Here is a 72,089-nt window from a genome sequence, read left to right on the forward strand (position 1 = left end):
CATTTTGGACAATTCCATGCTCCCAACCTTGTGGGAACAGTTTGGAGCGGGCCCCTTCCTCTTCCAACATGACTGTGCACCAGTGCACAAAGCAAGGTCCATAAAGACATGGATGACAGAGTCTGGTGTGGATGAACTTGACTGGCCTGCACAGAGTCCTGACCTGAACCCGATAGAACACCTTTGGGATGAATTAGAGCGGAGACTGAGAGCCAGGCCTTCTCGACCAACATCAGTGTGTGACCTCACCAATGCGCTTTTGGAAGAATGGTCAAAAATTCCTATAAACACTCTCCTCAACCTTGTGGACAGTCTTCCCAGAAGAGTTGAAGCTGTAATAGCTGCAAAAGGTGGACCGACATCATATTGAACTCTATGGGTTAGGAATGGGATGGCACTTCAGTTCATAGTATGAGTAAAGGCAGGTGAGCGAATACTTTTGGTAATATAGTGTATATATATACACACACACACACACACACACACACATATATATATATATATATATATATATAAAGCACCCAACATTCTTTTCATAAATTAATTTCTTAAGATTACTCAAGAAAAAAAAGTTGGTTAAAGACTACTTCCAAGATATACAAATCTGCTCCATCACATTCTAATTTACCACAGCATGGCAGTGCCAAGACATTATCTTGGCAAAGAGCACAATCTCCCCTGTAGCATTCATCATGGCAATGGAGGTAATCAACAGAGCATCAAAGAGGTAGAGCGGGGCAGGGGTGGGGAACCTCCTGCCTCCAGGCCATATGCGGCCCGTGAGACTGTTTGATGTGGCTTGCACGGCAATTTATACAAAATAATACAATACAAAATAAAGCATACAAAATCATTTCTAAAAACTCAAAAAGCAACAGAGCTCTCTGGCACCTCTGATGGTGTGCACGTGCACATCTCTGGCAGGTCAGCAAGAGGCGATTTGCTGCATCTCCAAAGTATGAAATAGCACCGGCATTTTGACAACAACATTCAAATGTGGTGCTACAGACGGCGGCAGAAGTGAGCAAGAGAGTTGGGGCTCTAGTTTCACAGACCTGGCGAGGCGGGGGCGCAGCGCACCTGCGCTTTGCCCCCGCTGGGTGTGGCCAGGTGGATTTTGCAAGTTTGGCACGCTGTGCGCGCTGGCACAAGTACTCCACCGTCCCTCCTACAGGCGGAAGGGAGGAGAGAAGGCGTGGAGTGGGTTTGACACAGCCGATTCACATTTAACCAATCAAATGAGCCCCTGTCCTCGCCTTTAAAATGCGCTGCACGAAGGCGTGATGAACGTTTACACAGCTGACATGGAGGAAGAGAGCAGCAGCAACACACACTAAGGACAATGAGGCCAGTCTTGGATGCTGGAATGTTGCTGGAGCTACCTGCCATCCATCTATCCACCCATCCATCCATCCATCCATGCATCTATCCTTACATTCGTCTTCCTCATTCCCGTCTTTCTATTACCTACCTGTCTCACATCTCTTTTTTTCCAGCTCTGTCACCGCCTGTTAAAGTTATTGATTTTTACGAGCAAATATAAATTTAACTGTGAAGCCCCCATTTTAATGAATGTTTTTACCTCAAAGGATAATCCTCGCCATATTCATATAAATACATGTTTGTTTTGCAACTTTCGACTCCATCACTTACTGATGCAATAACACACTAGAGATTAAAACAAAACCCGGTTCATGAAAGCTTTTACATTCGCTGTTCTAAACGCCCAGTGTCTGGCAAGGAACCGATGCATTTTACATTTTCGATTTGTATGGAATATTTATATATATGGAAGAAGAACTGTGTAGTTAACACGAGCAGCACCAGACAACATGACTGGAAAAAAAACATCACCGTACTAGACACATTGTTTGACTGACAGGTGATCAGGTTGGGTTTCCATTACGCTGCCAAACGGTGCCAATCTCCTTTGATCTGACATCAGATGTGACGGGACAGTCGATATGGAGATACATTTATGTGCTGACTGAGATAGTAGCATTGAATAGTGGTTTCTGTGGGTATTTATTGCATTGTTAATGTGCCTGACATTCTGGAAACCTGCCTGTGAGGTTTTGGTGACGTGTGCGCACTCTGCGCCGGTCAGCCAAACTTCCACTACACTGGCTGCTGCGCTCAGCCTGTGCCGAAAGTAGACGTGGTTTCAGATGGCGAGCTTTGGGCACACCTCGGCGAAGCCTTTTGGCACGAAACTGTCACTGCACCAAGCTGAATCTGTTGACACCTCCCCCTGCTGCGCCAACACTCCCATCTCGGCGAACCTCGGTCTGCCAAACTACCAAACTGAGGGCGCCTCAGGTTGCGCTGCTCGAAACCAGCTCTGTGGGGGGTTCACCTCACTGCACCACCCTGCACTGCGCCGGGAAACTAGAGCCCTTGGAGTTCAGGGATGACGTATGTAGTGTGTCCCAGTAGTATGCATACACGTGCATTCACGTTGTACGCTTATACCCGCTGACGCCGCCCAGGTCACACTGTGATGCTGTAAATATGTTGTTCATGTTGTAAATATTCCTCATTCCATGTTCTAGTCTATGTTTTTAAATTTTTTATCCCCTTGTAAGTTTACCTTGTCGTCCTGCCTGTTAACCTGCTTGGCCTGTTCTTTCACATTGCTCATTGTGTACCTGTCTTCCCGCATGGTTGTGTCCAAATGCCCCCCTGCATTTTTTATTGTATGGTTGTGGTTGTGTCCTTCACTGTAGTGTGTAGATGTATAGCCTGGTTACGGTTGTCACCGTATTCCAAGTTGGTGTTTTGTACCTTGTTGGTGTTTCCCCTGCATCTTACTTGTATTGTTTAACCCTGCCTGTCTTTGTATTCTCTGTGTTTGTCTATATTGTTGTACTTATTCCGCTGGTTTCTGTGCCCCGCTGCATGTTTTGCCTGGTTGTCGCTTTTTTTTTTTTTTTGTTTTTTTTTTTTGTTTTTTTTTTTTTTGTTTTTTGTCTTACCGTATGTCTGTACAGCCGTCATCTTTACCGTGCATGCACCCTGTCTTACCGTTGTTGTTTGCTGTATGTCCGCATTGTCGTGTAATGTCTTGCTGTATGCTGTTTTGCCGTACTTTATTCTCCTGTTTCCACTAACCAAACCTCTTTCCTTTACAGCCCCCCTACCCCCACCCTCCCCCAAGAGGTTTATGCCTCTTGACAGGCCATCATTGTAAATAAGAACTTGTTCTTAATGATTTGCCTGGTTAAATAAAGGTTAAATAAATAAATAAATAAAAATGCTGCATACTACACTGCATACTTTGTAAGGGCAGCTGCAGTACATACTAAAAGTTAAAAGTAGAAGTTTGCAATTTGGAACGCAGCCTACAGCTAAACTGCAGCGGCCTGGGTTCAAATCCAGCCCAGACCCTGTGCTGCATGTCATCCCCTCTCTCTGTCATGCCCCCTGTCCCTCTCCACTGTGACTGCCTAATAAAGCAGAAATGGCCCAAAAATGATCTTAAAGAAAAACACTATCAGAAATAACTTTTTGTCTAAGAAAAAACAAAATACCTTAAAATCGTAAACAGACTAACACATCCTTCCAATTGTAAGCCTGTTGGTGTCAAGGTCAGGGGAATGGATGTGGTATGTTCCAAGAGAAATGCACAAGCCATTATTTTTTTGTTGAGGCAAAAGGCAAGCCAGTGTACCTTGTTTGTGGGAATGCACTCACATTGCCAGGCCAATCTCAAGCACTATTACAGCTGGAAACATGCTAAACTGGATGAGTTCCAAGGACAAATGTGTTTTGGTGAGGTGGTGAGTGAACTAATAGCTAAGAAGCTGGAACCTTATTCAGAAGGAGAATTTGTGAAGGAGTGCATGAGGAATGCTCTAAAAACTGAAATGGCTCTTGATAGGAAAAACGTTCCCTGCCCCTGAGATAGAGAAAGACAGCAGGGAAATGTTGCTTTCTGTCCATCATTCATTGATGAAGACAATTCCAACAATATTCAAGACACCTGTCAAATGTTTAGGTGAGTGGTATAATGCATACCTTCCTGACAAATAGCAGATTCAGGGAAAAAGACAGGATGTGGAAAAAGGTTTCGAGACCACACACAGCTTAATGCTACCAGGAAAGCTCCGTTTGTGGTATTTAAAATTCAGGGTGATGCTGATGTGTCTGTTAATGTTGTGCAACGAAGGTACAGTGATTACAAAGAGATTATCTCATTCATTTGGAAACATCTCAGCGTTCCTTTTAGCAGCATCATCTTTGGCTTACCTTTGTATAGCTAAAGAGTCAAAAGAAGCAACAGTAACAAGTGTAGTGCCTGCTCGAGAATAATGGATATAAATGGACCCTTAAAGAAGCATTCAACTAGCACAATTGTCGTTCTTGAACCAAGTTCACCTGCCTGAAACAAAGAAATACCATTAGAAAAGAGGAAGCTGGTAGTGAACGTACATTGCCGGGAGGAAGCAACAGCATGTATGAAAGGCGTTTTTTTTTTTTTTTTTTTTTTTTTTTAAAGCAGAGCAGGGACAATGGATGGACTAGTGATGTTTAGAGCAGGAGTTTGAAAAAAAAAAAAAAACTGGATATAGAGGCAGTTAGTATAAGATTCATTATGGGGGCAACCTAAGATATGCGGTCATCACCCCAAACCTTTAAGGAATACTTAACCCCAAATCTAACTATTATATATGATTTACTCATGTTGAGTTGATTTGAATGTCAGGTGAAAAAAGTTTGAATCCCATGCACCATGGAGAATGAAGGTTCCAGAAACTGCAAGCATGTCTATTGGTCTAGAGTTGATCTGTGACTTTGATAAAGGATATGAAAATGCCTGTCTCAAATTCTCAAATGCCAGATTACACAAGTGTCCACTCTCCATTCAAATGTTCATCTCAAGGGGCTATCCTAATAAAAGAATTTAACTATAAACTACATCCCAAACTCAATATCAATCCAGCGTTTTAACATTAACTACAAAGCTAACATTAGCTTGTTAGATAATGTTTCCGAACAGTAACCCTAACCTTTTGCTAATTTTAACCATAACCTTTTCCTAACCTTAACTGAGTGTTTGTGGTGGCTAATGTTGGCCAATGAAGAGTTTGGTGTATGCATTGCTCACATTTTGAAATTGTAGTTGTGTTATTTGTACACAGATTGATGAGACTACGTTGCCAAACCAATGTCACTAAAATATTGCCAGATAAATCACTTTGAGAAAATGCCTGATGCTCAGTCACCTGTGTCCACTGGTCGGCACATTTACTTAATTGAAGAACTACCTCCACCTTGTTCACTGGACAGGAGTCCTCTCTCATAGGTTACACTGATGCTTCAGTGTTAAGTGTAGTGACTGAAGAATGAAACATTTTCAGATCCTTTTTTGGTCACCAATCCACTCCACCATAACTGAAGCAGCTACAGTGCTTAAGTAACTCTCATTTTCTGTGAGCCAATTAGAAACTTTTTTTGTCTGACATTAAAGTCAACTCCGGGTGAGTAAATGAGACAGAATACGTTGTTTTTGGGTGACATCTTCCTTAAAGCACAGGCTAGTTAAAGCATCGCAGCTTCTGCATTCAGGTACAGCAACACGTTAATTTGGTCTGTGACACTGCCAAGTTTAAGCGAATTCATGTTTCTTGCAGTCTGCAGTCTACACAGCATCAGCGGCAATATCTAGAGGAACTGCAGGAAGTGAACAGTATTTTTTTAACATGGCGACAGCTCAAACTCTGTTCTCTCAAACCACTTTGACTGCAAGAACCACGAACTAACCAACATCTGTCATCTCGCCATGCCATAAACACCACGAATTGGCCTTTAGGCAGGGAAAGAAAGAGATTTGAAAATGCAAGTAGACAATGGCCAGTAAATTCCCATCAGAGATCGCCAGCATCAGCGTAAGACCTGACATCGTGCTGTGCTCATTCTGCCATGATGGGAAAATGCAGACACTTCATGAATTTGAGAGGAAGACTCTTAGATCTGCTGAGCCAGAATGATGCTGAAGAGTGAGGCCGGACAGCCAGGATGAACCCTGTGAAAGTTGGGGTGTTGTAGCCAGATTCACAACTAGTTTACTCTGGGAGTTAGGGATTTGTTGTCAGGCGTTATGGCAGTAATCCACAAAGACAGCTTCTGAAGCAGCCAAGGTCCAAAATAAGGAGGTGTCAGGGGCCTAATTCAATGAAACATCTGTGATGGGAGATGTCCATGTGATAAAACCAATGACATAGATGCACTCAACCTTTTCCTCCAACCTCCAAGCAAGGTTTCTGCATACCTAATTTCCCCACAGGGATCAATAAAGTTTCATCCTACCTTATCTTAGGAGCTCTACCGGAATAGCATAAGGGAGAGTTACTTCATATCCTGGATGTTATTAAATGTCTTTGCCCTTTTGTTTAAAGTGTTCAACATAAAGTATTTTAAGACATCCTAAGAGCATTACAGGCAGATTATCATTATCTACAATCATAATCACCATGATCTAATAATCTACAGTATAATGTGCACACTATTTGAAAATTTTAGGCAATAAATACCTTCTGGAGGTAGGTAGCATATCCACAACACATAATAATGTATTAGGTGATTACATATTACATTGCTTGCAGCTTTCAAATGAAATACCAATGAAGCCCAACAATGCATTTAATGTAAAGTGCTACGCTCCTTTATCAAACCCAAGGACTGTGGGACACAGCGAAATATCAAGAGAACCATAAAAAAGAAAAAGCTATTCTTTTGTCAAGCACCGTCTACTTGTAATGATGCAGATGTCCTGCTAATTATGTGATCTAATTAGATTTGTGTACTTTAGTCGCCATGCATAATGGCTCTTAAATGGCTGTTAAATGACTTATAATTCAAAAGAAAATACTCAAAGTAAAAGTAGACAGATTATAGATCTATGTATACACACCTACATACATCAGATCCATATAACACACATTGTAACCATAAATGTATATGCTAGAATGAATATCATTGGCAGTTATGTCTAACAGGCATATTTTCCTTTAATATACTAAACACAAGCAGGTTCAGACAGGATGTAAATAATACATCAATAAAACCCATGAAACAATATGAGATAAACATAGCTAATATGTAAGTGATGCTCCTGTCGGTTTGGATTTGTCAGTGAGCTGCAGGAGGCCTTGCATCCTTCCTATACTTTATAAATATTCTATACAAAGAATTGCTTTCATTATCAAGGTAGCATTTTAAATCATGAATTAAATATTTCGTCCTTCATATGCTTCACAGCCTCACATAAAGAAAATATTTGTAACATATAGGAGACATGTTGAAATATCCATCATCAGTATCACGCTCATGTTTCAGGCTTCTTTATCCCCGGAGTGATACAGAACACAGTTAAATACGCAACATATATATATATTCCATCTGCTTGAGTTTGTATCCCTTACCAATTAATTTTGTGGTGTCCGTTTTTATCTTCCTCCTCAACTAGTATTAGGCTGCTTTTGCCAGCTTTGAGCCCTTAATCAGTCCCATTCAGATCCTGACAGCATTAAAAAAAAAAAAAGACATTATATAGTCTCAAATTTGACTTCCAGAAAACTGCATATGCCCCGGTTGCTGCAGAGCTCCTGCATCTTCTATCATTTGTCAGCACAAGTTTGGCGTCTGCTTCTATTGAATAAATATCTGGGGGCAAATGGGAGCAGGGACAGATGACTGATGAGATATTATTCTTTGGTCAATGTGATAAATTATCACATAGTTCACCAAACTATCAACTTAGAGAGACCAGTACTTTTTGTGTGCTTTGATCCTGTAGCTTCTAGGTCCATTTTGCGGTAAGTTTTTCTCTCCAAGGTTTTGACAGTGCTGGAGGTTGGTGGTATGGGATTTTGGTGTAAGCGTCAGATTAGTGTTCAGAAACAGATCCAACCAAACTAACACGCTGACTGACATGACGCTGATCCAGCAGAGTGGGGAAATACACACTGGGAGTGCAGCAGCTAGTGGGAATTTTCCAGCATGAAAAACATGGTGTGGCTTCAAGTATTCCCTTTATTCATTTGCTGGTACTCTCTCTCTCTCACACACACACTCTTGCTCTCTCTATTTATCTTATCATCACTCACTCTTTCTCCCTTTCTTCATAGGTCCTTCCTATTACCTTTTTTCTCTCTTTGCAGGCTGTCTTTCCTTTTCTGTCTTTCCATGTCTCTCTCCCCCCTCTACAACTTCTTTGTATCAGTCCACTCTCTCTCTCTCTCTCTCTCTCTCTCTCTCTCTCTCTCTCTCTCTCTCTCTGTCTCTCTCTCTCTCTCTCCATGGATAATTCATCAGTGTTTCTCAGAGCTGCTGTCTGCCTGCCTGCCTACTGTGATTTCCACCGGGACTCTTTCAGCGACCATTCCCACCTCAGCTGGGAATTAGAGCCACGGCTACAGAGGGAAATTAATCACAGCCACCTTATACTACCCCGCATGCAAACACACACACACACACACACACACACACACACACACACACACACACACTTTTTCCCGTTCTTCTTAATTTTGCTCTCCTCTTTTGCACATACAGGCCCACACATTCTCCCTCTCACTTTTTCACTCAATTTAACCTTTTTTCTCTCATACACACACACACACACACACACACGTAAACACATACACCCTATCCCATACACTTTTGGTTATTTTCTTTTTCATGGACGTAAACACACTGATTTTCTACTTTACTCACTACCTCTTGATCTTTCTCCCCCCACAAATGCATGTGTGCATGTGTGCTGGTGCGTGTGCACACACACACACACACACACACACACCAGCAAGCTCCGTTTGATCAGTTGCGTCCCCTGTGGCTGGGCAATGTACCTGGACTATAGCAGCGATCACGATAGCTGTTTTGTAGTGCTCATATTTACAGCAAGTGCTGCAATCCGCAGATTCCTTGAGATACAAATACATTAGAGCTGAATGCACACACACACACACACACACACACACACACAAAATAACACACACAGAACATATAATCCATCATATATACACCAGGTTTTATGTCTCTCATTACAGAGCTATCAGATATTCCATATCAGAGTATTTAATAACTTTTATCAGAGGAGGAGAAGCTTGTGGGACAGCCCATATGCCTGTTATGATCAACATGATGAAAAGAGAGAAAAAGAAGAAAGACAATTAAAGAGGAAGCAGAGAGGGTAGAGTTTCCAAACGGGGAGAGAGAAGGAACAAGGGAAGAGGAAAGAGATGAGAAAGACAAGAGGGGGCAGGGAGGATCTCCTGCTCCACAGTACAAGCAGTTGTAGATACAGCAGAGTTGTGTGTATGTGTGTGTGTGTGTGTGCGCATGTTAGCCATAGGGAGCAAGGAGTGTATTGATCTGGGATTGAGTGGCCCCCTGCATGAGCGCCAGAGGAGGGATTGGGAGCCCAGAGAATGTCACCACCACTTGGAGTTTGTATGTGTGTGTATGTGTGTGTGTGTGTGTGTGTGTGTGTGTGTGTGTGTGTGTGTGTGTGTGTGTGTGTAATAGAGAGAGATAACTGCTCCTATAGCTCAGACTACCAGTCATCTCTACCACCGCACCGAGCTATAGGAGAAGGTCTGAGGAGGCTTGGCCACATTAGAAATTTATCAGATAGCCTCTTTTCTGCGATCATGTACGCATACATTAACAGAAATACAGCAAAAGGCACTTATAATGTAATGTAATAACCTATAATCTAATAAACAGAGTGTAAAAAGTTAATTCTGTGAGAATCGTCCTAATACTCATTTACATTTATATAATAATCCAATTTTCGTGTGTGTGTGTGTATCTAAGTGTGTGTGTGTGTGTGTGAGAGAGAGAGAGAGAGAGAGAGAGAGAGAGAGAGTGTTTGGTTGTACCAGTAACAAATGACATGCCTTTTGCCTTGTCAGTGCCATAAATCTGACAATCACTGCAGTAGGCTTCATTTTTTAGCTGGATCATCTCCTATAGCCACTCGGGACCCTGACTTCCACTTTAAACTGAAATGCCTCTTCTTGTTCTTGTTCTTGTTCTTTTTCTTGTTCTTCTTCTTCTCGTCTCCTCTTGGACTTCATTTGTCTTAGTCTTAATCTTTTTTCAGTCTTACTTTATTTTTCTCAACTGTTTGGCTGTGCACTGGATGCTCTGCTCTCCTAAATGCAGCGAATTTTAAATACTTACTTCATTTCTCACCACTGATCTATAATATTTTATTATGGATTTATGTTTTTATTATTATTATTATTATAGATCAGTATTTCTAACAGCCATTTGAGATGCCTTTGAATCCTGTAAAGTCAATGAAAAGCCGAGCCAGAAACACCTACCAGTTGTGAGGCATCAGGCTATTTAAGCTGTTTTAACCCCCACTCACTCACAGATCATGTCAGCCACCAACATTTTTTACAGTGTTTTTCTCTGTGGATCACCAGGGGGCTCTCCCCCGTTCTGCCTGAAGGAGAAAAGCTGCCTCCTCTGGCCGCTGCTGAGTCGGTGTAGCCGCTGTGAGGAGACCATTTTCCTGTCATGTCCTGCTCACTGCTGGGACAGCAGTTGGAGCACTGCTGTATTTGAGACAGCTTTGGAGTTGATTTTGAGTACATTTTGAGTCTTTATGCTAAGCTAGCACAAAATGCTACCCATAGGTACCGAACCTCTGGAGGCTATTTTGCCCAAAACATCAGAGTATTCCGTTAAGCATGCAGATCAGCCTTGTATGTAAATCTGATGATGTCAACTAGTGACTACTTGCAACTTTTGGATCAGCCAATAGTGACTTTCCTCACACAGGGGTTGGCAACAGTGGCACCAGCGACCAAAGATGATGGATAAAAATATGGTGTACTTCTTCCACACGCCACCACATCAGAGCAATTGTCAGGCAGAAATCCTGCACAGCAAACAAAGCAGACAAGTATGACAGGACAGAGGGTTTTGTTGTGTGTGCTTATTGGTGTCAACAGAACAATATGAGAAACTTGCCATACTAGTGGAGCTCATCCACATCCATCAGCAACATCTCAGGACAATACAAATGAGATTTTCTGAAGGCTCAAAGTGTCTGTATACTGGATAAAAGTGTTGTGATGAACAGCCCTTGAGGAAAACAATGTTATTTCTAAGATGACTGGTGTTTGTGAAGCTCATTTGAAATTGGTTGCATTGTCAAAATGATAAATTGATTAGATGTTTTTGTTTGTTTGTTTGTTTGTTTGTTTTAACACAGGTTCTCAAGTCCCACCAAAGATATTCTAGCCTGGCACAGCTATATTACAATTTTATTTCTGTTGTTCACCTCACAAAAACTTATAATGGAGTCTGGGCTGTTTGGGAAAGAGCAGCAACTTGCATTTTTGTTTTATTTGTATTTTCATTTAACTTTTACTTAACTTGGAAGTCCCTTGAAATTGAAATCTCCTCTCCAGGGGAGACCTGGTCAGCAGTAACAGTTTAAATAGAATAAAACATGACAGACAGGGAATATAAAAACACACAAGGAGGACACAAGATCCAGCACAAATGAGGCAGTTGCATTCTGAAATACACAGACTTTAAACACTGCAAAAATATGTAGCAGATGATAGGATCAACCATCTGTCAGTCATTCAGTAGCTAACTTGTCCAATCAGACAAACAAACCATACCGTACTATGACAGCACCAGAAATAAACAGCAGCAACTGTGATCATGAAAATGGACTTATTGATCAGCATATTTCTAACTTGTTGGCATGTTGGTACACCATTCTTGCTCTTTTTTTTTTGTTTTTGTAAGGAAAATCTGTATTGCTATACAGTTGTTTCTGTTTTCCATTTCAGAGCTTTGTAGCTTCTTGCATCATCTTCACTTGAGCCATACCTGCAGTCAAAGGCCGCTGATTTATCCACCCACATTGCACCACCCACCAAAAGTCAAACTTCACCAGAAGAAAATATGAGGCTAAAGAGCTGGACACACTGTTTGACTGACAGGTGACCTCTGTGACGAGCAGGGCAGAAACATCACAGCGATGAAGGGAGAAAATGAAACAAAAACAAAGACTTTGACATCTACCACATTAAAAATGTGATTTATAATCTGCAACGGTGTCACTTTTAACTGTGAACACATGATACATAAGTAGTGGACCCTCCTTTTACCTTCAAATTTAATAACATTTCTTGTTGGTTGGGCTCAGTTGGACCCCAGTAATTCCAACCTCGAAAAAATGGTTATAAAAATTCTTACCAAAGTTTATGTGTCAGGTACTTCATGTGTCTTGTTGACTACATAAATAGCCCTTTAAATAAAACATAACTCCCCCACTCAACGCCCTTCCTACATCAAAGTTCTAGTGGGTATCTGTTTTTTCCCTCCCAGATGTCATATGAACTATCAGTGGTTCTCACACTACTACAGTTATGGTTATGTGAGGTGAGGGCTCTAAAGCAGAGGGAAGCTTTTGGAAGATTATAAACTACATATGATAGTTCTTCAGTGTCATCCAAAACAACTGAAACAAATATGTGTAAATTGTTGATATTCCTTATGTTTTATACAGCTGAAACAGGCTGGGGTCAATCTGACCCCAGAGAAACACATGTTTGCAAAATGTGTACAGGACATTGAAAATATATCACGTTCATTTTATGTTTATTTACTTGTCCCCATTAAATTAGGAAGAGCCATCAAATATAAAGAGAAAAAACTCAATTATAACATTATAACATTATAACAGTAAGACATTAAATACTGAATGGGGTCAAATGTACCCCAAAGATAAAAGGAGGGTTACTACCATCCATGCCTTGAGAGTCAAATGATTTTTGTCCACAATAAGCAGATACTACCAACTTCCTCACAAAACTCCCACTACCATGTTAGTTAGCTGACTGTTCTCACAATGTAACAGTATTTTCTTTGGGATTTTTTTTTCTTTGGGAGAAGCGGCTTTCAATTCTGTTCTGTACTTTTATCTCCCCAAAGTTAAACTGGCTTCACGGGCAGGTCTACAGTTGAAACAAAACACACACACATACACACACACACACACACACACACACAGCACACAGTACACAGCACATTAAATCAGAACACTTGCAGACAGTCAGCAGATGTAAGATTATAGAAACTTTTCTTTCTGTTTGAGCCCCCTCTACGCCAAGAACAAACAGGTAAGAATGAGGAGGATGGGGCTGATTATGTAAGAATGCTAAAATTAAGTAGAATAGTATTGAAAAGAATAGAATAGATTATGACTGACAGTTTGGTGTACTTTGAAATTATCTTTTCAATAATTGTTGTTGAAGGACATGGGCAAGGGCAAAATTTGGGGAAAAATATACAACGGGTAGGCACTGAAACAGCTTATCATTAGCAACAAAGTGGAAAGAAATAACCTCATATTTGCACTGCAATTAGTGGCATTCCCTTTTGAAGAGCGAGAGACTGTTTCACCCAGGGGGATACAAGGGAGGTTAGAATATAGAGGGGAAAAATAAATAGGAATGAAATTGGAAAATACCGGCAAAACAAACTACAATTTAATACACAATTCCCATTTTGTGCAGACTTGGGGAGCAACATTTGGGAAACAACACTCAGTATGTTGAGTCGATTGAAATGAAGGAGTGCTGACTCTGTTATAAGGGGAAATGAGGGAATTTGGTCCACAAGAAAATATGCAATCACTGAGGCTGCTTCTCTTTGGTCATTTGAATGGTGGATTTAGAAAGGATCCTGCTTTTAAAAGAAAATATAACAGGCTTGAACGGAGCAGGCAGTAGGTGAAGTGAAGTATCGCCTCCCCTTAGAGAGCAGACACAGAGGACTGATAGAGAGGATGGAGCTCGATTGATTAGAGTCAATTAGAGAAAAGGTCAGGCCACCTCTGGGGCGATAAGGCTACTGTCACTGGGATTATTGCAGATTTAACACTGAAGTCATACACACACACATATGCACGCACACACACACACACACACACACACGCACATCCTGCTGTTTATCTGATTGCTGTTTGGGATGCTCGGGCGGTCCTCCTCATGTGTGACGAGACTTGCAGACAAGTTGCACTACCCTGTCAGATCATCTGAATCGACACTGGATTTCTGTGTGTGTGTGTGTGTGTGTGTGTGTGTGTGTGTGTGAGTGGCTTGCATTGACATGGATCTACCCAGCTAATTTGGTCGCTCAAGGTCAGTTTGTGCACACACAGACACACAAAGAAAATGGACCCTCCTTTCTTATATCAGACCATCTTTCTTCAAACTTCCCTGGACGCCCACACATTCTCCCGCAAACCTTCCTCTCCCCTCCTCGTCTTTATTTTCTCCACTCTCCTCTCCTCCTCCTTGTAACCTTCACTCTCTTTCAGTTCTTGCTTTCTTTCCCATGTTCACTCACTCCTCATATATCTCTTCATAATCTGTCCTTCAGGTCCTCATATCCACCTTACTGTATCTTTCTACTTGCCCCCCCTGCTCCCTCTCTCCTCCACCGCTCAAACCTTTCCTCCTCCACTCTTTCATCTTCTAGACGACCGTGTTGTTTTAAAAGCAAACAAACTCGAGAGGAAGAGGGGAGCTACTCTCGTCTGTGTACATGTAGTAGATTCTGATTATCTGTACTCCACTGTGTGCGGTTACTCCTTGGGGGATAATAAAGGCTTACTCTCTTCTAGCCTTTCTGACTGTTTCTATTCCTGCTAATGTGGAAGTTGCCGTGGCTTAGACAACTAAATAAATCAGACTGGCAATACATGTGGCTGATATTGGCCTTTTATCAGAAAGCTGATATCAGCCAGTCAGTGTTGTCCATTTCTCATGTTTATTTACTTACACATTTATTGCAAAGTTGATCAATATTACATATTTATATTGGATTCCACACAAGAATGCATGAATATGTCATCATTATAAGATGCAGTCTTATAGGCTCCCTAAAAGCTCTGCTTCAGCCTTACCCTTTTGGTCGAATCCTTACTACATTTTTGTTTATTTTTTGTTTGTTTGAAGTAATTGTAGTGATAAGAAATGAGTCTGTGTTATAATGTTTGGATTGACCAAATAAACTGTTCATTCATTCATTCATTCATTCATTCATTCATGCAGTAATAGTAACAGTAGTAGTTGTAGTATCCTGGGTTTCAATGGACAGTTTTACCATGACATGGTCTAAATGCTGTTTCAGATGATTTTGCCATGCTAACAAGAAAACCTATTACCTTCTCTCTTTTTTTTTTTTTTGCTTGAAAATGAACAAATTTAAATGTGAATTTTCACAAGACATCAGCATCAGAAGATAAAGCTGGTAGCACTGTCTGACTGTTGACAATTTCCATGTTTTTTGTTTTTTTGTCCAAAGTTTTTTTTTTTGAATTAGTGGTATACAATGCAAGAAATTCAGTTTTGGCTGTTAATATCTTGAAGCTGAATGACACCTGTGAATGACGCTGTGCACGGTTTGGTTTGGTTTCATATGGCAATAAATAAATAAATAAATAAATAAATGAATAAATAAATAAATGAATAAATAAATGAATAAATGGCAAACCAAACAAAACACATTTGACCAATGTAGAATCTGACATGAGTATGGAGCATCACCACCAGCTGTGGCATTTTTTCATTCTTGCAATGATTGTAGGTTCATTTACCATGAAGGCGATGCATTCCCTTGCTGCTCCATGTCAACCCTTCATATTTTGTTCAGTGTGTTGCTAACTACTACTGATAACTAACTGCTACCACTGCTAATGCTATCAAGTTGATTGTTCCTGCCAGTTCTTTACTCAGCTCTGGGTTGATTGCGTCACGTTCACACCGCAAACATACTGCTCTGGAGTTTAGTTGTAACTACCTCCTAACATGGGTCTTGGACAGCTTGTTTTTGTGCTATCGCTGCTGAAACTACTTCATTAAGGGAGTGACTGCACCAGGGTTTGTTTCAACTAATCAATCAATCTATCAATCAAACTTTATTTATATTGTGCCTTTCATACAGGCCAGTGCAGTTCAAAGTGCTTCACACATGACTGACAAGCCGAGAGTAGGACAGAACAAGTGAAGAGTAAAAACAACTCACACACAATGCATGACCAACGCATGCAAGAAAATAAAAATGATGAAAATGCAATACAGCAGATTTAATAGCTATAATAGCAGAAATAATAGTAAAATGAAGTGAAAACACAAGTAAGTAACTAGATAAAATAGATTAAAAAGACAAACCAAAAATAAAAATGATGACACAATAAAATGAAAATGAAAAGAAATTAAGTGAATGAAATACAATAAAATAATAAATAGTAAATAAGCTATAATGATATTGATAAAACCGAGTTAAATAAAAGCTATACTAAAAAACTATAATAGAAATATACTATACTAGAAAAAATTTAACCCTAAACTAAACTAAACAAAGATATAAAAAAAAAAAAGTTAAGAAAAAAAATTGCAACATAAATGATAATACAATAAGTGGATAAAATAAAGTAAATAATGTCTATAAACCATTCTTAAGCAAAAGTCAGCCAAAAGAGATAGGATTTAAGTTTATGTTTCAAGATTTCAACACTTTCAGCTGCTCTCAGGGCCTCAGGCAGACTGTTCCAGAGGCTCGGAACATTAAAACTAAAAGATGCCAAAGGTTCTAGTCCTGCACTTTGGAACAACTAACAAACTCATGCCAGAGGACTTGACGAGCCGTACTGATTCATACACCATAAGTATGTGAGACATATATGCTGCTGCAAGACCACGAAGTGCTTTAAAAACACCGGTGGTCTCCACAGCATCTGTTTTCGGGAGGACCTGCCTGCCTGGGGAAAACAACAGGTAGTGTGTGGCATTCAGGGGAAAACCAACACATCCACGTACTCAAACTCCAGGCGATGATGCTGGTTTTCCAACACTACCAAGGTTGCCTACATCAGGGCAGAGTCCGGTCCACATCCCTGTTGAAAATGATGCAGCACATGTGGCTGTGGACCTCACAACACCTCCTGTTTCCACATATTGGGGTTGGAGAACAGGGGCTTCCACTTCATGTTAAGGGATGGCCTGCTGTCAAAGGAGTGGAGGCTTCACCCCGATGTGGTGCTACCAATTTGGACACTGCAAGACAATCCACCTCAGGGGCGTTTGCGAGATTGAGACAAGAGAGGCTAACGTGGTACACAGAGATGATACAGATGTTACAGATGTTAACAATCCCCCAAAACTGGGGGATTGTATATATATATATATATATATATATATATATATGTGTGTGTGTGTGTGTGTGTGTGTGTGTGTCTGTGTGTGTGTATGTATGTGTGTGTGTATGTATATAATTTTTCTGATAAAATCTCATTATGCACATGTAACTGAGTTCTGTGCCTTCTATGCTCTGCGATCCAACAATCCCTCTTTAATTTAGAGGTTTCATAATTCTTCCATGGTATGGTCCTCTTTTTAATATTTTGTTGGGGCCTCCAAATGAAATGCCCCTTAGGGCCCCACTTTGGCCAGGGGCGGCCCTGTGCGACTGTATCGCGCAGCAATGGGAAATCCACTATGGGAACTGTCTCATTTTTTGATTCACAACCTCTTTAATTTGCATGGTGATAGGCCTGAAAACACTTTCTGTCCTTGTTATAAATATTTTCAACACATTCTCAAGCCATTTTCAACATGGCTTTACAAACAAAAATGTTATGAAATATTTTATACGATGTTTCAGTAAAAGTTTGCATGTGTTTCGTACCCTAACCTTGTCAAAATTGGAAAAGTTCTCCTTCCATCCACACCTGTTTTCCACTTCTTTCTAGCGGCCTTCTTGGAAGTGTGACCTGACAGCGCTCTGGTGCATGAAATACTGTCCCCGGTGGATTATCCGCGCATTACAAGTGTCTGATTTGGCCCATTGGGTTTTTCAAGAAAAAAAAAAAATCACACCAATGATGTACAAGGCTGAAAAAATCATGTCTTAAATATGACACGTGCGGCTTTATTAATGAAAAGTGCATTCAAATAAAATGTAGTATAATTACTATTATTATTATTGTGTGTGTTTGTGTGCACTGTCCATGCGCAGTCCTGCCCATGTGCACATGTGTATATCCAAGGCTATTCTTGTTTATTATACATACTGATTGCTATAATTGTCTGTTTTTAACTTCTGCTACCAGTGCGCTGAAGGCAAAACTCCATTTTATGTAAATTTTATAGACAATAAAAGCTTCTTCCCTTATAAATCACCCAAAGTCTGTGGGACCGTAACAGGAGAGTACTGAGTGTGTCTCTGGCAGGGAACTAAGTGAACAATTTCCAAGTCTTCCACAGAGATAGGCACCAAGGCATTAAGAGCTTCATCTCACTGTTGCTCAGTTATTATTAGATGTGTGATGTATACAGATGGGCTTTGCGTCATGGTTTAATTTCCAAATTAGATGTCCGCCTTATAAAATGATTATGGGTATGAAAGTAATGAGTAATAAGTAATAAGTAAGGCATAGAAACTATAGAGTGTTACTTAAGTTATTAGTTATTATTAATCATTTTGAAAAATGAACATCCGGTACCAATTACTCTCAAAAAACAAGAGATACAGCACATTAGAATGAAACCCTTCAATTATACCGTTACCACACACCAATAGATATATGTCTATTATGGGAATTCTTGAAGTGGGATTAATAAAAAAATAATAATACTCTGTCAAACCGTCATACAACATTAGGTTTCATTATAGCCAGTGTATAGTAATGAAAAGCAGGAGCCTAATGAGCATGTTCAAAGGTTTTTCTTCTTAAGCTAGATCTTACGAGCTTTTGTGCACAACTGATTTATGGAAAAAATATACTGCTGCCGAATACAGCTGTACCTTCAATTTATCATTTGTAATTAGTACAGGCACTAGTATTTGCTTGGATGTGCTTTGCTCCTCACGCTATGAACCTCCACATATTAATTACCATCGCCAAGGAGGTGAAACCTCTGGCAACAGTTATGTGATCACCCCTGTCTATTCCATCCATCCCTCCGTTAGCACACTCACAAAGTACTGAACGGATTTGCACAAAACTTGGCGGGAGGGTTGATCATGGGCCAGCAAAGAATCTTTTTGGTCCAATTAGCTTCAAGGAAGCTTGAAGGGCATGGCTTAGCACAAATACAGCTGTAACTTCCACCTGCGACCTTGGTGTAACTGCCTTCTTGATGCCTTCTTGTTGTCATTACAATGTAATGTGCTGCATTAAGCATAGTGTTGACGTTAATAATGCCCATGCTCACAGCTGTCTTATATCTGAATCAGAGCTGGTACAGAGTAGCATATTTGAACCTCAAAGTCAAATTGAATAACATCCAAGTTTGACATGGACTAAATATTTCTGCAAAAAAATTGAAATGAAGGCTGCTATATAAATGAGGTGCTCCTTGCCTCTTGGAAATATGGGGGAAACTATACCTGCATTATTCCTTGATTTCCTTATGACCTTAAAAAAACTGCGCAACGAATACCATAGCTCCTTCACACTGTCCATGAGGGAATGTATACTTATTGAGTCTGCAAGTATATGTGTGTTTCATGTGTAAGTGTGTGTGACCTGGATCATGTGTGTGTGTGTGTGTGTGTGAGTGTGTGTGTTTGTGTGTTTACACGTACTTATGCACTAACTGTGTAAACTCAGGGAGCTCTGGGACTTCATCTTCACTCTATAAACTGCTGGTGCTTCTCTGTTTACCGAGGCATCCGGCAGTAATAAAATATTAATCTGCAAAAACCATCCAAATAACTGGGAGCAGCTCCTGCATAACATAGATGGCTTTCACCTGAGATTTTCACTTTGTTCACCCTCACACCATATTGTGATGATGATGCACACTGCAGTGTGTTTCTATGTTTATGTGTGTGCATGTGCTCATGTGCACACATACAAATACATACACACATGCAGGTATGCACACATGCACATTTTCTCACATAAACATAAAGCTACACTCTCACTTTCTCTCTCAGGTTTGCATTAACAGCTTCATACATCCATCATCATTAAGCACAAAAGCATCTTAGCACTGATGTGGCATTAGCAGCATCAACTATGTCAAGTATAAAATTAGCCAAATAAATAAATACATTAATAAATAAATAAAATAGTTACAAAAAAAACTTTCATTGCCATTTTTTCAAACTGACATATTCCATATATACAAACACTTCCCCCCCCCCAACTTTTGGCCTGAGGCTGGTACCAGAGAAAAGGTCATGCGGTCACCAAAGTTGAAAGGGTTCATCCTCTGTGTAGCATTCTTTAAAGATTTCATGGCAATCCTCCCAAATAAATTGAGAGATATTACATTTGACATTTTAGTCTAAAAGTGGCACTACAGGAAACGTGATGGTCACCACAATCAAGAGGAATCTTCCCTTGGGCACTACAAATGCATTCACCACATAGGGCAATCCACTTATTACATTTTGTGATACCTTGGGTGCAAAAGTGCCATTTTGGCTTTAGGGTGGCATCAGAGGAAAGTACATGATGTCACCAAAATTGTCAGGGTTCATCCATTAGGGAGAAGGAATATGCTCATAAAATTTCATGGCAATCAGCCCAATAAATTTGACATTTTTGATATGTTGTCTTGAAGACTCACACAGCCATCCTTGGGCCCCACTTACCAGCGAGAGAAAAACTGTAAGCACGGTGTATATGTGTTGTTTTTTATGAATTACAAAGCATTCATTCATCAGAATGTAGTACAAAAAAAGGTGCTTGAACTGATATCCAAACTGTCACATTTTTTAAATAAAATATTAACTAACATGAATATACATAAAAGTAAAAGGTAAAACACAAAACATATTGGCAGGGATGTCCATATTCACTGCATAAAATTCAATTCTAATAAGATGAAAGAATAATTGTTTTCCTACTATTCATAGGAGTTTCCTCACCTTAAATTGTCTGGTGAATGATTGTTTGGTGCTGTTACACACTGTATTGTAGAGTGATCAACAATACACATTGAGATTTGCCTCTTCAGATTTTAAAATGAGTCGTAAAGTAACTCCTTGTATTAGATTGTATTAGTAGAAACCCAATTTATACAGTGTCCTTATGATGAAATGTGTTTTGCAGTGCACTGTTACCTTACCTTACCTTACCTTACCTTACCTTACCTTACCTTATGATCTTAGACATCATGGGCTTATGGGTCATCACAGAACAGGTATTAAACTTTGAGTGCTTTGTGGTTTGTGCCTTGTCCAAGTATGCAAACAAAAAGTCAGGATGCACTGTGCCAGAGTAAGAGAACATCTCTTACAATATTCACACAACAGATATTTCAGGAGGCCAGGAGGGTAATGTTACGCTTGCGGTGGTTTTTGCATGAGGCGGAGCAGCTGAAGTGGTATGAGAGCGTCCCGAATCAAATTTCTTGCAAAAAATAACATTCCAGGAATCCATTCGGAAACCCTAATTCAAGGAAAAAACTAATCTAGAAGCTATATGCAAGAAATCTGATACAACATATTTTGTGTAACATCTTGAGGATGAAGTTTCCCTTTAGGGAGTCTGAATAAATAGTCAGGTAAACAGCCAAAGAGAAAATCCAGTCAAATTAGGACAATGCTTGCCTGCTGCTTTCAGCATTGGTGTTCAAATTCAACTGCCAGAGCTAACTGTTATAGAGAGCAGTGAGTACTTTCAGTGAGAAGATTTTCCTTTTCAACCAGTCATACGCATTACTGTCAGGCAGATAACTCCAGTTGCAGGGGATATAGCCTCATTCCACGCTCATTCAGGCAGAAGTCTATTGGTATCTGGTGCACTAAGACTTAAGAGTATAACACTTCATTTAGAGCTGCACTAGGCAGGATTTTTATGAGAAATATAGAACTGTCTTATCAGCCTAAATCACAAAGTAGGTTGCAGCAGAGGAGAGTTTATCGTCCCCAATTTAGAAACTGTTTACACAAAAACAAATTCTGGTGTCGGGTATGGTCACCCCTCTGCCTACAGGAAATATAGAATTGAAGCTTTGCAGTGAAATCCAAACTGTTTCCTAAGCAGCAGTGAGCGGCTCGCTGGACTCAGCAGCGTCAGATGTTTTTTCTCCCTCGTCCCTTTGGTGTAAAACATCACAGACCAGCCAGGTTGGTAAACATGAACATGCTGTGTGCAGTTTATGGAGTATTTCAGAGTATTGAATTTTAACATTTTCATGCAGTTTAAACTGTTTCTGCCATTTGAAGCAGCTAATGTCACAAGTTGCCGAGTGCAGCTTTGATCTAATGCTGCTTTGATCTGTCGAAACCGTATATTGGGCCACTTCAAACTACAGAGCTTGAAAGGAGTAGAATGGTCATTGCGCTGTTTGCCATGGTCATTTGGTGAGTACAGAATAAAACAGGTTAGTTGCTGTGGTAACACAAGTCACAAGGACCATGAAGAGCCTCACACTCGCATTAGAAACTGTGGACCAGAAATTAATAACTGTGAGTACTGTGGGTGTCTCGATGTGTCCAGGAGTGCTTAGCTGACTGGCAGAAAATCAACAAATCTGGCATGAACAACAAGATTAATATAACATTATCATAGACTACTCCTCCAGTCAACATCTGCAAATTAGCAAACTTTGCTGGCATGCATCATCAAATGTACCTTTTACTTCATATAAGTCCTTAAATGCTACAGACTATGGTAGTTTAGCCCAACATTAGTGGGGAAGGAGAGAGTTTGTAAACTTTTTTAAACAGACAACTGCTGAAAAAGATGAACTCATACAGCTAAAATCGGCTGACCATATCTTCAACCCCTCAAAACTGGGACCCTTAAGTACTGCTTGATGCACATGTATCATCAGGATGGGGGCCAATTATTTCAGCACTTAGCACACCTACACCAAGTGCACCTTTCAGCACCATGGACAGCGCCCCATGGGAATTATAATGGTAGATTTCCAACCACAGCGATAACATGGCGTAAACCCTGGAGAAACAATTTTTTTCAAGAAGAAGAAAATCTTAATTTCCTTAAATTTTATATGATATTCTGATGTATCAGTCGTGAAGGCAGCATGCAAATGATCTACCATCTCATTGTGAATCTTTGGTGTCAAACTCACCTACAGCTTTGTGTTTAATGTTTCTTAATAATTACAGACAAAAATTACATTTTGGTGAAGGTTCATTTCTGTAATTACAGTTTTGGGGAAGTTAAACTTTCCCTGGCCTCTTAATAGTGCTGCCTATGAGCTAACGAAAAAAAAAAAAAAAAATCAGCAGCTGCATAAGTGATGCATATCTTGTTTGCAGGTGTCTTTCCACTGCTTTTTTTTTTTTTTTTTTGCTGCAAAATCTCTCACCACAGTGAGGGAGCAGCTTGCCACAACTTGTTTTACAGAAGTTAGCAAAACAGTACTATGGCTACGAAACACATAAAAATGGCCGCTGCTCTGACCTTCCAGGGATGTTGATTTGAATGGGAATAATTATTCTACTCCATACAGCTTATGCCTCAAACACAGCCCCTGTCAACAGTTTAATACACCTTTTTTTTTTAATCATTGTTAAGTAATACATTCACATCACACCACCACAACAATAAACTCATGGCTACCCTAGTTGCATTACGTTAAGCTTACTAAGTTAGCCTACATAAGCTGTTAGTTGCCACACCCTGCCCTTTGCTTCAAAATATTTTTCGGGAGTTAACATTGCTGTAATGTTAAGACTTGTGTAGCCAAGCGAGTTTTGTGGAGATTCAACCCGTTTTTAATCCAGTTTGACTAATCCACAATGTCTGAAGTGCTGTGGCTCAAATTAAATAGCAAGTCACTGAATCAACTGGTATCATCTCCATTGGTAGGCCATTGCAGATATATGTCTGATCTGTCTGAAAACTTTTCATTGAAATTTTTCATTTTCATTTTCAGAGCATATTGCTCCTTTAATTTGCCTAAACACTCTCCCTAGTTTTTAATTGTTGGCATGTGGCCATGCTGTAAGTGTGATAATGCAGTCCAAGGTTTCCTCATGTAGGGAATTAATGAATAAGGTGGAGGCAAAGAATGCCACAACGCAGAGCATATGTCATTTTCTTGATAGCAGTAGAGCAAACTGAGCTATTCTGCTTTGTTTCTTTAGTTGTTTCATGAAAAAAAAAATACAATTTTAAACGCACCTTTGAACCCTCACCATTTTCTAGATCCCACAGAAACAAACATTCCTGTATTAGAGAGCAACATCACCACACTCAATTAGTCAGTCAGTCAGCACCAGTTTAATGATTTTCTATAAAGGTAGTAAAACCTCCTGGACATGGATGGATAGAAGGATGGAGAGGGGCAGGAAAAAGAACAGAGATGAGAAAAGAGATATTGGACATGGAGGGAAAACAAATATGAAGATGGCAGGACAGATAAAAAGATGCCCATGAAGGAAGACAAGGGAAATTAAAGTGGGGAATGGATAGCTAAAGAGAGGCAGGAAGAAAAAAAATGCAGTTATTGTTAACAAGTATATAACTATATATATCTATATATATCTATATCTATATCTATATATCTATATATATCTATATCTATATATATATAGATATATAGATATAGATATATATAGATAGATAGATAGATAGATAGATATATAGATAGATAGATAGATATAAGCAGAAAATGCCATGTCTGCACCTCTGGAAATGGCTCTGCAGGGCTGTATGCTCAGCGCTGATGTACAATATACAGATTGTCATTATTGTCCATAGAAAATGCAGATGCAGTTGACGTATTGTGTATGTGCGGAGAAGCACTGGCTCTGTATTCCACTGCGTAGCGCTTCCTGCTTTCATCTCTGTAAAGTCTGTCCGTCAAAGTGTCCATCCACCATGCCAGCTGTAGCTATCCATTCTGTTTGATGGGTTTCCACCACCATGTTTTTCATCCAGAGGCACATGCTCTCTTTGTCTCTCATCTTTTTGTTGGCGTGATGTATGTAAGGAATTATCATGGGTGTTGCACAGGGGAGATCACAGGAGCATAGGTTACACACACTGGCTTTAGTCCCATTATTCTCTGGTCATCACATATACAAAGACATAGAAGCTAAGTTCTGCATGCTAATTTGACAAGCAAATCAGGTTAGATAGCAACATTTGGATTTGAGACCACCGAAGCGGAGCAGTTTAATCAGTAACACAATGTAATGTACAATGTATTGTGGGTAAATGATTAATTCAACAAGTTAATTTACATGAAAGGGAGATACTTGATCTCGCTCACACTCTCTTGCTCATGCCTCTCTTTCCCTCTCTCTCACACACACGGGCGTAGGAGCACATACACACAAAATGAGATGACCTTGAATACACAGAAAGAAAAATCACAATCTGCAGCACAGACACAACATTATAGTGAGCGATAAGGACAAACAACCGAGTTAAACATCCAAAACGAATTTATCTTCTGCTGTTTTTTTTTTTTTTTTTTTTTTTTTTTTTAAACAGTGGAACAGTGGAAATTCGGACTTGACTGTATTCTAACTTCCTGACAAGAGTCATCAGAAATGGCCAACTAGGTGTGTTAATTGTGCTAGATCAACTCAGGTGTAGAGCAGCACTAATAAAAAATGTTTAAATTCAAAAGAAGCACTTGACTTGCAAGGCAGATCAAGATGTTATATATATATATGGCGTGGTGTATTAAATATATTACTGCTATTTACATTGAATATTCATAGAACTGTAAATATTAACACTGTACACAGGTATTATGATGATTTACCTGCCATAAATACCTCATATTGTCATCTAAATATATATTTCTTGTCATTCTGTGTATCAAATGATTTCTAAGCTCTTCCACAGTTGGGAATTGCTGTTACATTTTATTTGAGTGATATTGATACTGTGTGTGTGTGGGTGTGTGTGTGTGTGTGTGTGTGCGTGCAATGTTGAAGCAAGGCATTTCTTGCTATAGAGAGCAGCACAGAGCCAAGGGACTAACTAAAAGAGACAATGAAAGGAAATAAGACATTTCGCTACCTGCCATCATCACTCTTGTTAAATCTGAATAAATTTCATCTTCAGTGTCACGACTGGGTCAATAGCACACTTGCATGTTAGTTCCCCACATTTTGTGTCTGAATAATTTCTTATTTTTATTGAAACACCAGTGACAGGTCACATGTTGCAGATGTGAGGAAAAGTAGCAGTGAAGCAGAATGAAGGATGAGACCTTTAAAACAGTGATCACTCAAATTTGAACTTCTAGGCTGAAAACACAACAGAGTGTGAAGCCAGTTGCTGCAGGCTAGAGTATATCTGGTACTCAGGTGAGAGTTTCTGTGTCTGTCTGATCCCTTCTGTTGGATTTAAGCCCCTGGTCAAAAATGTCATACATTTTTTACTGTGCCATCTGCCATGTCTCTACCAACGTAACTCTTCCTTGTACACACTGAACTTTCAAAAGGGCTATGCCTTTGTTGGAGAGAGCCAGGTATTTCAGGGCGCTTCTTCTTCATCTGCACGTCTTCTTTGATCACCATTCATTTTTCACCATGATTTTATAGATCAAGTTGACTGAGAGTGACAGTTGTTGTTTTGTCCGTTGTTCAACAGCATATGACACTATCACAGATTTGGCTGTAGATTCTGGCAATCTGCCGTATATGCTTTGCACCACATAAAAGGGAACAAGGCCTTTCTTTTGCAGTGTATGGTGCTAAAGCTTTCCTAATTTCTGGCAATGTAGGAGAGAAAGGTCAATAGAAAAATAATTTCTAACGTGTATTCAATTTGGTGTAAAAAAAAAAAAAAAAAAAAGACAAACCAAATGCACAGAGAGAGAGGGACAAGGAGCAGAATCCTTTTTATGACAGAATACAGGATTTTTGGGAAATGTGGTCTTTATTTTGAGAAGCATAAGCACTGCTTGCCTGAGACAGACGCTACTGACCATACCTGCCATGTGTCTTTTGTTTACAGTAATCATACCAAGACAGCACAATTAAATCATGTGTATTTAACGTACACATCTTGGAATAAATACAAAACAAGACCCGAGAGTCATTTTAGGTGAAGTTAATTTGTGCTGGATCTCCTATACCTTTAGCAGTGCATGCATCACAGTGATGGACTAAAGGATAAATGTGTTCAGAGGTTACAGTTCCACCATCTAACTTCTCCTTTAAAAATCCCAAGATGTGTATTTAAAATATCCATGATCCAACAGCCGGCCTTCCACTGTCGTGGCACTTTGAGCCAGACAGTGCTAATGGCCCACAGCCTCAGCGTAAAAGTCACACACCTGCCCATGCACGTGAGCGGTAAGTAGGAAGAGAGTGGTTTAAGTCTAACTACTGCAGAACTATGCACCATGGGAGCGCTAACGTCTCTAATGTTATTTTTCTACTACTACTACTACATCTGTACTCTCAGTTAGCCCTCTCTGGACCAGGGGTATTCGGTGGGCCATAAGCACCTGGAAACTGGCCCCGCCAGCCCCACCATGTTGTGATCAAAGTCCAGAATTGACGATGGAGACAAGACTGGCCTTGGCACACACTAGCACATAGCACATTTGGCACAACAACAACTGTGTAAATAAGACAGCTTCACGGTTGCTGTAAAGTTGATTTTTTTCTCTTTGATAGAGCCAGGCTCATGACTCCCATAGAATTCAAATCTTTATGCTAACACAAAACGCTACCCATAGGAACTGAACCAGTGGATGTACAGAGGTGAAAATGGTATCGAATGGCTTGTCTCAGTCTGGGTAAGCCGAAAAAAATGGGTATTTTGCCCAAAACTTTAGAGTATTCCTTTAAGGTATCACACATTTTATTGGGCAAGCAGCGACTGCCTGGAGGAGCAGTTAGTTGGGGGAATAGGGATGCCAATGCCCACACTGCTTGTATTTCTCCTCCAGTCCTTTATGTCTAATTTAACCCCTTTGTTAAAACACTGTGCCATTATTTGGTTGCCGCAGGCAATGAGATGTACAGTCTCAAATGCAATCCTGGGAAATATTCCCCTGCTCTTCTCTGTTCAATAAAGTTGCATTTACACAGCAGACTTATTGAAAATCAGGGTGAAATCAGATTTGTGCACCTATTGTGCATGACATATCTTTTTTTTTTTTTTTTTTTTTTTTTTTTTTTTAACTTGAGGGTAAACCTTTTAACAAATGAGCACTGGCTCTTTCAAAATGAAATCCTGGTTATTTTCACACAACAAAAATTGTGTATTCACACAACAAGGTTGTGTGAATATAACCTTAAATTTGGATTTTTACTCAGTGAAATTAGACCTTACTTTTTATTATTTTTCTTTTTTTTAACTTTCTGAACTAATTCCGTTTATTATTATTATCATTATTATTATTATTATTATTATTATTATTATTATTATACTTCTATTTAAAGGTGCACAATCCAAGACTGATGGTTGATTGAAATGAGTGTTTAGCCTCAATTGGCACCAAATGTGTAGGAAGCATGTGATTTATTGGTGAGTCAGGCCAGTGATGAGAACCCATCAAGTTTCATCTTTATTTATTCCACATTATGGTCACTTGAGTCTAAAAGGTCCTCAGTTTTACATAGTGCACCTTTAACAATAAATGACAAAAAAGTCCAATGAATAAATGCATTGAATTTTTGCATCCGATTTAGCAAATCTGCCTTTCTCTTCCTTACTGATCCAGTTGGTTTACACATTTGAATGATTCCTTCTCTCATTTTGTCCTGCCTCAGCATTCTGTTTCAAGACAAAATATGTCAAGTGGCTAGTGGAACCCTGCTACTTTAGTCGGTTTAGATCGAGCTTAAAGCCAACCAATAGCCAATGTCAACCATCCTATAAAACATAAACTGCAAAATAAACTAGTTGTGGGGCTGATTCTCTCCATTTAAAAGCCTAATATATTTATGCCTGCTAGGATAATTTAGCCCTGACTTCATTTTCACCTCCCTTGGGATTTTCGCTCAAGGTCCCCATGTCTTTAACTATGGTCCAAGACTCCAAAAGGGTCACAGGACATCTTCTGTTGGGATCCTGTGTGACCAGAATAACTGTGTCTTTTAATGAGGGGATCTGTGTTTTAACACTGAGGTTCCAGTCCAGATAAGAAGAGGAACTTTGGCATTAGGTTACCATCTCCAAATCTGCTCATCTTCATAATCCTCTTTGTTTAATTCAGCCCTTTAGCTATGTTAAACACTCCAGCCCTCGGCAAGGTAGACTGGGTCAAGTGATTCTGAAGGTGAAACGGGGCTGCCTGCTTGTCTAACCAAATCCTGTTTCTTTATTCCAGCCGCTCTTAGGGTGAGAGTTTTGTTAAAGCCTTTGAGGACTTTTTAGCGCTTCTGCACATTCTTGCATAACTCCTTTCAAAGTTGGGTTTCTTTGACATATTTTTTTGTGAAAGAGAGAAAAGTAAACCTACAACCTGAAGCCCCCTGTGTAAAACACACTCGCTGCCAGACAGGTGGATTTAATCTAGTGCTTCTCAACTAGGCAGAACGGTGTTTGTTTTCCAGGTGTGCTTCTCTCCCCCTCTCTTTTCTCTCTATCTAATCTGATAGCATTTGTGATCCTGGGCCAGACAGAAAACAACTGTTACCCACAGCCACTTAGAATAACAAGCAGCCTTGGCAGGCCTGCAAGGCCGAAGCACGATTCCTGAAGCATGAAATACACTTGGCATCTTGAGTGGATTGTGATTCTGACTGGAGCACTGAGCGGTCCCATACTGTAGGCTGCGTTGCAGGATGCCAAAAAAAGAGCCCCAAAAGATTTCATACCTGGGTAAGCACCAAATGAAAAACACTCCATGACACTGACTTCACTTTTGCTTCAGTTCAGAAACGGATGTTGCAGCGGTTGTAGAAGAAATCATTGAGCGTATAAAGAAATTCATGCTGTAGTTCCACTTTGTGAAAAAGATATACTCCCTGATTTTTTTAATATTTTAAAAACAGGAAATGATTATATAGTCTACAGTGTTGCTATTTTTTGAAGAAAGACCTTATTTTGCATAAGTACAGTTATAATAATTTTAGTTAATGACATAAATTGTTTGTAAGAGTAGGTGCTGTGCCATTTTTCACTTGTCACAATCCTACCCGTAACTGCAAGGAATATTTCTGCAAATCCCACTTTTTCAGGTTACACAGCTAGAATGAAAACTACCTGGCAGAAACAGAAAACTGGTACCAGGATCAGATTTGAGGATGCCTGCTTTTGGGTCTGTGCTTCATACAAAGGTAAAGTCACTAAATTGGCAGGCAGTGGCTCCACTGTTGCCAACTTGGCAACTTTGACTTTTCAGACCCTCCGGTGACTTTATTTCTCAAAGCAACCAGTAATAAATCTATCTATATTTTCAGAACATGGGGAACAATGTCAGTGCGTCAACTCCGAAAAACATCTGATGATAGATCTGTAAAGTCTGAAGCCGACTTACTCGTCTAATCCGGGGAGGTCTGATAAAAGCCAGGGGCTGCAGCATCTATATTCATACGCATTTTAGGGAAATGACATCATCTGGCCACTTTTTGAGCAGCTCATAAGTATTTTCCTTGGAGGAGAGTTGGCAACATTGGCAGGGGCCGTGATTCATGTTTTGCCTCTACAACAGCAGTGTCTTTCAAACTATTACAGGCCTTGGGCTTTTTTCTAGTGATTCCCCAAATGGCAGGAGTATTAGTGCACCATAATGAACTAGAATTCATGGGAGAGACTACATTTAGTCAATGTGAATCCTTGAAGGGAAAATAAGGAAAATGCTATCCTTGGATACAGCCTGCAGGGCTCCAGATTTGGTAAGTAACAACCAGGATGACATCATCATCATATTGTTCATGTAAAGAGGACAAATGAGTGAGTTTAGCTGGAACTAGTGGTGGCATCTGGCCTATCCTTCACTCTGTGTTCACATTTATGAAACAGGAGCTCGTTAATATTCCCCTCTCATTATTCTCAGACAGAGAAACTCCCCCTGGAACCATCACATATAATCTCATACTAACAAGATGTAGAGAGATAGGGGGAAGAAAGACAGCTTACTTGTGGCTGGTGTTTCTATGTATATGCGTGTCCATGTGTCTGTGTGCATCTCATGTTTGTGGGTCTGTTTGCATCTGTGCAGTGTATGTGTATTTCTGTATGTGCACTACAACTGTGTGTGTGTGTGTCCGACAGAGAGACTAATTAAAAGGCAGAGAATATGCATGAAACAGCACACGCAGTTTAAAGATGCATTATCAAAAAGACTGTCGGGCCTCTGAACATGCAGTTAGAAATATTCAACCCCTGGCAGAGCGGAGGAGAAAAAGGAAAAAAAAAAAAAAAGAGGAAAGTCTATGGACTCGTGGCAGAAAAAATTCATAAAGTTCATGAGTCTGTTTGCACTAGTCCTATTTCTTTGTGGTGTAACTATATCCAAGACAACAACAGCAGCAGGGGAGGAAGTAGCATCAGGAAGAGGGAGGGGCCTGCCAGATGATTGGCGGCCCCTCTTAGAGATTCCTGGTTGATCTCCTCCTGGCTGGGCTGGCCGTGGGAGGATACCGTAGCCTCTGAATGGCTGTTGCGGTTGGAGCACATGTCATAGAGGTTTCCAGAGAACTGCATTTTCTTGGATTCCTGGCGGAGAGACTCCCAGACGGCTGCCGCTTCGTCTGGACAGCCGGCCATGACCACGTTGGCGCAGTCATGGAACTCATCCCACGACCTGCAGAGACAAAGAGCAGCAGGACATGAGGACAACTCAAGGACTAGACTGGCTGGTCGGTCAGCGCTGAAGGAAAACAGAGCACTTTGAGAGCATTTCACTTCCTTAAATAGATGTATTTCTCCATGAAACAGTTATAGTTGATGGGAGGGGTGTGAGCATTCAAAAAATGTGGTGTTTTTATTGGTTGGAACTTTTGTTCACACCTTCTGTTTCTGCATGACATTGCTATTAAAGATACTTTCTTTTCCTGGAAGTATAAGTAATGGGATTTTGTAAATTGTTGGAATTTTGTGTTTAAGGTATATTAAATTGAAATTTTCCCACTGTTTTCCCCTACTGTGGGACTAATAAAGGAATGTCTTATCTTATCTTATCTTATCTTAAGCAAAAAGCAAAAGAGAGAACTAAGCGAGAACTATTTGGACTCAACTAGCAAACAAAAACTATGGAAATGTGAAATTTGATGGTTGAGTTTTCATCATCAGGCCTATACATACTTATTTCTTTATTTTCATTTTATCTTTCTTTCTTTCTTTCTTTTTTATTATTTATCCATTTATTTATTTACTCGTGTGTGTGTGTGTGTGTGTGTGTGTGTGTGTGTGTGTGTGTGCTCGCTTCAATCAACCCTCTGCAATTTTACATTGCACACCTGTAAAAAGTGTATATTTTGGCATGGTAAACTGGCTAACAAGCTGAAAAAGTCATTTTTCATTTCATTTTGAAAATGAGAAAATAAGGCATTGTAGCAGCTCTAAAGGTAAATAAGACAGTAAATAATAAATGATATACAGTTAAGTTTAGCTGGAGATGCTTGATGGTCTTAAAAATTTTACAAAATCTGATACAAAAATAATATACTATTTTGAATAAGCAGGTGCAACAGGAAACTGAGGTAATACAGAGTTCTGTTAAAACAAACAAATACTATCCTGCGGCAGGAGCACTGGCATTTCAATGCCACAAAAAAAAAAAAAAAAAAAGGAGATCAGAGTGAGTGAGTGAACATGGTTACATCCATACAGGGAACTGTGCAAGAAGTTAAAGAAAATTGTTGATTTAAAACTATTAACTAAAAAGTGCATCACAGCCAACAAAAGGAACATCAAGGACACACAGAAGGAGGCAAGGCAACAACTGCCACTGCGCTCTCCCAGAGCGGGACAGCCGGAGGAGTCGCACTCTGGCAGCGTTCCAGATGGAGACGTTTTCAGCCAAGTTTCATCAATAAAAATGAAAGACTTGACATAATAGATGAACTGTGGAGTTTACACACACTTAATGCTAGAAGCACATTACACTATCAAATGCTGCAGGACATCTCTCTTTTGGTACCATGGCGTTGGTCCAATGGGAAATTATTCAGAAACCCCAATAGTTCGAAAAATGTCCCAGTGGACTGAAAGCTCATTAGTCCGATGGCCTGTTATCTCGGAAACAAATGCCTGTTCATCTGAAAACTTGCACTCTGGAGTTGTTGGAGTTCGGTGACTGCCGGTGTTACGCCAAGTTTTGCATCCCTGCCAAGAAAAGCATCCATCTGTTTACCCTAATCTCAACCTGAGGAGCCCCCTGCCTAAATATTTTTGGACTACTGGGGTTTCAGAATAATGGATATTCATTTTTGAGATAACAGGCCATCTAATAGACTAATGGGCTTTCTGTCATTTTTTTCTGACTGTTGGGATTTCCAAATAATGGGCCTGCAGACCAATGGGCAGTCTCTTCACATTAGCCAAGCTAACAAACCCAGAAATATAAAAAAAAAACAAAAACAAAAAAAAAACAAACCCAAAAAACAACAAAACAAACAAACAAACAAACAAACAAACAAACAAAAAAACAGTGCACACACTTTCTGCAATCTAATTGTCCAGTGTGACTTATGTTTTCACATAAGTCTTACCTACTTGGCTGGGACGTCTGGGATGCCTACAGTAAACTGTATGTAGGAGTGTGGTGTGTGTCTGACAAAACACATGCTCTGAGCCAGAGGTAAATTGTCGAGCGACATACAAACAATTAAGAAAAAACTCATGGTGTGTGTAAAGGTGGATACAAAGAACTAAATTTGTTTGTGAATTGCTGGACAAATAAGGTCCAATGCGTGCAAAGTAAGTGCTAACACAGGAAACGCATCATTTTAATGGCTAGTTTACACAGGATAAGAAATAATCAGTCTCCAAAATTACAGAGATGTTTTCATCACACCAAAAAAAAAAAAATGTATCATGCAACAACAACAGCATATTGAATCTTACCATCTAGTTTCATATTTAGTTCATATTTAGATTATTTTTTATTGACTCTAGGCCACGCACTGTGGCATGTGGCACAAGATTAAACCAGAACAAAACAACAGTACACCAGCAAATGACCAGGATAGATTTAAACAGAGGCAACATTACTCAAAAAGGCACTCAGTTTAAACACTATCCTTGGTTTATCTGTCTATAACAATTATATGAATTTAAACATAGATGGATGATTTATTTTGCCAGGTACTTACAGGGACTTCTATTATCTTTAATGCGTTTTTGTTTTTGTTTTGCTTCTTCACTTTCATCCAACCAGGCAGTTGTCATTACATAAATTGGAAAACCTTTTATTCCTTTCCAGACTTTTCTATTTTCCTGTTATTTTTTAGGGATTCTGTTACTTGAATATTACAAATAGTCTGGCCATATCTCCTGCTCTCACAAGTAGATACTTCTCAAACTCTTTAACTCTTAAACAGGTAGGACTAGAAATTGTGTTGTAAAAAAAAATTCCACACTTATTTTTAAAATATATTGTGTATGGTATATTTTGGATTTTATAAGTTGTATCTCCCAGGACACATTTCCCTAGTAAGGTGTAAAAATTGTCAAAATGTAAAACCTTTAAATATTTTACTTAATGAGGAAAAGTGATACATTCTTGTTTTCCCTGGTCATTTACATCACATATACTAGTATTTAAATTGATTTCATCGTTTCTGTCAATGTATAGGCCCACCACAACCTTCAGTTCTTCCAGTCCATTTCTGCCGAGAGAATAGCAACAGCGTAAAAATAAAGTAAAAAACAAAAGTAAAACCACTTTTTACATTACTTAACATTATTTTTAAAACCTGTTTTGTAAATGTAAATTTGTAATGAACATCATTGGACCATTTTTTCTTCTTCAGCATATTAAGACAATAATTATAATTAGTTTTCTGAATATATATTGTTGTTTCATTGATTAATATATAATTACGTACCACATGGTCTGAATATCCTACACCACTGGCGGTGATTATGATTTCTGATCAGGCTGACTAAACAATGACAGATAACCTGAGCCATGGAACTTGACCTAGATACTCGTACCAGACAAGACTTTTGATAAATTCACAGTGCAAATCTCATGATGACACTCTGGAGCTCATAATGCCACTTCTGCAAAAAAAATTGGTCTTTTAACCTCTGCTCAACCGCGAGCTTCAGCTGTTTGATATCATCACACCTCTGATCCACTCTCACTTTTACACAAGTGAAAAAAATCTGCCAGTTGGGTAAAATAATCAACTTGTTCTATGAGTTGTCGAATCAAGTGACATTATGTATGCTGTACATACACCAGGAATGTGCAGCGTACGGAGCATGCAGCGTGGAAAAGCCATTATTTCCAATTGTGCAGACACGGCAATTTCTGCTCACGTTGGCATTCATAAAGAGAACTTTTGCTGTTCGTTAACAATTACTGTAATTGTCCTTGGCTGTCTTTGATGCTCCCCGTCTAGCTTTTCTCTTCCATTTCCAGCCATCCATTCTGCTCCTTTCGTTTGCCTGGTCCTCCTGTGAGGCTGTTACGTCTGTCCTTCGCCATTCCTCTGTCTCACACTCTGTCCTCACAACTTTCTATAAATGCCATAGAAATTAAGTAAGAATAATGATGTCATCTATAACTTATATGATTTCTGTGAAGCATCCATGTGAAGGAGGTTTTGCTGTTTAATTAACTGCTGCTGGATTTTTTGCGCTCAGTGTGGTTTTGGATTCAGATTCAGTTCAATTTTACCAGTTTCAAATGCAATTTCACTTTTTTTTATTTTTTATTGTTAATTTTTTTTTTTTTTAATTCATTTATTTTAGAATAAGAAGAATGCAAAATACATAATATAATGCAAACCAGTGTTGCAGCCACTGGAAAGAAAATCCATCACTTACTGTGGACCAGGATTTTTCCTGGTGTTGTGCTAAAGTTTTCCATCCCTGAAGGAAACTATGTGTGAAATCCACTCACTAAATGAAAATTAGACACATATATAAGCTGACAAGCTCCCTACATAATCAGTGGATTCTTGTAATTTGAGACAACACCAGTAAAGACATACCAGAGAGTGTTTAGAACAGCAAGAAAAAATGGTGATACAGAATAGCAAAACTGAAATGAAGTTATACAAAGGTGTTTAATTATTATTACTTTCACTTTCAAGCAAACAAGAGTCAGTACTTGCTGATGTGAAGTATGTGTGTATTATCAAAACTCATCCTCTGACCTCTTAAGTGTTACAACAAGGAAAAGAAAGGAAGTCATCATCATGCAACTTGCAACTGCAGAGCAAAGAGCAATGGAAAAGTGGAGCTAGGGAAAGCCAGGCTGGTTTATGGTAACTGTTACTGAGAGCTTACCTGCAGATGAGAATCATGATTCAGTGAAACAGGGCATTAAAAACTTTACTCCATTTTCAAACTTTCAAGCTGCACATCCAAAAATCGAGTCCATCTGACTGTAATAGGCTGCTAATTTTGCTTTCATCATGAATGTGTTGGCTAAGTTGTCCCCGAGGAAACGCCGGGTTTAGCTGAGTGCTAACTAGATGAAAGCGCAGGGGCTGGGGAGAGCGTGGGCTGAGTAAGGAGGCAGGAGCAGATGGCTCTCCTCAACATCTGCCCGCTGCTCAAGTCCCTGTCAGTGCCACTGCAGGCAGCACGCACCGCTAACACTGCCATCACCCATGTTGGAGATGTTCACATGCCACAACTACCACTGACTGCATTCATCCCCTTATATCCTTAATCAATGCTTTCACCCTTACCCTAACCTTAAAGAGACAGTTTGGATTTAGTGACAAATAGGCATGATAAGGTGACCAGAGTTTTGGAGGCATTTGTGATTGGCTGACAAATATTAAACACAATAGACATATTCAAGAATCTGCAGAAATTATAGACCCCCTTAAATGTTTGTGAAAGCCTTTCACAAGCATTTAAACACAGAAGTTCTGAAGTCAATTCAGCATCACTGACCTGCCGGTTAAACATATCATTTTAACAATTATTAGTGCAGTTTTCTTTTTTTAGTTTTCAAAAAAATACATTTGTGTGACCCAACGTCACTAATCTGACATAATTTGTCCAAACTCTGCCAATTGAGCATCTGTTCTCAACTTTCATGGTAGCCAGTTATGAACAAACAGGAAAACTTAAAATATCATGTAGCACAAGCCATTAAAACAATATACCCTCATTTACAAGCAGGACACGACAAATCACAAGACGTCCTCTGGTAATACCAGCACTGTCCCGAGAAGTGGGGGTCCAGGGCCCTTCTCCAGGGAGAAAGCATCAAAACACGGGACTATCCTTTGAAAGTGGGAACGTCTGGTCACCCTGTGGTATGATTTATGATATGAACACATAAAGTCACAGCCTTTTTCTTCATGTAATCCTATGGGAAGCAGCTGCTCCTGAAAATGTGCCCGGCAAAGTGTGACGCGGCAGTTTTAGAAGTTGAAAAGAGCTGAAATTATTCAGAAAAAGCACTAGGGAAGCAGCTTTTTTTTTTTTTTTTTTTTTTTTTTTTTCAATCAACCAGACAATCAGAATGAAGAATGTCAGGATATTGTAAACAAACAACATGGAGATGGAGTGGAAAATGCCAGTTAAGTCTTCTTTTGTTAATAAGTCAATACCATGAGTTGTATGCCATGTCCACTAAAAGATACGCCTCTGACCACACACAGGCAGGAAGAAATGCCAGAGAACAGTAATTGACAACTGATCATTTCTGCTGTCAGTGTCCACCTCTAGAGCTAACACCCAAACTAGCAACCTCCTCCTCACCATGTTTAATAATGTTTCCACAAAACGTAAAGAATGTAGCCAGCCAGTAAAGTCAGCTAATCTGACAACAAGGGAGATCTGTGAGCGCATGTTGTATTTGCTGTGGAAAGTCAAAATGAACTGAGAGGTCCAAAACTAATTCATGTTTGCAAATTGGTCTCAGCTGAACCAAGTACACAGTGTGTAGGCTGTATCACCTGACCCACTGGCACAGAAAGTGTCTTTTAAATGAAACATGTTCACATCCTTATTCACCGCTAGTGATATTGATACATATACATAATCTCCAGCAGAGGAATTAGTCATTCATTCATTCATTTTCCAAGGCGCTTATCCTCATAAGCGTCGCAGGGGGTGCTGAAGCCTATCCCAGAGGGGGTTGCTTGTTTCAGTTCATTTATTTATTTATTTTGTTTTTTATTTATTTACTTTTATAATATGGGTGGTATTTTTTAGGGGCAAGATTTAAGAAGCTAAGAACAGGTTTTACAATACAAACCAAATGCAATACAATGCAAACCAAGTATACAAATTTTGCCCTCAGAAGTAAGTAAGTAAGTAAGTAAGTAGAAATAAAAGAGCACACACACTAAAAGCCTTTGCACACAAAATCTGGATTTTTCATCCGAAACTGTTGTGCATCAAAAAATGACGACACACACCAATTCCGACACTTTCGTCTGTCATCAAAGATTTCAGAACAGGTTTGATTTTCTGTGTTTTTCCACAACAAGCTTTATAAACTGATGGAACAATTTAATAGACTGTCAATGAGGTATAAACACTGCGCACAACTAGGCACTGAGGCAGCTCAGCCATTACACACGGCTGGAGCTGCAGGGAAACACTGAGAGTGTCAGCTCTGCAGGAAACTGTGATAAACAGACTGATCCCAGAGCAGCTGGGACAGGATCAGGTCTGTATGTTGCAGCGTTTTGAGGCTGGGTCCCATTCAGTGTCTGTGGTGATCCCGTAGTGTGCATTTTTCCTATGGCACAATTTGGATCGCCTATCAACCTCCTTGCTGCTCCAGACGCAGAAGGTTAAAGGGAACCAGTGTTTTCTTTTTGTCTCATATTGCAAATTTCGTAATGAATAGAATAATGAAATCCAAAAAGCGTACAAAAAATACAGCCTTTAGTCTCTCTCTGAGTACTCGGTAAACATCATCTCCTCCTACGGTGACTCTGCAGTGTGTGTATGTGTGTGTGTGTGTGTGTTTGGACCATGTCCAGGGCCTGAACACTCCAGTGGTTCACCTCTGACAGAACGGCTGCTGGAAGGAGGGTGTGTGTGAGTGTGTGTTTGTGTGTGTGTGTGTGTGTGTGTGTGTGTGTGTGTGTGCGTGTGTGTGTGTGTGTGTGTGTGTGTGTGTGTGTGTGCGTGTGCATGTGAAGCTGCTGCTTACCTGCTGCCATGGGAGGAGCAGCTGATGGAGGGAGGGCTGGGGGTTGGAAGCATCTGTTTACCGTCTGTGTGTGTGTGTGTGTGTGTGTGTGTGTGTGTGTGTGTGTTTAAGAGTGTGTTGGAGAGAGAGAAAGAACACGAAAAAGTCAGAGAGAAAAAGGAGTGCCCTTATGTGTAGCAGTGTGTGTGTGTGTGTGTGTGTGTGTGTGTGTTTAGGTGAGGTGAGCGGGTCTCTGCTCCAGTCACAGGTGGTGCCGAGACAGCAGAATCGCAGTGAGGACACTGACAGACAGCCAGCTGCTTTCACAATAATAAAACCTCCTGAGGCTTTCTATTCTGCTGCTAACAGAGCAGCAGACCCGACATCTGAAAACCTCCACAGCCCATTTTCAGCCAGTTTTTTACTTTTTTTTTATGACTTGACAGAGGAACACAGGACACAGGAAACCCACTCAAAACATTCTCTACATTTACTGAAATACATATCAGGCAATATTGGATCATATTTCCCACTACAAGGCTTAATGTTAGATCAAAGTAGAGTTGATGAGAGTAGAACAAAATAGATTAGAGGCCCTCGAGTTTGGTTCTATTTTTTATTATAAATAGTAAAACATTTTACTACGAACTGAATGAAGAGTTCAAACAAAGATGAATATTTTCCCTTTGCAAGTATTGATTGGTTGGCTGACTGATGAAGGCTGAGGGAAGTGGATTAAATCATGCCACATAATTCCAATTTGATCCTCAACTTCAACACTAGATAGATAGATAGATAGATAGAGTTGTACTTCTTGTTGTACAGCAGCAGGTTGTTCAGATATTACACAGGAACACTCGTAGGCTACACACTTTGTGTAATCTACTATTGGTCCTCTCAACACTAGAAGAGAGAAATGTATATCATTAGAAAAATAAAACACAAAATAAGTAAAGTACAAAGATATAAAGAATATAAGAAAAAGGAAAAAACTCAGAGTAATAAAAAATAAAATGTACTAAATAAAATATATCTATTGAATATCTATAGACCTTTCATATTTGAACCTTTGCATAAAGCTTATGTAATGAAATGTATCTGCAAAATATCTATAGAATAGAATATTTATATTTGGAGGTATAGTTATAATATATAGTTAATATAATAACATAATTTATATACCGAATAATATATCAGCAATAAAAACATACCTAAAAGTTTTTTTTTTTTTTTTTTTTATCAACTTCTCTGTGAGGGCAAGAGGTAATAAACCGATAATAAATAAATAAATCCATAAATGCATGACTGAACTGTCTGATCTGAAGGCGAGGTCGATTAAAACAGCGGTGATGTAACTTCATTTAGCTTCTTGAAGTAGATTGTTCTCTCTGTTCATTAATTCACACAACACAAGATCTAGATTTTGCAACCACTGTAGCAAAGCGACAAAAAACTCCAGCTAAAGCCATAAATCTTTTTTTTTTTTTTTTTTATAATCAGCTTATACTGCCTGTTCCAGCTGACATTTAGCAATTATGTGAACAGCAAACAAAAGGCAGGTGGTGGATGGTAAGTTATTTATATTGGACTTAAGTACATGGCTTTACACAAAGTCATGAAAACATAAGGCACAACAGATGATTAAAATGCATGCAAAAAAAAAAAAAAAAAAAAAAAAAACCTCCTGTGCTTGTTTAAGGTCATTACACAGTTTTCTCCTGTGCTGGGAGCTCTGGGAGGCCCTAACAAACAGGACTGAGGGGGTGATGAGGTGCAGCTCTGGTCAAACTCAATGAGAGGCTAGTTAGCTGCTGCTTCTGGTCGACTTGCTGTATGAAGCTCACATTAGTTATTTATACTGTGGGCATAATTCTGTTTTTTCTTATGAATTCAGCAATATACTTATTGTGCATTGTTATTTGGAAAAGCAGAATCCCTTTTATGACACAGGAGACGATTTTGAACCAAAACTTTTTCTAACTCATATGTCATACATCATACTCATACGTCAATAGATGATAAAAAGCCAATAAAATCGATGCACACTGGTTTTATTGGCTTTTTATCATCTATTTATCATCTGAGCGCTATTTATTTATTTATCATCTGTTCATACTGTAAATACATTGTATACATCGATGCACACTGGTTTTATTGGTTTTTTTGCACATTGTTTTTTGCACATTGGTACTTAGATCTTTAGATCTCGAGGGTCATCTTTATTCTTTATTTTTGATTTACTTAATCTTGTACTCTGTGGATACTGCTGGAAACTGTGAATTTCCTTCGGGATGAATAAAGTATCTAACTAACTAACTAACATCATCAGGTTTTATTTATTGATTGATTTATTTTAACTGACAAACTGTTGAAAAAGGCTGTCTGAGTTGAGAATTAAATAACCCTCAAGTACATTTATTGGTCAAAAAAAATAATAATAATGAAAATATTAAAAAAAAAAAAAAAAAAAAAAAAAAAAAAAGTTCATCCTAATTAAATTAAGGTGCACACCAACACTTTGTACAATGTCCTGTATCAGGGTATATGGAGACTTCTGCCAGTGGAGACAGCAGAGCCTGCACAATGAGAGGCAAAAGTAACATGAGAGTCATGTGCCTTCTATAAATACAATACAGGTGTACTACAGAAGAGGATAATGTTGGAAATAAAAATGCATAAGAGAACGCTAGCAATAGCCCTGCCTGTCTGACAGTGAATTAGTGTGTGGTGTTTAAAATTCAGACACTTTCAACTTGGAACACCCCGAGCAGCATGCAATCCAAAACATGAGGCACAGAGTTTCAAAGGTCTGCAGCAGGCTAACTGGTGAAGAATAACTAAAACAGGAGTGTGTGTGTGTTCCTTCGTGTTGATGGACAAAAACTTCACACTAAGTCCTGGATTACACCTGTCTTTCACCTGTCAGATCCAGTCGCAGGCCCTGTTTACACCTGGCATTAACATGCATTTTGGGCGATCCGATCACAAGCTGACACCTCTGAGTACAGGTGTAAACAGCACCCAGTGCATCTTCAATGTGTCTTCAGATCCAATCACCTTTTGTGCACGTTCTTTTAGTACACAGATGTGGCCTGGGCCACACTGAAGAAAGTCCTGTGTGTGGAGCACTTGCTCCAGTGCAACATTCCAAACCTTTAATCCCAACAACGGCTCAACCCATCAGTTTTCCAGTAGAAACTGGATAGCTGATTGAAAAAAGAAATAGAAGAAAAGAAGTGCAGTTGGGATATGGCATGATTTAAGCACACTTCAAATTTTGAATAATAGCATTCTTTGTAGGTAATGACAATAATAACTCACAGATATATATAAATAAGTCGCAAGTTATTGACAGCAAATTTAAATGAGGCTGCAGTGAGTATGGATGTCTCCTTTTGTTAAATGCCTTTTACCTCAATTGAAAAAAAAAACAAAAAAAAAAATAGCTCATTCGGCCTTTGCAAATGGAAATGATGCATGTTTATTTGCATATACAGCAGAGAAGTGAGATCCGATTACAAGTGGGCAGCTGAGTTGCATGTGGAGACACATTTTAATGCCAGATTTTAACAGACGGATATAGAGCTGTCCACTTCTGATCAGGTCAGCCACATATTTAGACAGACACATATTTATTCCACGTGGAAACAGGGTATTAGATCAGGTCTGATTGATCTGTCCAGACATGAGGTTCATATATGAACTCTGATTTGTTTTCTCTGCTCAGGTAGGAAGAAACATGCCACTTCTCCCAGGTCCTACTCTCCTTTTGTTCTCGGGTTTGACTCATTTTTAGCAGTAGAACTCAGCAGCTGGCAGTTCAAGCATATGCTTTATGCAGAAACCATATTGGTCATGTGGAGAGGAAAGTATAATCTTAGAATGCAGCCTAACACTGGTGGGAACTGGGGATTTTTTTTTTCTCCACTAGAGCCCATGCTTTGTATTTCATTCATCGATCCTTCATTGTGGCATGTACAGAATGTGGAAGCTAGCAGTGGTCAGTGTCAGCTGCTGCATGGTAAATAATGTCCACCGAGAACTGAGATCCAGCAGCAATGCAATTCTAGCCACTTCAACATTTGGATTTTCTGATCAGACCTCAATGCAGCCAAGATCCAGCCTCAAAGTGTACACACCTGGCGTGAAACAGCAGCTATAGCCACGGCTATAACCCTGCGTGCTGACTTGTGCTCAGTGTGAGGGGAAATGCATCTGACATATGCAAGTACTGATAGTGTAATCTTCATTCCTATTTCTCACATAGCCGGAACCAACTTCCAAAACTCTCGACAGTTGGTCCTGCAGTCGTTCAGCGTTCTTTTTTTCCTTAATTGTTTCAGTGACAAAGGGAACTGCAGGAGCTCTTCTGTCTCGCTGTCTGATGCCATGTTTGTTTGGATGTGAGTTATGCTGTTGGATTATTTACCTTCTGTGATAAAAAAAAAAAAAAATACAAAAAACAAAAGAACAGAACAGAAATAGATGCATGCGCAAACACAAGAGCGCCTATCTGTCTATCAGCCAACCAAGCCTCCAGTGTTCACTCTAGATAGAGATGGTCAGAGAGGCCGTGTTGAAATTCCAGTGGGTGAGGGTTTGTCCCAAGACAGAGTAGAGGACATCTGATGCCATAATCAATGAGTCACCAGTCTTGATAAACAACCTTAATCAGCCCATGCAGGTAAATCATGGTCATTTTGTGCTACAGGACAATAAACACATTTTTGATGGTTATATGGTAAATGGACTGCATTTCTTACGGCAATTTTCTAGTCTACTGGCCACTCAAAGCTTTTTACAGAGTCTGCCTCACATTTATACTCTGATGGCTCCTACTATGCAAAGTGCCAACCTGCCCATCAGGAGTGGTATGTATAGCATACATCATGGTCATATAGCCATGTTTACTTATTCTTAATCTGTGACCATGTGTGACCTTTACCATGTTTAGCCTTTTCTTTATTGCTTTGACAGCTGCCATAAAATGTATATGCAACCACTAAAGGCTACTGTGAAGTTGTCATCTTACAAAAGGCCAAGACAGAAGATTTGTGGGGAAACTGCTGAGTGTATCAAATGTGTGCAAAGAATGCAAACAGCATTGGCCTTTTGGGATATTAACAGACAAGGGACAGCAGGTACAGATGAGACTCAGAACCAGCGTGAGTGTGTGAAGAGAGTCTTCTGTTCCCTCTCCCGTGTGCACTTATATCACTGACTTCTTGTGTGCCACACTCTGAGTATTATTAAAGTGTGACGATACTGTAAGAGATTTTGTCCAATTTATTGTCAAAGTGAAATTATAAATAATTGTCACGACAGAGTTCTATATTTAAGCAGCAACCAGCAGGGAGATGCTAAAATTGGAGATTTTATGGTCTCTTTGTTTGGCAACAGTCAGAAATCCTAACTGCTGCATTCTAAACGAGCCAGAGACGTGAAAGTGACTTTCAATGACAGAGCTGCGATGAGATGCCATGAAAGCATGGCTGACCTTATCTAAATCTGTAGAGGATAAAAATATAAAGGCAAGTATGAAGGCTGCTGTGAAAGGAGTCTATGTGAAAGAACGTCCTTATGAAAGAGAATGTGGCATGATATTCAGATGGAGCTTTGACCTGAGCGTTTTCTGAAAACACCTGTATTAGCAGCGTTTAAATGTTTGCCTTTGTTGGCATGACTGTAACCAGGGAAACTAATCCAACATTTTCACCTTGTACTTCTCAAAACTATCTCTGGCATGATGACAAAAAGCAGAGTTATTCTTTTAGAGCTATTGTGGAGGTATTTAAAAAAAAAAAAAAAAAAATCAAACACACACTTGCAGTATAACACCTCCAGCATGTTTTCTTTATCCACAACCATAGAAGAAAAGTTGCATGGCTGTAGTCGGTTTGTTTAGATTCACATTGTGCAGATAGAGGAAGAGCAAAGCTTGTAAACAAATTCATGAGTAGTTTTTTTTTTTTTTTTTTTTTTTTTTTTTTACAGTTTGGCAAGATGTTTTCCACCCAGGTTAGAGATTTTGGTTTCAGGATGTAAAAATGAATCGGATCCCAGTCTCTAATTGTAATTAATCATTACAAAACTTATGTTATGGAGTTATTTTCTCAGTTTTCACAAACCACACGGCAGTTTGCTTGGAAAAGGACTAATACCCAGATTTTCAAGCATTCTGGCGCAGTTATTTGGTGCAACCCAAATCGAAATGGCAGCACGAGCCAAACAGAACGCTCCAAACATGTTTAGTGCATCCTTACTTTATTTATTTAACAGCTATTACTATTCTTTATCCAAACTTCCACCACCATTACAATAGGATACAGTTTAATCTCTACTACAGACAATTCCTCTATACCCTTAACTCAAAAAAAAAAAAAAAAAAAAAAAAAAAAAAAAAAATTCCACCTGAACTATTCTGGCACCGAATGATTGCAACCGCATAATGCCTATTGTGGAGACGTTGAATATAAGCAGCCCTGCACTCCGGGGAGAGCTCTGACAATGGAGCAGCCTTGGCCTAGATGCAAATCATAGCCTCCTATTCAGTCTACACTGTACCGTGTGTGCGTGTGTGTGTGTGTGTGTGCCCGCGTTTGCACATGCACGTGCATGCCAATCTTCAGAAGAGTAGCGCCATGCTACCTCCTCATTAGACAGCTCCGACAGAACTGCTAAAACCGTGTTCCTGCGCGCGGAGAGACGGAGGGAAGAAGTTGCCGAGGAAGAGTGTGGTGTGATGGAGGGAGGTGAAAGAATATGAGAGAGAGAGAGAGAGAGGGAGGGAGAGAGAGAGAGAGAAGGAGGGACAGAGGAGAACAAAGAGGAAGAAAGAGAGGGAGAAGAGGAGAGAGAGGGATTCAGTGGCAGAAAATGGAAAAATACAAAGAGAGAGAAAGGAGGAGTGAGGCAAGGACAGAGAGAGGCAGGGAGTGTGTGTGTGTGGATGTCAAGTGTGTGTGCGTGTGTGTGTGTGTGTGTGTGTGTGTGTGTGCGCCTGCATTAAGCAACACTCACACTAAGGTGGCTGGGTTGCAGGATTAGTAGTTTAATTGGTACCTCAAGGAATAGGAGAGGCTTAACAACAGCCAAGTGGTAACAAAAGTGGGCTGCAGGGCCTTGGTGACACGCACGCACACAGACACAGACACACACATACACATGCGCACTGTGTTATTTTACTTGTGCAAATTCTCTCAACTTCCCATTATTCCCATACCCCAATTTCATTCTCAACAGTCACCTTTAAAAGTGCAACGTGAACCTAACTCAAATTCTAACCCTGACACTGATCTCCAACCCAAAAATAGAACAGCTTTAATCCTCAAGAAGTCTCAGAAATTACGCTTTTTTTTTGTCTCTTGTGGGAATCCTAAAAGATGATAAAGCTTTCACACGTGTCACAGGGATGAGAAGTCCTCTTGAGAAAAGAGAATGGATGAACGCAAACAAGGAATGGGCGACGTGTGAAAAGAGGGAAGGAAGGGACGCAGAAAGGATAAGGAAGGAGGGAAGACTGCGAGGAAGGGAGGGGAGAAGGAAGGAAAAGAATGGTTGAAGGAAAGACGAGAGGGAGGAATGAAAGAGGTGAACAAAAAAAAAAAAAAAAAGGCGTGGTGTAGCTGGAGCCAGGATATTGATGAGACGATTACTACTGTAAGAAGAGTCTCATGGAGGGTTCTCTCACACACACACACACGCACACACACACACACACACACACACACAGGCAGGCAGAAGGATATGTTCCAAATAGCTCCAAGAGATTTTCCTCAAGGACTACAGTGTCTTACTTTCTAGTTCCCGTCTTAAAGGAAAGTCCTTCCTCTTTTCCCAGAAGTACATTTCACTTGGCTCTGTGTAGTTTGCTGAGTGACAACAGTACACTGCATACTATCTAGTACACTGCAAAAACGCAAAATCTTACCAAGATTATTTGTCTTATTTCAAGTCAAAAATGTCTTATTTCTAGTCAAAATATCTCATTACACTTAAAATAAGACATGATCACCTCAGAAGTAAATTGTTTTTAGACAATTTTCACTTGTTTCAAGTGAAAATTCACTTGAAACAAGTGAAAATTTGCTTGTTTCATTGGCAAAATGTGCCAGTGGAAAAAGTGAAAATTCACTTGAAATAAGTGAAAATTAGCTAGAAACAAGAAACAAATTTTGCCAATGAAACAAGCAAATTTTCACTTGTTTCAAGCGAATTTTCACTGTTGTATGAGAGAATGTGCACCATAGTTTCCTGTGCTTTTAGTCAACAAAAACTTTTGTCATAATGATTAGAGATAAGAGTGCTGCTGTGGCAGTGTCTGTGATTCACTTCATCAAGCTTTAAGAAACAACAAAAACATCTGTCTTGTCAGTTTTTCCACACAGCAACTTTATTTGTGCGCATTACTTTGACCTCTTTGCTTGTTTCCCAAATCGTTCCCGGTGAAAAGCGTGCTCTGATGATTCTGCGTGCTTTAGACGAATTTGATTTGGCACCTACAGCGGGCCTATAAATTTCCCTATCGCTTGACAGAAACACGGCTCTCAGATCAGCGATCCTATTCTGAGACCCTTCATGCCTAATGGCTCCTATCTCTGCTTGAGAGGATATGACTTCACAGGAAGATGGATGACAGAGGTATGTATAAATAGAGTAGTGAGCGGAGATGACAAAGAGAGAGGGAGAGATGACGGATGGATACAGGATATAGAGATGCAGAGAGTTAAGAGAAAGGGAGAGGGAGAAAGTGAGACAGGTGTTATACATCTTTAATCAGCGTCTTCAGGTCTGCAGCCCCCCAAAAAAAGGAGCCGCTGAAAAAAGCGGTACAGTGAAAACACACAGGAATTAGAGAAAGAGCAGGTGTGTGATGCAGGGTTGTTAACATTTAATGAGTTTTGCAGTGCATCGTCGTCCTTACCGTGGAAATCATTCGGTTTAAAGGCACAGCATGTAGCATTTTCAAACATATTGTCAAATTAATTGTGATATGTGAGTATATTTACTGTAAACAAATGACCAGCCGCATTGTTAGTGCGAGAGTTTCTCAAAATCAAGACCAGATTTCCCATAAACCCTGTTTTCCCTGCTTTCTGTCACCCTTGTCCTCCCTCCCTTGCTTTTTCTTTACTAAGGAGGATAAATATGTTAGAAGTAGTTTTTCCATCTTTTAACTAAATCCAACATAAAATACAGCAGAGGTCACCTAATGATGCCAATCTTCTTGTCGATAATCAGGTTTGTTAAAATAGGCTCTGTTTTATGATGTATGTTTTTTTTTTTTTTTTTTTTTTCCCCGCTAAATTAATGTCAACACCTGTGTTTGGCTGGTATTCCATGTTAAAACGGCTGCTATGAAAAAAGGTTTATTATGCTAATGCCTTAAAATCAATTTCCTAAGGATTTATTGATGTTCAACTGCTGCACATAAATATTTTGAGAACATGTGCCTTATCTCCATGAATTATTGTGTGGCATGGTGCATTGCGTCAAAAAGCACAGTGAACAGCGTAAGGGGCGCAGTGTGATCCCGTGGACAGAGGTGTGCATGGTTCGGCAGCTGCTCCGTCTGGGTTTGCCAAGTCACATGTAAAAAAATCCAGTTGGACTCATGTGCTTCAGAACTGAGAAGCAGAAATGTTGACACGACAACAAGGCTAGCTCTAACCAACAAGCTTGAGTTTTTCACTGGTTTACAAAAACAACCACAGGGGAAAGTGAATCATTTGGGTACGATGTGTGTCAAACTGTATTTAAAATTTCAGCTGTGGCAAATTGAGGAATTATCAAATCAAATTTCTTCTAATTCACAGAAAAGTCTGTGTTGTGGGCAATTCGTGGCTCAGTTTGTGCTACATCTAGAGCAGGGGTGTCAAACTGGTGCCATGAAGGGCCAAGAGGCTGCAGGTTTTTATTCCAATCAAAACCTCTTCCATGTGATTTCAGTCACTGGGTTTCCATCCAAATATATCGAAATTTTTGATCGAATTTTGTCAAAATGCGCAAAAGAAAATGCGAATTTATGCCTGTTTCCATTAGCTTTGTTTTGCGATTATTGAGAGGAGAGTGCGCCGTGAGATGACGTCATCAGATAGCGTCTGTGTGTCGACTGAACAACAACAAACACTCAGCTGACACTCAACAGCTGATCAGGGACAGATTCCTGCTGAACTTGTCGGCTCTTGGGAGAAGTCTGCTTACTATTTTGGCAGCGCTAACTTCGTACCAAACCATCCTAAATAAGGAATAAGAGACTAATAATAATAATAACAATAACTAATAATAAGACTGTAGCGTAGAAGTGTGACGTGGTATCCGGTCCAGTCATCGTTTATTCAAAAAACCTGTTTCCACAGCAAAAAGTCGCATTTTCTTTTATTGATACGCTGAGAAATCCACCCCCTCCAAGCGTAAAAACTTTTTTGCAAATTTTCAGCCATTTTTGAATTTCTGGCGTTTCCATCCAAGTTTTTTTTTTCGCAATTTCTGAAAATGCGAATAAAAATAGGTGGATGGAAACCCAGCTACTGATGACCTCACCTTCAAGCAAAGAGGAGGAACCAATCAGTGAAATCAGCTGGTGGAGTTTTTGGTTGCATTGAGAACCTGCAGCCTCTCAGCCATCCAGTTTGACACCCCTAATCTAGAGTCACAATTTACCTGACTGGACTGATGGATGACTTGCTGCTCATGTGCACATCCAGCTGAGACACTGGAATAAATGATAGACCCCACACGACTACGCATGGCAGGGAGTGATCCCCATGATCGATCATTAACATCTTTTTCTTCCCTTTAAATGCACTTGTGGCATGTAATGTTGTGATGGAGAGAGGAGACTTGGATGGATCCAAGACAAAACTGAGGAAACCACCCTTGTGCAGAGGCTGCAGAGTCACCACAAGCCGTGCCACAGCACCTTAAATGACATGAGTTTGGGAGGAGGTGATACTTTGGTGGCCCTGTGTTCGGTGATATTAGCTGCTGAACGGCCAAACAGAAGTCTAGCATCCGCAAGCAGTCCCTGACATTTATGGAGGATGTAGCCGCTCTGTGTCGTGACACACAATCACCGCCCTGTGTTGGATGACACTTATTCAACCACTGCCGCGTGTGTATATGTCAGTTAGAACGAATGAAAAATGTTCTGTGGTGCTTTTTTTCCTTGTCAAGGAATTTCTATCAAGGTTAAATTTGCCAACATCCACAACTCGTCCACAAAAGGAGTCAGTCAGCTTTTGAATTTGTTTGTTTGTTATTATTCTGTATGTGTATTGAATGCGTTTTATGAACAGAAAGCAGAAAGTTCCTTGTGCCATAACCTGATCGGAGCAGGCGATTGGACAGAACACAAATCCTGGTAATCCTTAATGCTAAAATTGCACCGTACTGCTTGATCTTTGATGACACCCCCCACTGCTGTGGCTCTCTCACAGCAGTAAGTCTTCAAAATAGCAAATCTGTGCAGGCGAGGAGAAACCTTTGTGCACCTGATGACCGTTCCACTTAACCGGTACAAAGCTGCACCATGTGTCACGCACCATCATGAAACAGGTCCCATGTCATCCCTGTGGCTTTACAGCCCCACCAGTGTTCATGTCCAGCATGTGACTAGCAGGGGTTTTTAGAACATAAACAAGTACAGAAGGTAGTGAGAGAGCCAAGACTGTGGTCTGTTATTTTGTTTACTAATGTACAGCCTCAGCGTGCCCTATTGACAATACACCGACTTTATGGAATTATAAAATGCTTGTCTAAACATTTTTCTCCAAAAGAGCTTTGTGTTGTATAGTGGCACAATCAATTTCAATTTCAGTGTCTGGGGAGTTGAACATGGCTGTGACCTCTTTGATTATAGGACTGAACTCCTTTGTCTTTCTTCTGGCTGCTGGGCAAAATAAGTGGAGGGTATTGGGAAGATTACTCTTGAGATGTTAAGGTTTACACATTACTAGTTAGTTATCCTTTTTAATTGTAATAAGTGATGTAGCTATTTTGCTTACTTCATCAAAGTAATATATCTTATTACATTCAATTATGTTTTGATTGCCATAATGTAAACAGGCAACAAAGCTGAAACATCCTAAAAATGCAAAGCAGGCAGTGTAAACCTCATAACAATACTCAATGCTGATGACGACTGACCCACATTGTCCAAAAATATGCCAAAACAAAGCATGGTTACAACATGGTAGGCAACAGAATGAATGTAATATTCTGCTTTTTACTGAAAAAGGAAGTTTGGATGTAACCCCTGTAAAAGGTTATAAGTACATCTTTTTTTGTAATTTATGTAACATTGATAGATTTAACATGTTACTTCCCTAACATGACTAAGTGAAGTTATATTAATGCTGGCCAAACTAGTATAGGATTGAGGAAAAGCATATTTGACTGCTGAAAATCAGTGGGAATCCTGATGAAGTGTTTATGCTTGCGAGTGTATGCTCTGAGATTTTGAGTGTTTGAGCGTGCGCTGTGTGTGTGCTCTTGTATGCATGTCTCATACTCCTGTATGGAGACACGGTACATACAAATACATTGTGTGTGTGTGTGTGTGTGTGTGTGTGTGTGTGTGTGTGTGTGTGTGTGTGTGTGTTTCTGCTGACCTGCAGATGGAGTGTATTTCGTGTGTGTCCTCATCCTTGCGGGCGCTGTCCGTCAGGCTGTCACCCAGGGCCATCAGACACTGGGCGAAACCCTTGTAGATGGAGTGACACCTTCTGGCTGAGGCTGCGGCGACAGGGCATGGGCTCAGCACTAGAAAACACACACAGCCACGCAATTACACACATCAAGTAGACAAGCTCACATGCAGACTGTGTGCAAAAAAAAAGATGTATCTTAACTTTCTTAATATGAATTGAGAAATCAACTTGAGGGGAAATATTAATATTCCTCATTGAGACTGTTTCCTATGCAGCTCAGTGCCGATCTGAGTGAATGAGTTAGCCTACAATCCATCTTGCCCACAGATCAGGCCCCTCCACCCTCCCAACCTCGGCTCCAACAGCCAATTCCCTCATTTACATTTCATTCTTCCTTCCATGTCTTTCTCCTCTCCTCATATAAAGCTGAGGCGCTGATCGATTGCTTAAATCAAACAGGAGCTCCAGTCAAGGCTTGGTGACCAGGAAAAGCGTATAAAACAGGACTAAGAAGAGGCTGCATAACTAAAAATGCGGTCATGACTGGAATTTTAAGCGGCGACAACGACAGAATTATGATTGAGTCTTGAGTGGACGCAGGATGGAGCCAGTAGAGGCACGGGTGAGGCAAATGATGTGGGACGACACAAGTAGGACAGGCTGTCATAGACCAACGGCATGGCCCAACTGGTGGTGTCGAGTCCATAACAAGAAACCAGGCTTGACACAGCCTCATACTGTAAAGTTAATGAGGGTTTTAGTCAGTGAAAAATGCAGATAAAACCATCAGGAAGATGGGACGTGACATGAGGATGTGTGGGTGGTTGTTCGGTGCATGAAACCAACAGAGAGAAAGAGAGTTTGTGTTTACATGGGGCAAAAAGGCAGGAAATCCAGATGTAAAATGCGATCATCTCTCTGGGAGTGGCTGGAGATAAATTTAGCCATGTTATCCAACAAAGTCTGAATGAAATGGGTTTCCACCCCACATGTCGTAACTACAGAAACCGAAATAATCTTGCAGACGGGGATGCAACCATGAGCAGCAACACAGCACAAATCAATCAGGTGTCAGGCGGCTTGGGTAGCGTCTTGTCAGCGCTTGTCAGAAACGGATTGTCAGGATAGTTTCTGATGGGGAAACAAGCTGTTTGCTGTCAGTTTTAAAGAAGGTAAAAAGATAACGAAAGGAAGTGACATGCATGGCAATGGTAAACGAGGAGTCGGTTGTATCTAACTGATGTAAATTATATGAGGACGTGGTGTTGAAAAAAAGTGTGTTTGTCACAGTCTTAAAGTCCTGCCTCCAGTCATTTATTAAGCCCCCAAAAATAATCTCTGTTCATCAGTATTACATATTTTAAAGTATTCCCCATGAAAAACATCCATTAGTGCCTTAAATGTAACTCTAAACCTTGCCCTCATTTAAAATGTGCCTTCATTAAAAAAAATCCTGTCTGCTGCTATCCCACGATAGTCAAAGTGGAAGTGAAAGTTGTGCCATGTTACATCATCAAGCATGTATTTTTTTTTTAATTTTTTTTTTTTTATCAGTAAATCTCATATTGATTGATCAAAAGATTTTATCACCTGAGTACAAGCCAGACCTGAAAGGATTGTGGAAAACAATCAAGGTGTCCCATTGAGGAAAGGAGGACCTGTGAACACTGCTGTGCTGTGTAATGAGGCTTATAAATCACTGTTGCTGTTGTAGTGTGTGCATTTATGTGTTGTGATATTTTGACATGAAGAGCAGCTTGAAATTATTAAACATTATAAAGAATACAGAACATTATAAGGTGTGTGTTTCAACCAAACATTCGAATTTCAAAATCAAACAATTTTGATCACATGCTATGAAATGTCTAGTTGCCCCGCATGATTTGCAAAATGGTTTGTTGCAGGGTAAAATGTGGAGAAACTGTAATTAATGAGCCAAACATTCAAAATCGCTGCCATGGTGCTTTAATTCTGTTTATTGAAATGTGAAGGAAACCAAGAGCACACAGAAGCCTCTCTCTAGCATTTTCAAACATAGTCAAGTGGTTGAGTGCATGCCATGTATATATACACAAACACACACACACACACATGCTCACACACACACACACATCACTAAAAATCCAGTCTCACCAGCCACTGACTTAGTACATAATCGTTTACAGCACCAAAGCCCAGAGCTGTTTGTTGAGTCACTGTTGAGCAGGGCAAATTCTTCCAGAGAGACGTGAGGCTCATGTTTGTGTTTTGAAATAATAATTAGCAATCATTCAGTGATTTAGATATAGAACCGCCTGTGAATTAGAACGAAAGCAAAACAAAGCTTTCACGCACACTGTAGAGAACTCTGTCTCTCTCTGGATATGTGCACCGCTGTGTGATTAGGCTCATGCTTCCCCATCGTCTCAGCAGCTGCAAATGAGTGTGAACCAGAGGCTACGGGGGACTTGAAAGAGTGGTCAAGTGTGTCATGGACATGGAGGATGAAATTATTTTCTTGCAGGCTTTCACCTCTGTACTTTGTTCCTGCTTCCCTGGTCCATCTCACACCTTCCCTGTCTTCCTGGATATTTCCTCATTAGTCGCCCTTCCCTTCATGGTGTTGAAATCAGTGTGTCTCATGCTATTTTATCAGACACAGGAGGCCAGAGAAGCTTCAGATGGAGGATGCCAAGGCAAGCACTACACAGATAGGAAATCATAGGATTGTCTGACATGTGCCCAGCTTAATCAAATCATCTGTCACGACTTATATACAAACTATCAAGAGAGATTTCCTTCAAAGTTGACACTTCCCCTTTTAAAATATACAGTATTCTGTTTGAATCTAATTTAAAGATCCTGGTCTCTTCAAATCCCACTTTCCCTTTCTTGTCTTTGCCAAGTTATTTCCTTGCTCCTGGTATTACGAGTGATAGAGAGGGAGGAGAAGAAAGGAGCAGTAGTGAAAAGTTTTGGCAGCTTCTTTCTCTTGCCATCTGTCCCTAACTTCTTTCCTTTTTCTCTTTGAATCCACATCCTTACTCATTCATCTTCTAGCTCCAACTCCTGTCCTGTGACAAGCAATGCAAACCAATGCTTGCCTGCTGGCTGTTGTACTGGATTACTCTGGTTGAATAGACATTATTACATATGTATGAGGGTAGCCTCCTTGTTTTTGTTCAGTTGAGTCACTTGTAAATAGGTAATTTAAAGATATCTTTACCATTTTTGATGAGGGAATCCTACATTTTTCTTGCCTTAAAATTATTTTAAATTTTGATCTACACTATCCACCCCCACGCCAGTTGAAACACATGTGAAATGTCTCTGTCATTGCAAGCAGCAGCATTCTCCAAACCAACTGAAATGAATATGAAGTGACCTCAAGTCTTGGTTTATTTGGGACAGTCCTGGTTTCATGAGGTGTATCCCAGTGTCTTCAGTATTCTTAAAATTATATAAAAATGTGATGTAAAATATAGACCTAGGCTGTAGTGAAGATTAGCACTAATAGTGTAAGTGCAGATCTTTTCCATTTAAGATGTGATCATTCAGCTTTAGAGGACTGAGCTGTATGGAGTCATTTTGTTTTTTGTTTTTTTAAATCAGCAAACTGCGCACATCATGCTCATGTTTCCTAACCTGGTTTATCTGTGATACTGCTGTGATACTGAGGTTTGTTTCAACCAATCAGCATTAAGCCCTTAACTGGATCTGGTGTGCTAAAGAGCTGGTACCAAAACTTTCAGGACGGGGATCGTGAGGACTGTGTTTGGGACCACTGGTCTAGATGGAGCGCTGCTCACTTTTGTTTGAGAGACAGTTTGGACGGTTTCACTCTGAACCTCACATGGCAGTAGAATGTGATTTGGATAAACAGAGTGGATCCACAGCATCCTCTCTGTTACAGCCCCAGTTTGTTATTTAGACTAATGAAATGGGTGAATTTTTCCGTAGCAGTTTTCCACTGGCCTGTTTTGGACAAAACTTGGAATATGATGAATTTTTACACTGACGTCTGACATTTTTTAATATAAACTTCATTGGCCCACCACAGTGCCACCACAAGGCCAAGAGGTTCCCCGGCGTAATGCTCAATATCTCGGCCTCTGCTGTCTCTTTTGGCCAAAATTTAAGGGAAAGACTGATTTTGCCACTGGAATCCGGTATTTTGAATGTGTTACAATGTTATAGAAACCATGCATCACACACAAAACCCCACAAAACCACAGTTATTATCTATTTTTGTGTGTATTCTGCCCTGCCTGAAAAAACACATTTTATGAAAAAGACTATTCTTGCAGGTGAAAACAGCAAGGCGAAAATGACCCAAAAGCCCCCAGATGTCTACAGCTACCATGAGGTTCTTTAAGAGTTTCCTTAAGAGTAAGACAAGAGGAACCTTCAGGCAACTCATAAAACAGAGAGCCAAGGCAGTGCTCCTACAGAGTGCGATCGTCCCAGAAGAGACTTGCCGTGACTCGTGTGACAGATGGCTCTCCTGAGGAGTGAGACCACGTTAGACCTGCTGGTGACTGATCTTCCAGTGAGTTAAGATGGTCCTCTTCAGGAGTGTGACAATCCCAGATGATTCATGTCATGATTAGTCTAAAAGACAGCAGGCAGAACACTCCTGAAGAGTGTGACCATCACAGAAGAGCCTTGTCGTGACTAGTAAAACTCAGAGTAGAGCCATGAGTGGAGCCTGGCAGGTGAACAGGAGATGCTAATTGGGTCAGACAGTGCATCACCACAACGCTTCCTCCTTTCCCTAGAGACCTGCTGGTTTAATATTTAATAAGCCAGACTTTCTCCCACCTCCTCTTTTTCTTTTTTTTTCTGTAGCAGCAAACCTATTGATTTCAGCCAGCGTTGTTCACGGGGCCTGAAGATTATTGGCTTCACTCATACCCATCAAGTTTTAATGAGGACCTGAGGAGAAAAGGGTTGGAGAAGAAGAGGATACGGCTGTGTGTGTGTGTGTGTGTGTGTGTGTGTGTGTGTGTGTGTCAGAGTGCAATAGAGATGGAGATGAAGCGGGAGGGGGGGAAGAAGAAGAATGATGTATAAAACAGAGGAAAGAAAGTGACCAAGAAGGCCAGGCTTAATGATGAAAGGATGAGCATCAAAGTAGATCAGAGTAGAAGAGTCAAGAGTGAAATTTAGGCAAGGACTTGTGAGAGCACAGGGCAGTTATTCACATAAATGTATTTTATTGTTCATTCATCCATAGAAAGTCAAGTAAATTCCATGTTTATCCTCCTTCACTTTAATATACTTCTATACATGCATACTGAGAGCCGACCAGTGCCAAATGATGGTTGTCTATTCTTTTCTCTGCTAAGGAATTGGCCTCTGAGGTGCATTGACAATAGTTGTTTAATTAAATCTTCACCCAAAAAACGTATTTTTTTTTAGTATTTATTCACCACAAGTTGTCTTGAATTTCCAAATGTGTAACAAAAAACAAACAAACCAAAAAAAAAGTTTTAATCCCATGGCCCAAGAGGAATGAAGGTTCCAAAAACTGTAGCTATTTCTGTTCAATTAATTGGCATCTTCAACAAACAGCAGCAGACTTCCCATTTGTTTGTTCAGCACATTCCAAACCAATGTACTTTTACTAAACAACTGCCAAATAACCGACTTTCTGAAAAGGGGAGCATAGGTGCTTGTGCCTCATGCACAGGCACCAATGTGTGACTGGCCTGCACACTGACCGGATCCAAGACCTGCCTCTGGCTTGTTCATTAGCCAGGAGGCCTAATGCTTGAAAGTGCACAAAGAGTTTGTGAATTTGAAATGGATGTTTTGATAACACCTCACTGTAAGTGGCCTGCGAATGTCATGGTAAGGAGCAAATAATTAGCAAGTAACATATTTGAAATTTCTTTGAAATTACATCAACGTATACCTCAAAATGTATTGAAAACTGAAATTTTTACTCTACTTACTCTTTCTGAACATTCCAAATGATGTTGCAAACTGAGTTGGTGATTTTTATTCAAAGGCTTTCCTGTAAAACTCCAATACAGCTAAGCTGCACAGAAGTTTTTATGATACTCCAGAAATTCCATGAGCAGTGGGAATGCTGGTTTCAGTCTGATGATCTAATGGATTTGAAATATTCATCTAGAATGAGTTTGCAGACACAGTAAAAGTAAAAGTTTTGGATTTCAATAAATTTTGAGGTAAATGTTCATGTCATTTGGGGGTAATTTCAAAGACTTTACTTGCTAATTATCTCCTACTTACCATGAAATTGTGGCCCACTGAAGTGTTAGCGATTTTTTTTATGTCCTTTTTACTGCTGTTTGTTGAAGGTACCAATTTCCTCTCTCTATGGCAACAGTGTCGGTAACCTTTGTGTTACATGATGCATGTAATCCAGACTTTAAATTAAACACAAATTGGGGTGAATGGATGGTACACAATGAATCGTGTTTGGGTGAAGTACACCTTTAAGAGAGGGGTGGGTGTTATTTAATTTCTTTCCCCACCCACATTTTTCTGAGCTGGTCCTGAGATTTGCATCTCTAACCTCTAAGAGTAAACAAGCCATAGCTGTTAACTCATCAGACCGTCTAATGGATGTTGCTTCTCACACCAGCAGCACCATTTCTAATTGCCAGTATGGAATTTCCTATATGAATATGTATGGGAATTAGGAGTAATTCAGGGCATTACATTGGGTAATGTTAATCAACAGGGCACAGGCTGGCTCCGTGATGCACTGATTTGAATTTATAAACTTTTTTTTTGGAACGTGTCCTCCTCAAAAAAGTGGAGTATGATTATCTCCACCAGTCACTATCCAAATCAAAATGAGTTTTGGGTGTGCAGTTGGGAAATCAAGGCAGGGTAGCACAGCTGTTCAATTGGCAGGAATCTGTTGTTTCTGTTTTGCCTTGTAAACTAATGATCTGCTTGCAAGGCTTGATTGAGCATTTTCAAACCCTTGCCGAGGTCACTGGGGGAGCGCTTTAAGCTGGTGTAACTCATACAGTTGTTGGCTGTCAGATTTGCTAGAAATTGTCCTAGACGTGCTGGTGAGGTTAACACTTAAGGTTTGGTGGTTGACACTGTGTCCTCATGGCAAGACCGACTCAGATTGAGCCTTTTCTGTGTGGAGATTGAATGTTGCCTGGTTTCCTCCCGGCTTCTGAACACATGCAAGCCAGGTGGAGCCTCTGAACCACCCATAGATATGAATGTGAGTGTTTGTCTGTTTGTATTAGCCCTGTGATGGACTGGGAAGCTGTCCAGGATGTGAATAGGCTCCAGCCCCCATGTGACCCGGAAAAGTAATAAGCAGGTAAAGACAACAAATGCTTGAATGAGCCCAAGACACAGCCTTTTTTAAATAATCTGGATCCACAGAGAAATATTTATGCCAATACAGGAATTGTCCTGTTGGTCTGTGGCTAGTACTTTTTGGCAAAAACATATTACGGGCTATGTTGAATATGTTTGGTCATGGACAGTGTTGGGGTCAAAAAAAGCAAAAAGTAAGTAAAAAAAAAAAAAAAAAAGTAAAAAAATGTAATGTATTACACATTAGTTGTTACTATTTAAAAAAGTAATGTATTCATTTTTTTAATTTACTCTCTATGGAAAATAATTTGTTACACTACTTGTAACATTATTTTTGTCTCTGGCTTGGTCACAGTTTGCACTTTACTGTCACATTCTTGTCCTTTCGCATGACAAATTGGAAGTAATCTGTGTATCTCCACCCATACCAAGTTGTTGACCATTCTCTCATTTTTGTCCTGTCTATCACATGAACTCTCAGGCAATCGTTGCACAAGCGTGCATGAAAGGCACATTTGATGATTTTTTCTCTCCGACTATTATGCAGATAATTGAAAAACCTATGTAACTCAAGTAACGGCATAACTGCTGGATTAGTAACTGAAGAGTAACATGTTACGTTACTGCATTACAGACAAATGTAATGTGAGTACAGCAAAGCATTACGCTCAGCACTGGTCATGGAGCAGTCTGTTCATTATATTTTTGGAGGAGTGTGTTGGAATCAGAATCAGAATATTTATGAAATGTACATTGTATATGTACCTGTCCCTTTTGAATAAACACTGAATGAGTACAAGTCCTTCATCCAAAGAACACCCACTGTGCATACATTTTTGGACATCAGATGCTCTGTACCATTCCAGCCCTATCCAATTAATTCCACTCGCCTGTCTGTTTTATTCATGAAAAAATAATGGAAGTGGCAGCTAAATGGAGTGGTTATGACCCCAAACAAGATGTTGGCATGTCCAAAAAGATCCCCTTTACACCCGGTGTTAACATGCATCTGGGGTGATCAGATAGCAACCAGATGGTGCTTGACAACATAACAATACAGGTGTAAAAAATGCACCCAGACACTCAGATGAAGACATGGGTCAAAGAGGAAACAGAAAACCACACTTGAGGCTATAAATACTTTGGGCTGGTTGTTTCACATCCAGCTGCAACTGGATGGGAGGCCAGATCAATGAAAAGACAGCTGATCAAGTCAGTGTCAACCCACTTTATTAATAATTGATATCTGGACTTTGACTGAGCCCAGAGGTAACATACCGCGACAGCAGAGCGGAGTGAAGGAGAAATTTGGAGAGAAACAGCGAGAGAGAGTCGAGCGTGGCTGATTGATATAGACAGATCGAGAAATCTCCAGGCTTTGCCGACCGGATTGAGAGAAGAGGGCGATCAAGAGGATAAAACGACATAGATATTGTAGAAAAGCATTTTTCTGAGGGTTGATGAATTGAACTGATGACTGTTTGCTGCCGTAAATTGTTTACATGTATTGATGTCTTGAAACATTGCTCTCACTACAGTAAGATATCAACATGATGGATGTTCTTATCCGGTGTAGCCCACAATGAGAGGCAGTTAGAAAAAACATCCTAAATATATAATGTTGCTTATGCTGCCTTTTTTGTCACCCATCAACCACACACTCAGCTGCTCTTAAATAGAAACAGCCTCCTAAATGTATTATTGGCCAGAGTGTCAGTATATATATTGGAAGGTTGTTTTTTTGTTGTTTCCTGAGGAACACATTTAGTAATGCAGCTCCCAAAGATCAGTGTGGCATATACTTCAGATGCTGTGATCTATTTTGGAGTTGGGAAGATGTACTGCATTTTGGTAAACTTTGTGGGCAGGGTACAATTATGTAGTTTGTTTTGGAAACTCTCTTGCCGCCCTTTTTTTTAATCTCTTTGAGGTTTTTACCATCATTAAATGTGCTCTCTCAGAGGTTCAAGACAGCCCACCTACCCCCCTGTCATATTCCTTGAGCCCTTTGAAATTTATCTAAACTTGTTAGAGGGCTTTTTGGGAAATACATTTATATCATGGGAGCATAAAAAAAAAGAGTAAACTGTCTGCTTTTACCTGACATGCATTAAGTTTAATCGTGAAACATATGAGCAATCACTCACTCAGTCACTCACTGCATGCAGAGCCACACAGAGCATTACAGTGCAAAGCACAGTTAAATAGTGTTTGAAGAATATTAAGTAAAAATAGTCCTTAAGTCCATCTGCCCTCACTGACCCTCGTCTTGCCAGTCACAGTCATTCCCCAGCAGTATTTAAACTGTAGTACACCTGTATTTAAGATGTCAGCTATTTTTTTATACATCACTCCACCTTTTCACTCCCATCTGTGATTTTTATGATTTATTAAAGAGCACAGAGAATGTCAAGGCAGCCTCGGCCTGCACACCCCTCGGCTGACATGTCCCAACTGTACACAAGTCAAACTGGACTAAAACTTGTTTCAGCTTAAGTTTACTCTACTACTCTCACGCAGCCGTCTCCCTAAGTAGAAATCTGCAATAAATTCAAATTAAATGTACTTCTCTCTATCACTGCTTGATGTAATACAACAGTGATTCAGCCTCTCTCCAGTTAATAAAAGCTTTTACATTTGCTGTTAACACTTAGTGTCTTGTAGCGCTTTCCCAGGAAAAATCCTCTTGTACACAGGAGAGGATGGGTTTTATGCTTCAGTTTGTTTATGATAAATAGAAGAGGACTGGGTAGTTGGTATGTGCAGTGAGAGCCAGCATGGCTGATCAGACAAAGAGCCCCTCCCACTGAGCCACAAACTCCATCACACACAATCCAAGGACAGTGACAGTGCTTTGATTCTCAGGTGATATCTGGATAGTGCTGTGTAGAAACACTGCAGCCATGAGAGCTTAGCAGTAAAGATGATCATACAAAAAAACAAACAAAAAAAAAAAAAAAAAACACAAGGACCTTGCAGACTACCACCATAAAAAAAATCATTCAAGGAAAATGTCAGTGCCAATTCTGCTCACATATTTTTCAAATCAAGTGATCAAACTGAGGTGAGGCTTTCTGCCTGAACAGAGGGCAGCTCTAACCACCACGTCTGCTTTCCGTTTGAAACAGATCAGAGCAGCAGCAGCGCAATATGTTTCACAGCAGATGACCCATGAAAATCCTCCGGTCAGCCGGCGCGCTGAGCTGGCTAACCCAAGTTGGTTGACTCTGCAAAATGACCGTGATCAGGAGTCAAGAGTGTTGCTCCTTTGTCTGGAGCGCTACGTCGTCCTGCATGTTAAACACGTGATGCTGCACGATGAGGCGTGATGATTTCATAACCCCCATAAACTCCACTACAACCATGGAGCGTCATGTATGGTGAGTGCTTTGTAAAGATTCAAAGTGCACGATGGAAAACTGGTGAGGATCAGGGCTGTTTAGACCCAACTGACAAAACAAACATGAAATAAGCATGAAATTCAAGGAGACAGCAGAACATTGGGAACTGTAGTGTCTTGGTCCTGGAAAGCTGGATCATGCCATCTGGCAACCCTGCCTAAAGGATCTTTACACTAGGCACTTCAAGAATAAGACTAGGAGAATCTTTAAAACTCCCAACCACCTAGATGATGGCCTTTTTTTCCCCCCTGCTGCGGTTAGGAAGAAGCTACCGGATACACCAGGCCTGCACTGAGAGGCTGAGGAAGAGCTTTTACCTCAGGCCACCAGCATCCTAGATGTGGTCTCTGCTTACGACTGATCCGGTCACACACATAGATTTATTACTAATACCAGTCCTTTCCTATGTAAACTGTAATGCATTCATTGAAGGAACTGGCAGGATTACATTTCACTGGGACTGCACCTCATATACATGAGACAAATAAACCTGAGTGATTGTTTAATTGACTGTGGCTTCCAATAACATTGAGTACGTTTACATGCACACCATATTCCGGTTCGGCTCAATATTCCGGCTAAGGTAACTGCGCCGCGGCAACTGGAATATTCCGTTTACATGTTACGTGGCATGCCCCCATGTTTCAGCGTATTCCACTCTCTGACGTAATGCGACACTCAGCCGCGGGGGGCAGCAGTACACGTATAGGCGTCTGGTCTGCCGGAAATACAGAAGAAGAAGTCGTCTTCTTCTTCTTCTTCTGTTGCTATTTCTATGTTTTCTCCCATCGATATCCTCCATGATATTTAATTCTTTCATTAGCTGAAGGCGGACTGCAGTCTCCTGGCTCTTGCTGCTGTTCACCATGCTGTAGTGTGCACTGTCATTTTCCCTGCTTGCAGTAACCATAACAACAACGCCGCCCCAGAATTCCTTGCGAGTCGAGCATGCGCAGTCGTGACTGAATATTCTGGTTTGGGGCATTTTCCGACTAAGGTGTTTACATGCCTCAATATTCCGGTTGGAACAGGCATATGCCAGGGGTCTTATTCGGAATTCTCTCCAACCGGAATATGACCTTAATCGGGTTCGGTGCGTGTTTACATGACACGTGCACAACGGGAATATAGCGAATATTCCGAACAATACAGGAATAAGGTGTGCTGGTGGTTGACGAGTCAAAAGAAAATGAGCTTGTGGGATCTCGTTGGTTAGAATGAGCTCATTTCAGTCAACCCTCAGTTTTGCACATTGCACTTTCAACCCACAGTGATGACCACCATCCTTATATAGCACATAGAAATAATGAGATCAAAGTGATACTGACTGTTTTATGGTGAATTGACTCTTCATAAAATGAACAGCAACCCACATCCACTATGATATTCAGCTCAAAAACAGAGGGTCTATGCGCTCAGAGTGACAAACAGCATATTCCATATAAAGCAGGTAATTCTGCGCAGCAGTACAAGTCCCTGTATCGCAGTTTGTCTCAGCTTAGGTCTGTTTACATTAGCGCAACTAGCAGAAAACACATCAAAGCTGTAGTTATGCTTTTTTTCTCTCCCTCTGCTCCACTTTCAGAGGAGCTGCTAGAGCAACACGTTGACAACATGCTGTCGGCAACGCAGCATTTTTGTAGTGCAGTGTGAGGGCTGGGACGCAGGCGTGTGTGCTGGGAATGACACTGATCAACCACAGTATTCCCAGGTCATGGATCTGGATCCTAATAGGAGCCCAGACAGCCCTTTTATAAGGTAGTCGAGGTTGATAATGAGTACACACACACACACACACACACACACACACACGTGTGTGCGCACACAGAATACTAATCTATTCATGAGTCTGGTCGTGCAGAGGTTGGCAAGATCGCTGCTGACTGGACATGCAGTGCTGCTGATTCTGGCTGCTCAGCTTACCTGACACACACACACACACACACACACACACAGAGCAGTATCTCCAGGGAACACATTCAAATTGATTAGACCTACAGCTATTTTTCTTCAGGTGTCAATCTATCTGTGAATGATGCTCTTTGCTCCATGTGAACCACCCCTACACCCCCAACCTCACACACACACACACACACACACACACACACACACACATGCATGCACGCACACACATCCTTGTCAGTGGACAATCTGGTCAGATACACAGAAGAATTACAGTGTGTGTGTGTGTGTGTGTGTGTGTGTGTGTGCATGTTGGCTGGATGGTAGTGAGTTTGTCATATGGTGCTATGGTGACTTTCACTATGGAAACTATGGCCTCTGACGTGCATCACACAGCTAATGATGCTGCATGGAGTGGCAAGCCTCATCATGTGAGAGACAAAATCCCATTGAGATCATGCAGGCAGTTTGTGTGTGTGTGTGTGTGTGTGTGTGTGTGTGTGTGTTCATGGGGCCAGTAGTGAACAACAGCACCTTATAATTAGGCTGGATCAAGACTGGATAACCTGCCCTACCTTTATATTAACGCCTGCAGGTGTCTGTGTTTGTGTGAGTTTGTGTGTGTGCGGAAGAGTTGACAGAAAGAAAGAAAGAAAGAAAGAAAGAAAGCAGGGGAAAGGCAGATCACCCAGGCCAACAGCCGTCCATTCAGCAGGTCTTCATTAGAGAGCTGAAGGCCTTGGAGGTGTGGACGGCATGTGGAGAAGGAGAAAGTGTGCCGAGGCCCACTGCAGGCCAGTCTGCTGCTTGTTAACATGAAAAGAAAGGCAGAGAGAGCAGCAGCTTCACAGCAAGACCAAAGATACCCCTAATTTATCATTCATTTCATTTCAAATCATATCATTTGAAGCCACCCTCTCTCTCTCTCTCTCTCTCTCTCTCTCTCTCTCTCTCTCTCTCTCTCTCTCTCTCTCTCTCTCTCTCATCCTGCTTTGCTGGTGGTGGAATTTCTGTAGTGGAATATATTTTTCAGACAGTCTTACTGCTCAGTAAAGAGGGACAACCCTGAAATGTGAAACAATTCCAGGGCCTCTGTTACAGAAAGACAGCTTTTTCATGTTCTGGATCCCCACGCTGACTTTCATTGAGCCGCGGGCCCCCCATTTGAAATGATTTTGCCTTGGGATTCGTTTGTATTCAGTACTAAATTGTTTATGATGCCAGTCTTGGACACTGATAAAGATTCAAAGAGGTGATATTATAACATCATGTTAAAATAATCACTCATACATACTTTTTACTTTTTTTTTTTTGAACCATGACAAATTTCTAGTGACTTAATTTCTGGTAATATCAACTCTTTGAAACCTGAACAAATTCACTTTCTGTCATTTCTGTCAAAAACATGAGCAAATTAGCAAAAAAAAAAAAAAAAAAAAAAAAAAAAAAAACTTAACAAAACTAAAAACTAAAAAATACAATTACAACAACACAAAAAGTACAAATCTATCTATCTATCTATCTATCTATCTATCTACACACACACACACACATAACTCTCTGTCTCTGTCTCTCTGTATATATATTTATAGAGAGAGAGAGAGCGAGAGAGAGAGAGCGAGAGAGAGAGAGAGCGAGAGAGAGAGAGAGAGAGAGAGAGAGAGAGAGAGAGAGAGAGAGTCTCGCTCTCCCTCTGCTGCATCGACATCATTCTTGTGTTTAAGTCCCTAGAAGCCACTCTAAATCCCCACTAAATACAGTATGCTGAGTGATGGCAGGTGACTAGTATAATCCAAATAAGAGTGACCTTTTCATAATAAAAAGTTGATTTTTCTTTTATTTGTGTTCATTCATTTAGTTATTTATTACAGGCTGTGCTTTCATAAGTTACTGTTGATTAATATAATGTATGCAGTAATGGATGCAGCCAGGTTTATTTGAGATGTACTCAATCACTATGCAGAGATTTCTGAGGTGCACACAGTCTCTCGCTCCCCACCACTGTTGCCTACTTGGTGACTTTGTCTTCAACTTTATCTCTCAAAGCAACTTGAGGCAAATCTAGGCTTTGTGGACCACAGGGGAAAAAAAGTGAAGGATTTTGTGACAAATCAGTACGACTTGCACTACTTTCTTGTGTAATCCAAAGGGGTCTGATAAAGCACAGTGCCTGCCATAAAAGCTCATGGAGGGTGGCAGATATGGTGTTTATGAATCAGTTTGGGTCCTAGTCAGCCCGCTGCATCAGCTGTGCCCGTCCTGGACGAGCCTCTGTCCCCCAGGTCAGACTAGCTAAATGTAATGGATATAACTCTCTGTATCTCGTTCTTTCTCTCCCTCTCCCTCCCTCCCTCTTTTGGTAGACTTTGAGTGAGCCAAGTCGAGCCCAATACATGTACACAACTGTGCATAAATATCTCTAAACATAGCCTACTAGGCTATCTTTATTACAGTGCTGCCATGTTGATCTACAAATCTCAAAGCGTGGACTCGGTAGCCTAATTACTTTGACAGCGAGTAGACGGACTCTTTATTGTTTCTGTCTATTTTCATGTTTTGTGAATAGCCTATAGCGGAGGTCTGCAGCGTCGTGGCTTGATTTCATATGGCTGTTCTTTTGTGTGTGTGATGCCAGTGAATCAGAGAGTGGTGACTCACGGTGTGCTGGAGGCGGCAGCCACCGGGCCTACAGTGCTCCCATCATAGGAATTGAATGGTTCATTAACCATTCAATTTCTATGGTTCCAATTTCATGTTTACTGTGTAGTGCAGAGGCCACAGTGTTGTCGATGGAAGACTCAGACTGTTGCTTGTGTCATTGACTCAAGTTAAATAAATGGAAGATCCATTCAAGTCTTTGTTTTTGTGCAGTTCCAGTCTTTTTGTAATTGAATTAAGACAGAGAGAAATGACACGTTTCAGTCGTCCAGCCCAGCACCATGCACAGCGCTGTAGTGAAGCCACGTATCAGCTCAGGAGCTTCATGCCCAAGCCCCGCCCACTTTTTCCATCGTGGACAAAACTGGATAAATGAGGCGACAATTCTTACTATATCCTGTTCCTTATTAGTAGCACGTGGATCCAACCAACTAACAATTTCGGAGGGGTGATCTTCCTCAGATGCTTGCCCCCATCTGACCTATTGCCATGCAGGGGCTGCAGTGTTGGGCATAGAATGCATAACATGTACTTTAAGGCCTTGTCCCCGCCTGGTACAAACATCTGTCCTGAGAAATCCCAATACAACTTGACACCTCTAAGCACAGGGGTAAACAGCAGAAATCCGTCCTCAGCGTGTCCAGATTGACTGGATTCCAGGACACTCCGGACATTCCAGGGCCTGTTCCCACCTGCTATTAACAACCGTCCTAAGAAATCCGAATACAAGTGGACAGCTGTCAGTCCATCGATACACACCTGGCATTAACATGCATCTCCAAATGTGTCTCGCCTGGCCACTTGTGCTCAGATCTCACTTTCCCACTCTATATGCAAACAAACACGTATCATTTCAGAGAGAGAGAAAGAGAGAGACAGAGACAGAGAGAGAGAGAGGGAGAGAGAGAGTCCTGAGATCCGATCACTCAAGACACATTGAAGATGCATTGCTGCTGTTTACACCTGTACTTCGAGGTGTCAGCTTGTATCTGGATTTCTCAGGACGGTTGTTAATACCAGGTGGGAACAGGCCCTTTCTCTCGGAGGTGGCCTGAGACGCTTTTGTCCGCATGCCATTAGAGGTGTAAACAGACATATGACCCAGGATGCACTGAGGGACCGACTACTAACCTCATGTCCTCTGTCTTGTCCAGCCCAACGCCCTGTACACCGGCCAGACCGTCAGAAAAAATATCCTACCTGACTCTGGCCAGCAGCTGAACTGTCAGCAGATGGATCAAATGCAAACTTAAGTGCAGGTCAGCTAGAGAGCAGCTGGTTAATGAATGAAAACTCCCCTTAATAAGACACGAGCTCCCTTCAAAACATGATGCAAGACATTTTGTGGGCCTCTTCCATATAAAATTCAGAAGTGGCATCTTTTCTTAAATTTCGTGCCCTGGCACAATTTAACACATTCTTTCTACCCCTAGACACAACAGAGTTACTATAGAAATACTACAGAAATATTATAAGCGGCCGTGGCTGTGCATATGGCCTTCAAGTGTGATTTTTCTTACCTAGAAAAGTCATGGTGCCCCATGGAGAAAATTTTTGCCCGGCCACAAAGTTGTTTTTCCCGTTGGGTCTAGGCAGATCAGCCTGCTAGAATCAAGAAAATGCCATGCAATGCAAAAACTCAAAATCTTACTAAGAATATTTGTCTTATTTCTAGTCAAAATATCTCATTACACTTAAAATAAGACATGATCATCTCAAAAGTAACTTGTTTTTAGACAATTTTCACTTGTTTCAAGTGAATTTTCACTTGAAAATTTGCTTGTTTCATTGGCAAAATTTGCCAGTGGAAAAAGTGAAACTTCACTTTAAACAAGTGATAATTTGCTTGTTTCATTGGCAAAATTTGCCAATGAAACAAGCAAATTTTCAAGTGAAAATTCACTTGAAACAAGTGAAAATTGTCTAAAAACAAGTTATTCCTTAGGTGATCATGTCTTATATTAAGTGTAATGAGATATTATGACTAGAAATAAGACAAATATTTGAGTTTTTGCAGTGTGTGATTCAAGAAACGTCTGGAAACAGGTTGATTAGCCTTGGAATTAAATAGGATAATCTCATCTGACTTACAGATGTTCTCCTCCTTTTGATTGATTTCACCAATCAGCGGCTCAGTCTGCTAAGTTACACAAAAGCATTGCTATTAGTGAGTTTATGAGTTAGTTACATGTGTTGGTGCCCCTCATTAGGGTGCCTCATAAAAATGTAATGTTCAGATAAAGGGAAAATCCAGCTGAGACTAAGCCTATTTCAAAATATTTGGGGGGTTAATGTGTTAAATTAAACCACTGCTAAAGAAACTGCAGATTTCATTTTCCCAGAACACAACAACAAAGTGTATTGTTAATTTTTGTGTCCAGTTTTGCTCTTCAGTAATTTTTTCAGTTAAAAACATTTGACGTGAAACAGAGAGACCTGTGCCACATCGACATTAAACGCAAAACAAATGTCCCAATCATGTAAAGCCTCATTCTCTGTATTTTTCCTCTTTCTCATGCTGTTTTAGTGGTTGTAGTATTTCTGTAGTGGGCTTCTTTTTTGCAGAATGTTGCACTGCTTCAGCAGAGAAGAAAAACATGACAATGTGAAAATGCTTCAGGGCCACTGATGAAGCAAGACGAGATCTGGGAATGTGGAGCCTCTTGCATATTCCTTTTATGGTGTGCTGCTCTCCAAACCTACAGACACTCAGCATTCCCACTGTCTCCCTCACACACAATACACAGAAAGCACACACACTCATGCAAAAGATCCAAACATGCCCTTTCATAAATGACTGGCATATCTAAGAAATTCACATACATGCACACACATGTAAATATCACACACATTTAAACCCATAGATACATTTTTACACGCTTACAGGCACAGAGGTAAAAGGCCACATGCATGCACACGTACACACACACACCAGAGTGAGCTTCTGAACATTACCTTTGATCAGAGAATAGACATGTTTTCAGCCACTGACTCACACAACACACACACACACACACACACACACACACAGACAAACCAACAGTGGAAAAACTGAAGCGAAATGTACATTATCAGTGCAGGCAGTCGATTAAATGTCTTGTGCTGCGGTTTGATCACAGCCAGTTAACACAGCCCCTGACATGTTGCATTACTGCGTGCTCCCATGTGCTCGTGTTGCCCAGTGAGCCGCGAGGGGCAACTTCACACAGAACCTGCTGCTCTCAGATAAAAACCTCACAACTCCAAACCTTCATTAAGATATTGAGCCAAACCCGCTCGTTTTCACCAGGTTAACTTGTCTGCAGCGAGTACCCCAAACCGAGCAGCGGACACCTGTGTGATTTCTTTCATTTAATTTACTCAACTGTGTAATGATCAGCGGTTGACAGGTCCGCCCTTCATCCTAATGTTCCTCTTTTGACCAGAAATTCAAACCCTATTAGTGCACGGCAAGAGGAATGACTCTCTCGCACGCGGGCCGATGGTGTATTTTTACCAACATGCTGTCAGCGTAGCTCTGTGGAAGCTATTGGACTTTCGTGCAGTCAGATCCAGCTCTGATCTCGATACGTTTGCTTCATTAGATCGCTGGCAGGGAGTGGGATGCTTAATATCAACCAGGCAGACTAGGAGAACTTTCCTCTAAAGCTGAGATGAAATGAAATGAGCCTCGGAGTTTATAGAGGGGCTTTTAAGTCTGATAAGGCCTGTGATCAGTGATTAAATTGGCTTTAATAGCAGGGAGGTGTGTGTGAGTATGTGTGAGGCGGGGTGGCATTCTCCGGTTTGATGTAAATTGGTCAAATTGGGGCTTGTAGCTATTACTGATTTTTGCATCCATCTCTCTGCTCTCTCCATCCCTTTGGTTACACCAGGGCAGGTGCTCACAAAGGCAGGAAGAAGTTGCAAACTTGTCTTTCATCCTGCTTCGCAATCCTCCTGGTTCTCTCTTCATTGCATCAACACACACCAACTTCATCTGCCTCCGTCCCTCCGTACCTCTCTCTCCCCGTCCACCTCTGGGTGAACTTTGTGCTGTACTGATGGTAAAAGAGGACGGGGCAGGAAGTAAGTTCTCACCACCCCAACCGGCAGGTGACGGGTGAGCGTGATCGAATGATTATTCATCAAAAAGCCACACTGCTGGTGGAGTTCATCCCTAAGAAAAGCCAGAAAATGTACAACCCTGCTCCACTTCAACACAAGAAAAACAAAACCAAACAAACCAAACCTCAGGCCTTAAAGGGCCACACTGCTGATTTTACATTCTTAGTGTTAAAATCTACAAAATGTCTATTCTTCATGTTTCTAATCTTTCGTATTCCAGAACTCCAATATCATTTTTCCTTTCTCGTTTCAGAATAAATGGTGCTTTGAGCATTTTAAATCAAACGATTGTGGGCAGGTTGAAAACCAACATGAACATGTTGCTGGCTGCTTCTCGACGTTCCTTTTTCCTTCATTCAGTTCCAGACGAGGTATTAGAAATGTCAGCTGTGACGGCCATTATTCACTGTTTTCTGATGGTTTATAGACCAAGATTAACCCTATAAAGCCTGAACTATGAAAGAATTGGCAGAAAATTCCAATTTTTTGAAATTGAACCCTTTATTTAGTCCTATAACAAAATATATATAAAAAAATAAAAAATAAAAAAATATGTTATTACACGACCTTTCTGGTGAATGATATATGATATGTACTTGAAGTGCCAATGGTATGGTCCAGGGTGAACAGGGGAAGTGTTCAAAGGTATACAACAGTATTTTGGTCAAGTATTGATTAAACTGTAAACGAAAAACAGAATTGAAAATGTGTATCATATATGATACAAATGGCTTTATAGGGTTAAACCATTCACTGAGAAAATAATCTGCACATTAATCCACAATGAAAAGAATTGTTAGCTGCAGTCCTAATTTCATGCTGCCACCATCAACTAACTCCAATAAAAATGAAGAACCTTTAATACTAGAACCACATAAAGTGTG

General features: G+C 40.4%; 1 protein-coding gene across 1 annotated transcript; it reads right to left on the reverse strand.

Annotated features, from left to right (window-relative positions):
* Positions 1-31,411: 31,411 nt before the first annotated feature.
* nrn1la (neuritin 1-like a) lies at positions 31,412-51,957 on the reverse strand (the record flags this gene model as incomplete). The annotated part of the gene is made up of 2 exons (XM_030053343.1): positions 31,412-31,709; positions 51,803-51,957. Coding segments are annotated over 2 exons (453 nt in total), but the record flags the coding sequence as incomplete, so codon positions are not given.
* Positions 51,958-72,089: the final 20,132 nt, after the last annotated feature.

This window comes from Myripristis murdjan, chromosome 6 (genome assembly GCF_902150065.1).
Source record: "Myripristis murdjan chromosome 6, fMyrMur1.1, whole genome shotgun sequence".
Taxonomy (NCBI): Eukaryota; Metazoa; Chordata; class Actinopteri; order Holocentriformes; family Holocentridae; genus Myripristis; species Myripristis murdjan.